Source organism: Lycium ferocissimum, chromosome 7 (genome assembly GCF_029784015.1).
Source record: "Lycium ferocissimum isolate CSIRO_LF1 chromosome 7, AGI_CSIRO_Lferr_CH_V1, whole genome shotgun sequence".
NCBI lineage: Eukaryota > Viridiplantae > Streptophyta > Magnoliopsida > Solanales > Solanaceae > Lycium > Lycium ferocissimum.
Genome location: NC_081348.1, coordinates 54,728,024 through 54,798,795, shown reverse-complemented (window position 1 = coordinate 54,798,795; position 70,772 = coordinate 54,728,024). Strand labels below are relative to the sequence as shown.

The 70,772-nt window shown below is 36.7% G+C and overlaps 2 protein-coding genes and 1 pseudogene across 3 annotated transcripts; 1 reads left to right on the top strand and 2 right to left on the bottom strand.

Moving 5' to 3' along the window:
* Positions 1-13,368: 13,368 nt before the first annotated feature.
* Positions 13,369-19,802, bottom strand: LOC132062343 (chitinase 2-like; annotated as a pseudogene).
* A 14,588-nt stretch (positions 19,803-34,390) lies between these two features.
* On the top strand, positions 34,391-43,202 carry LOC132065682 (kinesin-like protein KIN-5D). Its single transcript, XM_059459186.1, has 23 exons — positions 34,391-34,528; positions 35,830-36,065; positions 36,905-37,034; positions 37,612-37,767; positions 37,843-38,319; positions 38,573-38,670; positions 38,753-38,909; positions 39,005-39,074; positions 39,167-39,243; positions 39,338-39,391; positions 39,503-39,583; positions 39,667-39,778; positions 40,041-40,127; positions 40,232-40,407; positions 40,706-40,867; positions 40,940-41,047; positions 41,158-41,316; positions 41,409-41,492; positions 41,811-42,016; positions 42,127-42,228; positions 42,314-42,423; positions 42,495-42,646; positions 42,734-43,202. Exons 2-23 carry the CDS (start codon positions 35,893-35,895, stop codon positions 42,947-42,949), a joined length of 3,147 nt encoding a protein of 1,048 aa, XP_059315169.1. The 5' UTR covers positions 34,391-34,528; positions 35,830-35,892; the 3' UTR covers positions 42,950-43,202.
* A 691-nt stretch (positions 43,203-43,893) lies between these two features.
* Positions 43,894-50,006, bottom strand: LOC132065681 (uncharacterized). 2 transcript variants are annotated; one of them, XM_059459184.1, is made up of 4 exons: positions 49,677-50,006; positions 45,116-49,257; positions 44,339-44,569; positions 43,894-44,239 (listed from the first exon to the last, which is right to left on the bottom strand). In XM_059459184.1, the coding sequence occupies exon 2, from the start codon at positions 49,176-49,178 to the stop codon at positions 45,147-45,149; it is 4,032 nt and encodes a 1,343-aa protein (XP_059315167.1). In that variant the 5' UTR covers positions 49,179-49,257; positions 49,677-50,006; the 3' UTR covers positions 43,894-44,239; positions 44,339-44,569; positions 45,116-45,146. The 2 variants fall into 2 exon arrangements, with proteins under 2 accessions (XP_059315167.1, XP_059315168.1); XM_059459185.1 differs by having other exon boundaries at positions 44,339-44,564.
* Between the last annotated feature and the right edge of the window lie 20,766 nt (positions 50,007-70,772).

Below are 70,772 nucleotides of genomic sequence, written 5' to 3'. Positions count from 1 at the left end.
CGAATCAACTCTCTCTTGGAATAAACATAAAAGAAACATAAATTGCAAATGATGTTAGTCTCATTAAACTATCTAGGTAAAGTCATGATCACGTAGAGTCAAGTAAGTCATGTAGCAAATAATTCATCAAATAAAATCAAACAAGTTGTCAAACAAATGACGCGTCCTAATATGCATGTGACCTCTTTGTGCCAGAGGTAGGCCTAACGTTTGTCTGAAGGGTAAAGTGTGTCATAATACGTCATTCCATTGCTTTTGATTAATTAAACAAATTCTATTTCCCAAAATAAAGTACAAAATGTAATATTTATTACATATTAAATGGATACAACATAAAGTATTTCCTAATACAATTTCCTACGTCTAAATGTACAGCTCCATTTTGTGATGTCACTGGTCTTCGTCGATTGTGGATCACGGACATACTCCAATGTAGATTCATACCTGTCACGTAAAATGTAAGTCATTCCCTCCTTCCTAAAGTTTAATTAATTAAAGCAAATAGTCAATATTTAGGCACAATTACCTTCAAACATGCACATAAGTATGATTTAGTGTCACTTGGGGTCGTGAACCCACTTGGACGTTTGGGTAAAGTCATCTAATGGGTTTAATACACCAGGTATTAAACCTCCTAGGTCATGAAATGTATGCTCCTAATAACGGGTGTTGGTTTAGCTCTATCCTAGGTTGACTAAGAGTTCGTTTACTAGACGCAAGGTTCCCGAGCGAACTACTCGAGTGAGAAGGCTACGCGGTCACCGATATTCAGACACCCCGCGCATATGCCAACTCTCCTAAAATTTGAGTTTTTTAAAGAAATTTGCGGGTACGCAAACACGCCCCTCGCGTGTACGTGTGATAGTGTGAATTTCCGGATGTGGAGAAAAGTGATACGGGATGAGTTATATCAAAGCGTACTGATTAAACGAGTTTATATCAAACAAACAATTAATAGCATATGTAAAGCATAACAAGTAGCAAATAGAGTAATTAAAACAAGCACACAAAGCCTATTTAAACTAAGTCCGTTATGGTTAGAACCTAAGTATTCCCCAGTAGAGTCGCCAAGTTGTTATACCCTATTTTAACCGGGGTCAAAATAGTTTACAACTTCCGGGTAATTCCGGGTTATTTAAAGTTAAGAGTCGCCACCTAATTATTTATGGTGAATTAGGACACCTAAGGTAATTAAAGTAATTTATCTAAAGTTGATTTTATTTTTAAAGTCTACGAAATCAAAAGATCTAGGTAAGGATTCTATTAATCTAAAGGGAAGGTATTAAGCACCCTTTAAGATCCGTTAAAAGACGGTTAACCGACCGGACTGAGTAAATTTAAAAGGCCAAGCGTTTGAGAAACAAGTAGGCAAATACTTAACTCAAAACCTCAAATGAATTAAAAAGAGGAGGATTATCAGAACACTATTCGGATTCAAGAATGTAAGGTTAAATGTATAAAGTGAAATTAATAATATTTGTTATAAACGGACGTATAGGAATTGGCCTTTGGTTTTTTTTTTTTTTAAAATGTTAGACTCACAACTTACTTTAGAAGTATATAACGGAGGCGATCTAAGAAGTAGTTGGCAGAAACATTTTTTTGTCATGGCTGAAAACTAAATTCCGAAGGAAACTCTACTTGCTTTTTATTTGAAGAAGATGAGACTGTTTTTAAGGAAAAGAGTTCACAGCTTACGGTTCCTCTTGGTATAGAAAAAAAACTACGTACATTTTGATAAATCCTTCATCCGATATTACATTTCACACGATAGAGCGAGTGAGTAATTTGTGAATTAGGAGTGATAATCCTATGTGACCGAATGACTTAATTAATAACTAGATATTAATTGCCTAAATCAGAATCTTAACTACGAAAAATGTTTCAAACTCCAAGCCAATCACAAACAAAAAGAAACCAACAAATCAGTTTTCATGTTAGCAACCAAAGGTTAGCAGGTATAAGATTATGGATGGACAGCTAAAGGAAAAACACAGTCAAATATTTATCATTTCCCTGCTCAGATCGTCAGTCTTGTTCGGACGAGTTTCGAGGAAGAGCGAGGCACATAAAGGGAGATGTGGATGCACATTTTAGGCCCTTGCAAGGTGACGTCGAGTCTTAAAGTAAGACTTTTCGACTCCGATATGTCATGCAAAAGAAAAGAAGAGAAAAGAAAAGGATTAGCCATGGGAAATATAATTTCTCAACAAGTATTTCACGTGATATTTCAAAGAGAGGAAATACGTCTTTCATTCAGCAAGTACAAACATGGAAGAAGCAATTTGATACCTGAACACAACTTTTAAAATTTAAATTTACATGTTGCCAAACATTCTATAATTCATCGAAAATCTAAAGGGCATTGTATTTCTACAATGAGCTGAACGATTTTAACCCAAGAGGTAAACTAAATAAGCATACATACAGTATGCGCATAACAGACATAGCAAATATGCTCTTTTTTAAAGTAGAATAATCTATTCATGGAGCCAATTATTCTATCAAACAAGGCCATGTACAACTACTAACCAGCCATCTTGTTTTATTCAGATTGTCATCTATTGTTTCGGACAGAATTCAAAAGCCAATGCTAAACTCTAAAATCCAGTTTCAACCAAACATTCAAATTCAAAAAAAGGGATCAACTTCAGCAAATGTGCATAATACTCGACATGTGCATTCATGTTCACAGAATTACATTAAGCCAGGGAAAGCAACGACACTGCAAATGATACGTTTTATATTGTATGGAAATCCATCTTAACAGTAACGAACAACAAAAATAGACATAGGGATACTGATTTTACCTCTTGTGGGTGCAGTGAACTAAGGCGATGAGGTCTCGAATCTACTCTCTCATATCGATAGATCCGAACTTCGAGCCAAAATAAAGTCGATTGAAAGTATTGAGGGCTTTAAGGAACTAAAGTTTTTTGTCTTTCTTCTTAGATGAATCGAATGAAAAAAGGCAGAACCCGGATTTTCTATCTCTTTTCTTCCCCTTCGGCTGAGGGCTTAAAGTCATTTTATAGATGTCAAATTAAAATTTTAGGGTTTCAATTCGGGCGGGATTTTTGAACTTGATTTTGGTTCTGAGGTTATTTTGAAACTTAAACGTTATAGAATAGGACGAAACTCACGTGATTTGATTCAGATCTTACCCGAAAATGGAGAGAATGAGACTCTGCTTCGAGATTTAAGGTACTATCCGACACGAAACGGGACAGAGACGTTAAAAACACGCTCAGACAAAGGTAGAAAGAGATAATACTCACACAAAAATGGCATGATAAGAGTCTGCCATGGCTGAGACAAGGTTGTAAGTTTGTGTGGAAAAGGAATAAGAAGAAGAAGGCAAGGACGGCTGTGATGAGTAAAGTAAAGTGGATGACAAAGCTGTAGCATGAAAGTGAAGGGGCAAGGATCTGCCATGGTGAAAGAGGATTTGGGGTTTTTACGCAAATGGAGATGGAGCATGAGAAGATGACAACAAAATGGGGAAGGTGAGAGTGCGGAGTATTGCACGAAAAAGGATAGGCAAAGATCTGCCATTGCTAAAGTGATATTAAGCTTTGCTAAATGGAGATGAGGAGAAAGGGGAGAGAAGAGTGCGTGGCTGCGCTTTTGTTTGATCCTTAGGTTTAGAAGTGGAAACGTGGGGTTGGGCCGGGTCAAATGTTTTAGTTGGGTTGGTCGGGTGATAGAAGGTAATGGGCTGGTCCGTTTGGGCCATTAATTGACTGAAAAATATTGATCTTTTCTCCTCTATTTTAATTATTCTTGGGCTTTTAACTTAATATCCAAAAGACAATATATATTATGTGAAGGCGAATAGTAATTAGCATATGGAAAGTAAAGGATTTAATAAAGTAAAATTTTAACGAGTACAAATCCTAAAGTGAAACGATGACGAACCATTTAAAATTTGTAATAAAGTAATACTATTAATGTTGATATTAGAATAGTGAAAATGAAAGTAATAATATTAATAGCAGTAGAAATAGTAGCGAAAATGAAATACTTAGCTCGTCAATAAATTTAAAAGCACGAAGAAATAAATTAGAATAAAGGAGGGATAAAATTGGGTGTCAACAAGTACGTTTCCGTACCTGAAATTGCAAATTCCAGTAGCTGGTTTAAAATCACTGCAAAGTACGGGATGGAAGTGCGTCCCGCACATTGTGCCCATTCTTTGATGGCAAATTCCAGAAACTCCATTTTTCCCCATGCCAAGTGCGGCTTAGAAGTACGACCCGTACTTGGAAGTACTGCTCGCACCTTGACCGTCAAAATCAAATTTCAATTTTTCACACTTTCATCTTGATTTCTAAGTCCTGAATCATGAACGTAACTTAGTTTAAAGGTAAGAGATGTTACATTTCATTTCTAATTTTTTTTTTTTTTATAGGTAATCATTAATTCATTCAAAGATAATCTCACATATGAGCAATAAGTGTACGTACATTTTATATTTAAACTCAAATCGAAGTACACTCACTGTCTCTAAATCACAATCTTACAACTATGCAACTGCAGGAAAATTTTGAACAATACCATTACCACCTGGTTGGTCCACAAAGATATAAACCCTATTACAACAATCATCCGTGATGTTAACTTGTTTGTAAATAACTACTGGGGCAGCAATTTGATTAGAACTTAAAACTTGGTTCACAGCATCCTTTTCATGAGTTCCTACTTAACTCGGGCCACTCATATTTAGACCCTTTTGGGAATAAACCGGACCCCGCACAATCGTTACCAATACACTTGCAACTCGCACAAGGAGGATATGCAGTACGACCCTCCACTAAATAAATTGCCAAAAGAATAGCTATAACAAATAATAAATTTTAAAACATTTTTCTCGAATTTGTGGTTTGCATATATGTGATGGTTGACCTTTTATAGTGCAGTTAATTTACTGAAATTGTAAGAGGATTGGAGAAAAATTAATATACTTGACAACTCTAGTGTTTGTTGATAATTGCAAGTATTACTCCCTCATCCTAATTTACATGACATTTTTGACTTTTCAAGAGCTATAAACTTTGACCAAGAAAATATTTTTTTAATCATATATACATGAGATGAATTGCAATTTAGAGTATTTTTTGGAATATTTGACCGAAGTAAGCCATTATTTAAGTTAATTCACCAAAATAATATGTTTTTTGAAAGTTTACAAAACTAGAACAAACATATTTCACAGTAACGAATTAGGTATTATTATATTCAAAAATTTCAACGGACAAAAAAGCTAATGGTTAACGGCGTTAAAGGGTAATTCGTTACTGTGAGTAACGTTTTATTGTTAATACGTAACTGACAGTAACAACTCTAAAAAAAATACTGCTTAGCCTTAAAAAAAAAAAAGTACTATTGATTAGCCTTACAATAAAGTACTGATTAGCCTTAAAAAAAGTACTGGTTAGCCTTAAAAAAATTACTGACTAGCCTTAAAAAAAAGTATTGATTAGCCTTACAAAAAAAGTACTGATTAGCTAACCGCGATTATCAACCACACATTTAACACGATTTGGATCAAATGCATCCTCAGGTTTCAAAGAAGTCACAGCAATGCTAAAGACCGCGTCTGGTGCACATAAATACAGAGTCATCCTATTGGTGATTTTATGATAACGTTATACTACTGGCCATATAGATGCAGAAAGAAAGTTGCGAGGAGATGAAATTACGTTGGAACTCTTGTAAAAGCTAAAAAACTACTTTCCTCATACGTTGACAGTAGAAGTATGATATGACTATATATATACATATAATACAGGTTTGTAGCAAATGACTTACCCATCATCCCAAGAGATTATATCATGAAATGATTGTCTCAAACGTAGATAATCTGCTAATACACATATTTATGTGAAAACAAATCATGAAGTCAATCAGTATTTTTTAGTAAGGCTAATCAGTACTTTTTTATAAGGCTAATTAATTACTTTTTTTAAGGCTAAGCAGTATGTCACGACCCAACCCCGTAGGCCATGACTAGTGCCCGAGCTGGACACTCGTATACACCTGTTGCTATAATCATTCACAACTTACATAATAAAGAACTTATGTATATATAAAGGCATGACATCGTCTCCCGGGGGAGTTACAAACATCAACAGATAACATCGTACACGAGCCGGCAAGGCTGTCATAATATAGGGGAACGTTCCAACTATATACGTGCAAGCCGACAAGGCTGCCACTACGAATGGGAACGTCCCAAAACATAAGTCATATATACACGACTAAGCAGCAACTATATACCGACCCACATATATGTCTACAGACCTCTAAAAGTGACAACAGAACATATGACGGGACAGGGCCCCGCCGTACCCCTGGATAAACACATAAATACAATCAGAGGATCCGTACCAAAATCTAGGCTCCGGAACAAAGGAGCACTCCAAGATAGCTGAATGGAAATCCTAAGCTGGCGGATCACCAAAACGAGTATACGTACCTGCGGGCATGAAACGCGGCCCCCCGAAGAAAGGGGGTCGATGCAGAATATATGCGAGCATATAAAGCATGAAATACGGTAAAACGGATCATGTCGAAATAAAGAGTATAGAAAATTAGTACAATAACCGAAAAACCATAAGGCTTGCCTCTGAAACATAAATCATGCGTGTCAATATCATACCCAGCCCATTATGGGACTGAGTGATATAAGTAAATAATCATCATGTACATATGCATATATAACGTGTCCCGGCTCTCTAATGAGGGGTTCGGTGAATAGAATCATCATATTCCTGGCCGCCATCCCCGTATCATCATATCATCATATACATATACATATAACGTGTCCCGGCCCTCTAGTGAGGGACTCGGTGAATAATGCAGTGGAGTTGCGCACGAATACGTGTCCTGGCCCGGGACTCAGTGAAAGAAGTAATAACAGCATGCACGAGCAGAGTAGTGAGATACCATATGCATATAAATCATCGTTTCAGACTCAATAGGTAGGTAAACTAATCAGCGCTCGAGGGTTAAAACGATAGTCAGGTTAAATCCGTTCTAAATGCCATTCGGACTACGTTAAGAAGAGTCTCAGGGATCGTAGACATGTATCAAACCAATCCGAGACCGCCCATGAAAGTTACGGACATTATTCGCTATAGAATCCTCTACGAACGTATCAAACCAATCCGAGACCGCTTATGAAAGATAGGGACGTTATTCATTATAGAGTCCTCTAGGAATCGGATCTCTTTATATATCACTTACTATCCAATCGTACAAAAGACTCAAGGGCAATGGCTCGACCATATTAAGTAGGCTGATATCAAGAAATGAATAAGAATCATAAACATGCTCGGAACTTATGAATAGAGTTACCCCGAGGCTCGTATCGTATCTTACTTACATCTAAGACATGCCAAAAGAAAGAAGGGATAGGCTTTACATACCTTGTTCGCTTCCTAAGCTAATCAGAACTTAAGTCTCGGGCTTCCCAAGATCTACAGCAATGTCAATAGATACCAAACATTAGCTATAGGTACTTAAGAATCCAGTCCTAAGCTAGCACTTCATTTAAAGAAATTTGGGCAGCATTTCCTTTATAAATTCAACAAACCCCGAGAATTCAACTCGGCCCAATCATCAACAACAATACCAACAACCATATTAACAACATCAACAATTAATTCAAAACGTATTCTAACGTTAGTAACTTCCTTCTACATAATTCGACGGCACTTCATTTACATTCTAACCAACCACATACAACACCACCATGAATCTTCCAAACTCAATAAGAATAACAACAACGCATTCCTCGCTTCCAAATTCTTGAACTATATCGACAACCACACGTTAACAACATTATTCACACAAATGCAAGAAATGATATTAACATCATATTAGCTTCTACAACAGCCCACAAACAATTACAACTCCAACTTGAGCCATTAAACCTTCATTTACATCATAGAATCCACAACAACAACAACCAAAAATACTAAATAAATTTAGTTCATCACTCCTACACAACACAACACCTACACGGCTCAACACCAACACATAGGGTTCCATAAATTTCATTCATTTCTACACACTACAACATGCACAAACCATCCATAACACATGAAAAAGGAGATTAAACCTTACCTTTACCCCTTAACTTCCCAACTTGGCTAGGGTTTGTAAATTGCAAAAATGAATGCTTTGATTGCTCCAACAACTACTTCACGTTATTAGGGACCTTCCAATTGGTTGGAATACTAGAAGAAAATTATTTTTTTGATCAATATTCAAGGGCACCAATTCGGCTAGCCATGGCCGAATATTTCTCCTCTCTTCTCTAAGTTTCTAGAGTTGTGAAAGTGATGAATATGTCTTGCTTGTCATCACTTATCTCTCTCTATATATATAGCCCCTATAAATACAAGGTGGACACATGCCCCACTCATGGCTTAAGGCAATCAAAATTAGCCAAGCATGGGTGGGAGCCCACACCAACCACACGGCCACTTGTGGCTTTTTCATGAAATATTTTTTTCAATTTCTAGCCCCTAATTTTCCTCAATATTTTCATCCAATAAAATTTATAAGCAACTTGTGCATTAAACAAAATCGGAAAAGTAGCCTTGTCCTTAACTTATCGCGATTAGCTTAAAATATCCCAATGTACAAAATACGGGATATAACACAGTACTTTTCTTTAGAGTCGTTACTATCAGTTACATATTAACCATAAAACGTTATTCATAGTAACGAATTACCCTTTAACGCCGTTAACCATTAGCGTTTTTGCCCGTTGGTATTTTTGAATAGAATAATACCTAATTTGTTAATGTGAAATGTGTTTATTCTAATTCTATAAACTTTCAAAAAAGCGTATTATTTTGGTGAATTCGCTTAAATAATGGCTTATTTCGGTCAAAACTTCATATTTTTTGTATAGTTTTTTAATTATCTAAATTTTAGTTTTAAAATATCGAGTTGACTAATCTAATGTTACTTTAAATATTACTAGTAAATTGACCCTCCGGAAAGGAAAAGTGGGAGTCATTACTAATCTATATCTATATATCTATAACTATATATAATATAAAGCTAGGCATAAGCAATCCTATGTGGCACTTCTCTATGGCCACTATTCCTAATTATCTTTTATCTCCTTTTTTGACTTTTTATCCCTTTTATTTGAATGTATGTGATAATTTAAATACTCCAAAAATCACCTCATTAATTCACTACATAATGGCACATTTATGTTCTCTATTATTATGATAAAAGGAAACCTCAACAGTTGCTCACTCAAGAGTTGTATCCGATGTATAAATAATGAGGTAATGGCTGATATCCATGCTAATAATGACACCTTAAAGAGATTAGACATTGAATAAAAATAAATAGCGAAATATCAAGTTTCGGTTTCAAAAACCCCTCATGTTCAATACCTTTTCATTTTCAGTTTAGGATACTATATATATTATGACAATGTGAAGAATTTTGGAATGTCGATGAAGAAACAAATGGTTTGTGTTTGTGAAGATGAAGTTGCAATGTCGACGCACCGCTTGCCACCACCGGCACCACCAATATAATAGGCAATAAATATGAGATAACATCTATTTTTCTTTCAAGAACATTTGATCCTATGTAATATTTGGCTCGTGATTGCTTCCATCATAGTTCGTTGTAATACTCACAATATATAGACACGAGAATACAATGGTCCACAACTGTACAATTCTAGGTAGTATTTAAGGAGAAAACTATTTAGTTTTTTGGTAGATTTACTTTTGGCTTTTTTTCCCCCCTGTTGTAATGATTAACTGTGGTAGAGTTAGTTATGTGGTTACATACTGACAATTGTGAGACATGGTTCTTATTTTGCTTGCTGCAGGGACTATAATTGTTTTGTTTTCTAAAGTTACTTTGTTAATGTTTTCCTAACAACTACAAAATATGCTTTGTTGTTCTGGTCTGGGTTTAATTTAGTTGGGGAAGGATGCATAATATATTTACAAGTTAGGAAGTCGGTTTGATGGACAAAAAGCTCTTATTATGAGTTAGTAGTAGTACTCAATTTTCTTCCAGCACACAATATTGGTGTCAAAATAATCTTGTACTGGTTCCCGGTGACTTTGTTGGTCCTCTTTATTTTCAAAGATGAAAAAAAAAAAAAACATATAGGAGTACAAAATATTGAAGACATTACGATTTTTACTTTTGTCTATCCTTGTATTTCTATTATATCGTCTGTTTGTGGCATTATGTTAACTCTCTCCAGATTTATGCAGGAAATTTCGAACATGAATCAGATTGAGTAGTGTGTGACTATATTGTGTAAAGTTGAAATGGCACTGAAATAGAAGAAATGAGTGCTAAGTGTGCAATTGAAATTGTGCCAAAATTTTTGTGTCAAGAATGTGGAGGTGAGTGTGTGTGTATGAATCAACTTGTGAGGCTGTTTCGGAAAGGATAACCCATATATTCTTGAGTAGGTGGCAGTGTCAATATGATTGAATATTTTTATTTCTTCTTCTTTAATCAAAATTAGAAAATAAAGATATTACCTATCTACTTCGAGACGAATAACATACAAGAAAATCAAATAATTATCCTAAATTAAATGTCACTAAAAAATATAAAAGCAGTAACTTATATGTTAAAATCTACATATTTTTAATTTTCTCTTGAAAATAAAAATAAACTTTATTTTAAATTGTGACTCTTTTTAGTTTTCAATTTTCACAAGTAAAACCTATTACAAATGAAATTAAGAGTAAATGTTAAGAAGGCCTTAAAATATTTAATAATTAAAATTGAATAACGAGGATAAAAAAGATGTTTACAACTTTGATATATAGTAAAATGGTGAAAGATTAGATTAGTTTAAATTCAAACCGATAACATTAATCGTGTCTCCGGATATTCTCTCTAATTGTCTCCAACTCAAGAACAAATTGGTTAAGAATAATATGTCAATTGCCAAAAATATATGTTCGGGACATGGAATAAGAGGGTGGCAAAATGTGTTGTTCTGCCATAAAATTCTTTATTAAAGGGAAGGTTTTAAATTTCACTCGACGAGGGATATTCCATGACTTCGACCGATTATTGAAAAAAGTCTAAATGACTCAATTGTTACTAGACTTCTCCTGCTCTTTATTAAGACCAAAAAAATAAAAATAAAAAAAAATTCTAAGATCTCTGATCTAGGGACTTACAAATATCTCTTATAACTTCATATTCTTTTTAGTTGTTCTTCACCTTTTTCCATATGATGCCCTGTAAAATAAATTAATATCTTTTAGCCTTTACAATAATTTACTTTGCATTATTTTAATATTTAGGTATTTATTTATAAAAGTTATTTCGTAAAGTTAATAGTCTCTTTTATAATCACGCCAAGCGTGATCAAGTTCTCTAGTTAATATGAACAACTAATCTGTGCTTGTTTGCGTGACCTTTTAAGTTGTAACCCCATTTCAGGATTTAAGGTGATGGGATATTTAATTTGAACAACTAAGCAATTTTTGGTTGTAATTTTCTTGTTGGATGAAATAGTTCTAATGGAAGTAATCAAATACTTCCTCCAGATCAAAAAAAAGTTCACTTAGGCTTTTTCACACCCCTTAAGAAACTATTCACTCCAAAAAAAAAAAAAAATGTAAATTGACTAAACTATCCCTAATTAATATTTCCATAAGTATTAACTTGAAACATTGGGACTTGATCACTCATACTTAACATTAACTAGAATGAGCATATTGCAATGATTAAAAGAAAAGGCCATTATTTCTTTCTTTCACATGGTGGGACTATACTGGGCTTGTTGTTGTTGTTGTTGTTGCCATTATTTCTTTCTTTAACTCGTTTATGGAGAAGTTAAAACTGATCCCACTTACCAAAGCAGAAGAAATAAACCTTAAACTTCTCTTCTCAAAATGGTCATTAACATGGTTTAATATCCAACATAAAATTTCAAAACGTCAAATGGAGCCAATTTTTTAATATTTACCACCAAAATTTGTCCTATAAATAAAAGAATGTTTGATTTCTGCATAGTAGATAAACATGGCTACAATAGAAAATCACCAAATTTCCTCACTTCTAATTGATCTAAATATTCCTCTGGAATCGGAAGCTGAGTATGTTGGTGAGGAATAATTACCTAATCTCACTGTTTATAAGACCCTTGATCATCAAATGCCTTGAATAAATTTAAATTTTAAATGCCTATACCAGATCATAAGTGAGCCAAACTTGAAACCTGTGAAAAAAAGGTGGAATGGAAAAAAAATTGAATAGTAGTCAAACTTGGAATAACCAAATGTTGAACCTATTTAATGATATCATAGAAAATTGGAGTAATAAAAGACTTTTAGGAATATGTGAATAAGGGCAATTTTGGAAGAATAAGGTGAATTGTTTCTTGATTTGCTAAGTGGACTCTTTTTTTGATAAAAAAAAAAAAAAAAAAAAGCCTAAGTGGACTCTTTTTTTGATCTGGAGAGAGTATAACAAAGAATAATTTCAAATAATCTTTGACATATTTTTGTCAAAAATGTCTACTGATTAAAGTAAGAGAATTAATTTCAATAAATCTTCTTGATTTTGCAAAAATGATTGACTGATTCTTGTGTCACTGGTTCTCTACTTTGTTCTACTTTCTTTGGCTAACAGTTTTTTCCCTTTATTTTGGTGAATCAATGACCTTAGAGTGTTTTTTTTTTTTTTTTGGGTTGCATTTTGTAGTTGTGGATGAATAAATTTTCTTACGGAGGAAGAGTAATGAATCTAAATTTTTGATTACTAGCATTTCCACTTGTTAATTTTGAGATTACGGCTTGAATTTTAGGTTATAGAGTTTTTCATATATTTCTAGGTTTAAAACAATCTCATATATATAAGCTGAAGTAGAAGGTTTTCTAGACACTTCTAATAAGCTTTATTCCAATACATATTCAGCCTCTTAAATTTGCTTGAGTTTTTCATTTAGACACTTATACTAAGTTTTGTTCCGTTTGAACACATAATAATGTTAGTAGAACATGTAGCTATGGGATACAAACTACTAACATGGCTTTGGTGCATGTTTTACAAATCTTTTGGGAACGTGTTATAGGTAAGTGTTTAAATAGGTTGAACCTCTAGTTTTAAGTGTTAAAATGAAAAATTTCAGCAAGTGTAAAAGGCCACGTATGTACGAAAAGAAGCAAGTTTATTTTTCTATACAATTGGACAGTTTATTACACGGATACAACCGGCACAAACGATCAAATAACATCGGTCACGTCAAATAATTTTTCACTTTGTTGGATAAAGGATAAAACAAGAAGAAGATTCAATCAGAGCAATTTAATCTTCTTTATTATCGTTCACCAAACTTGATCAAAAAGAGGCTAATAAATTTTGAGACATTTTCTCATACTTGAACCCAAATTTTGTAGGTTCATCAGCACACCATACAAAAATTCCGCCAAGTTTCCCTTGTCTTTTTAATTCTTTACAAGCTTCAAAAAATCCATCTTTAGGTCCCAAACCACCACCACCTTTATTCACAAAACTAGCAAGAATCTGACCTCCTTCATAATTAGAACTTTGTTCATTAAAGTACCTCACAAATTCCGCCACACCAATTTTATCATAAGCATAAAATTGGAAATTAACATAATCAATCACATGTCCATATTTTCTCCATAAAGTCTTATAATGACTTTGAATTGCACTATTTTCGTACGGAGCAATCGAAGCAAATTGTATTTTCCCATTTTTCTTTAGCTTCGTCACAAGTTGTCCTATGCATTCTGCAAATACATTAGTGTCCGTGTCCAAAAAATGTTCGTAATCTATGTCAATTCCATCAATGTTGTACTCTTCAATCATAGGTGATAACGAGGAGATCGCGTTATCAACCCAAGAATTAATTGACTTAGGTTTAAAATAAACGTTCTTGTTGTCACCTACCGTGTCACCTCCTAGGCTGACCGCGATTTTTACATTTTTGTAACGAGATTTTATCGAGGCAATTTCTGTAGGGTTAAGGTGATTGTTTTCCCAAAAAATGTTGAATTTTCCATTTGTAGGTGTAGGATTTGAGTTGTCGGAATTATAATCGATAGCAAATGCTAATATGAAATGGAACTCTATGTTAGAGTTTATTGGTACGTCAGTGAGCTTCACGGAGGTTGATTCTGCACCAATATACTCTCGAAAGAGTTTTGAATTTGCAGCTGTGGAAATAATTGAAGAAAATTAGATAGACGAGACTCAAAATTTAGCAGCAAATTAAGAAGAATGGTAAGTATATGTCTACTACAGTTTTTGTATAACCATGGTATTTGGATCCACCCTTGGCGTTCGGACATGGATTTATAATCATTGATTTCGGTAGGTTAAGTTTGAATTGTGTTTGGACATGCAATTTAAATTTCAAAAGTTGTACTTTTTCTCATAAATAAGAAAACCCAAAATTAGTGAAAACTATCAAAACTTCAGTTTGATATGGCTCTTTTTCCACAGAATTTAAAATTATGGATCAAGGTTTAAATTTTAAAAAATTTAAAATCACAGATTTGGAATTGGAATTGGAATTCTACTTTTTAGGTGAATTTGAGATTTGAAATCAAGATTTCAAGTTGAAGTTTTGTTCAAAAGGTCATAAACAAACACATATTTCAAATCAAAACTTCAAATTTGAAGTCTAAATTGCATGTCCAAACACCTCGTTAATCACAAATCTCGGGTTCGAGACTTGGAAAGGAAGAACTTTTTTTATAAGGAGCGTCTCACTCTTAAAATGAACTCTATGCAAAGACAAATTCAAATTAATCGAGCTAAAAATATTGAATACCGAATGGTTATAAAAAAAAATAAGTATATACTCCTATTTGTATAGTTGATCAGCTTACTAGCAAGAATGAGAGATGTATATATATTTATTACCTCTGTATGATGGAAAAGAGACAATGAAGAAGATGATTAAGAGGAAATGGCAGAGCCCCATGATGATGGTTTGTTCAAGCTTAAGATTTTTAGTTCTGTTTCAGTTTATTGATGCATATATATAAGTGAATCCTACAGCAGAAGACAATAGATTTTTAAATACATTGTCCATGTATTTTAACATATTTTAGCAAATTATAAACTAACTTATTTTTTAAATAAGTAATCTCGGAGTCCGGAGCCTAAATGGCATAAATTTGCCACAAAAAAACCAAAATGGTATGCCTTTTTTTTTTCAAACCAAAATGGGTATTTCGTTGGATAACCAACGAAATACCCGCATCTTACTGTTCATGCCCGAATTATTTCAGTCAAAATTTTTTTTTTTTTTTTAATTTTGGTGCATTTCGTGAAATGCTGAACGAAATGGCATTAAATTTTTTTTTTTTTTTAATTTCGTTTATACAAAAAACGAAAGTAAAAATAAAAATATTTTTGGCCTATTTCGTTGGACTACCAACGAAATAGGACAATTTTTTTTTTTTTTTTAATTTCGTTTTTGTTAGCCAAATTGTTAGCCAAATAAAAAAAAATATATATATATATGCTTCAAGGGAAAGTCTGCCCCCTCCGGCAGACTTTTAGTTGTGTTTAAGTAAAAGTCCTGGGAGGCGGACTTTTAGTTGTGTTTAAGTAAAAGTCCGCGGAGGGGGCGACTTTTAGTTATTCATACAAAGAACCATACATATTGCGTGACAAACTATAAGATTTTATTATAGCCAACCAAACCAAACACGTAATGTTGATAACCAAATTCATATCAACTTTTCAACATTATTATTATTAAAATTGTACTCGGCTTCTACACGTAATGGGCATAAAAGTTTGCCCATTAAATTTTGCCTTATAAGGCAAACTTTTGTTATACCTTAAGGAAAACTTACGCCTTATGGGGCATACTTTTAGTTATGTTTTATGGGACACACTTTTAGCTAAGGCATTACTAAAAGTTTCCCTTGAAAAGTTAAAAAAAATATATATATGCTTCAAGGAAAGTCTGCCCCCTCCGGCAGACTTTTAGTTGTGTTCAACTAAAAGTATGCCGGAGGGGGCAGACTTTTAGTTGTGTTTAAGTAAAAGTCTGCCGGAGGGGGCAGACTTTTAGTTGTGTTTAAGTAAAAGTCTGCCGGAGGGGGCAGACTTTTAGTTATTCATACAGAGAACCATACATATTGCAGACAAACTATATATATATATTTCATTCATGTACCAATGAAATAGGATGAATATATATATATTTTTGTTTCTTTTGATGAGTATCCAATCTCCACATATATAAAGATTGAAATATTGTAAAAACATGAAGTAACTTTGAACTATATGTAAAGCAATTTTCTTAGAAGGACAAAAGAAGAAAAACGAAACGAGAGAGTGGAAGTAACGTCTGACTGCAATTGTTGCCAATATGGGCTGTTGTGTCTTCCATAAGAGATAGGGCTTCCATTATTGCCATGGCACCAACTAATATTTTTGTACTTTATGATCTGATACGTCATTTCTAGTATTCCACTTCCTCGACGGTAGGCAAATACTTATCCGCATTAGTGGGAAAATGTTATTCATTGAGATTGGATACTCATCAAAAGAAACAAATATATATATATATTCATCCTATTTCATTGGTACATGAATGAAATATATATATATAGTTTGTCCGCAATATGTATGTTCTTTGTATGAATAACTAAAAGTCCGCCCTCCGGCGTACTTTTACTTAAACACAACTAAAGTCTCGCCCCTCCGGCATACTTTTAGTTGAACACAACTAAAAGTCTGCGGAGGGGGACTTTCCCTTGAAGCATATATATATTTTTTTTAACTTTTCAAGGGAAACTTTTAGTAATGCCTTAGCTAAAAGTGTGTCCCATAAAACATAACTAAAAGTATGCCCCATAAGGCGTAAGTTTTCCTTAAGGTATAACAAAAGTTTGCCTTATAAGGCAAAATTTAATGGGCAAACTTTTATGCCCATTACGTGTAGAAACTGAGTACAATTTTAATAATAATAATGTTGAAAAGTTGATATGAATTTGGTTATCAACATTACGTGTTTGGTTTGGTTGGCTATAATAAAATCTTATAGTTTGTCCGCAATATGTATGGTTATTGTATGAATAACTAAAAGTCCGCCCTCCGGCGACTTTTACTTAAACACAACTAAAAGCCCGCCCTCCGGCGTACTTTTAGTTGAACACAACTAAAAGTCCGCACTTTTTGGAACTAAAAGTCCGCGGGAGACTTTCCCTTGAAGCATATATATATATTTTTTTTTATTTGGCTAACAATTTGGCTAACAAAAACGAAATTAAAAAAAAAAAAAAAATTGTCCTATTTCGTTATAGTCCAACGAAATAGGCCAAAAATATTTTTATTTTTACTTTCGTTTTTTGTATAAACGAAATTAAAAAAAAAAAAAAAAATTTAATGCCATTTCGTTCAAAGATTTCACGAAATGCACCAAAATTAAAAAAAAAAAAAATTTTGACCGAAATAATTGGGCATGAACAGTAAGATGCGGGTATTTCGTTGGTTATCCAACGAAATACCCATTTTGGTTTGAAAAAAAAAAGGCATACCATTTTGGTTTTTTTGTGGCAAATTTATGCCATTTAGGCTCCGGACTCAGTAATCTCGCTTCTTTTTCTCAGTATATTTTCTTAGTTTGAGTTTCATGCACCGAAAGTGTAAAAGATAAATTTATATAATTATGTTATTTCGAAGATTCTTGCATATAATTTTTATAATAAGCATGAACTAATAACCTAATAATAATAAAAATTGATCCGCTATCATAACTTAAACTACTGTAATAATGTATTTTTTTTATAAGATATTAGAATATTTAACTTAAATTCTTTTCATTTACCTTAAATGTTTTATTGGAAGGTAGCTGTTTCTAGCTTGTTCAAGCTGCCATAGAATATTATACTTATCTCCTATTGGAAAGGGACATGTACAGGTGCAAGCATCCAAGGACAGAATTTAACTCTACTATCTAATTTCTAATCGGCTGCTTGTGGAAAGTAACAAAGTTTTGCATAGTATAGTTTTACTAAGAGCTTGGAAGCAAGTGCCCATTAGTTAGCATTGACATTAGAATCAATCCGAACAAATGAAATGTAGAGAGAATCTTTAAAGAATAGTGATCAGAAATGTATATATAGGATGTGTTTGGCAGAAAATTTATTAAAAATTAAGTGCTATTTTATACTTATTTTCTGATATTTGATAAGTAAATAAAAAATATTATTACATGAGCGTTTATATCTTATTCAAGCATACACTATAAGGATGGCAGGTGACGATCGGGGTGAGTTGGGGGCATTGGGCGGTGACGAGCTGGGTAGGGGGTAATTAAGGGCTGTGGGGGAGTCTTAGGTGTTCGAGGGGCGGGGTAGGGTTGTACGGTGCGGGAGTTAGGAGTGCAAGGGGTGGGGGTGACGGTAAGGGGTTGAGTGTTGGGGGATGAGAGGAAGACAATCAGTACAGCCTACTACTTATCTGATCTGTTTTCGTACTTTAATTTTACTATGGAACGCTTGCCTAGTCTTTTAGGAACTTATTTTCTTAAATAAAATATTTTGACCAATCAAACATGAAAAAAAAAATATATAAATATTTTCCTCCATACCAAATACACCCATAATTTTACTTTAGATTGAAAATATTTAACTTTTACTCCTTGCTATCTTGGTTAAATTGCAGACCATGTTACCTCTAAAGTTAGATTAGACCTTGGTTTCTTGCAGTTGCAGCCTTGCCGACCATGTGACTTCCAAAGTATGGTAAAGATTATGAATTAGAGGGTGATTTACGAGAATTGCCTTAAAGGTGGGTGATGTTGAACTTTTGACCCTGTTTGCTCCATAGGCAAAATTTTAAGTTTAACAAGTTTTGACTTTTGATCTTGAAGGTTTATTTATGGGACAAGCGTGCGGTCAAAAATTCAAGACCACACGTTTCCAAAGTCATTGGATGTAATTTCCAATAAACAATCATAACATTACACAGATTGGGCTTCTATACTACTGGGCCTATTGGGCCTCAATTATGATAAATATTAATAGAACAATACAAGGGAAAGTCACACAAATATAACTTTTTCAAATAGTAATTAAAGAGATTACAACAACTTTCAAAATATTACATAAATATAACTTATTCAAAATTTGAACTTCTTAATTATAAAAATACAACTTTATACATTCCTAAAGTATTAATAATACTTAATTATAGGAGTTAATACCATTAATGCTTATCCAATTTTTACTTTCTCTTTCTTTCAAAATCATCCCCACCACCCCCCACCCCCCAAACCCCCCCCCCAAAAAAAAAAAAAAAAAAAACTATGAAAAGGGCATGGGAGATAATGTAATTTTTCATATTTCATCTACAGTTTAAAATAAAAAAAAATTCTTTCGTTTCCTCCTCTTTATTCTTCTTTTTTTATTTTCACTTGATGACAGATGCAATTATTTTTTTGTGACTAAATAAATTATTTTAATATACTAATATTAATATTAAGAAAATTACACGAAAATATATGGAATATTGTATAACAAAAGCACATGAAAATATTCCTAAAAAGGTATATGGTACATTCAAATTGGCAAATTTCACTGAAAAGATGATAACAAAATATATGTGGATATAGTAGTAGAAATTAGTATATCTAAGTATGTATATTATATACCAAATACATGAATATATTACTTTATGTGTCAACCATTTGTACTCTACAATAACATATATGGTAACAATATACGATATATAGATAGAATAATATATATAACAGATACTACAATAATATACTTGTTCATGAATTAGCTTTATTTTTTGGGTTAAAATTCATGAATTATTGTGCCGGAGCTTTTTTAGGTAATCACTTATTGTGTTTTTAGATGCATTTAATTATGTTATCACTAATATAAGAATCTCCTTATTTTTAGATTTTTATTTATAGCAATAATCTCCTTGTTTTTAGCTTTAAGTTGCGCAATTTGTAATATCTAAATTAGTTATAAATTATATAATTAACTCTTATATATCTTGTATTTATGAAAGTTCCCCAAAATAGAAAAACGAACTAAGTTGGGCTAGTGGGCTTTCGGGTAACAGACCAAAATAGTGGGCTTGTTATTCCATAGATCCGCACTTGTTAGGCCACTAAACAGCACAAGGCATGTCCAATTGAAACAAGGGAGAATGACGCATATATACATAAGAATAGGGTATATTTACAAAATATGACGATACTTTTTAGTTTACAAAATATAACAATAGATTTCTTACAAAACACATATGAATATTTTCGGTCAGCGCATACAAATTTCGCTCAAAATTTGTGTATGAAATGTGTATACCTCGCTCAAGGCTTAAAAATTTCGCGCAATATTTTGTATATGAAAACTGTATGAAATATGTATATCTCGCCCAAAGATTAGAATTCTCATATGTTTCGTGTTTGAAAACCGTATAAAAATGGTATGAAATATGTATATAAATATATAAAATTCGAATAAAGTTTATGTTATGGAAATTTAGTACAACCACAACAACATTGTATACAACTTTCATACAATATTAATACAAATTTAGTACAAATTTTTCTTCTAGTTAAATGTATAGAAAGAGAATTCACACTAAAAAGCTAGTTTACATCTCCATTTCTCTGATTTGTTGAGCAGTGTGTCTCTGATTTAGGGGTCGGAGAGAATAATGTTTTAGTAGGGTTTGCATTTTGATCCCTAACCCAAAAAACTCATAAATGTAAGAAAGATCCAAAACTCAATAAATTCAAACCAAAAACTCTTATATCAATTCAACTGAAGCAACAGATCTAATCTAGAATGGTAGCAAAAATGGAGAAAGCAAGGAGAGGATGGGATGTGAAGGAGGACGCAATGCCCTGTATATAAAAATGGACATGCCTGGGCTTGACAAGGAGAACGTGAAGGTGTCAGTGGAGGAAAACAACATTGATAAATATCAAAGGAGAAGGCGAGAAAGAATCGGAAGACGAAGAGTATAGAAAAAGGTATTCAACTAGGCTAGAAATTCCTTAAAATTCGTATAGATTGGATGAGATTAAGGCAGAGGGAAGGGCTGAGCTTTTTAATTTTCCAGATTCGTTATGTTTTGTAATTTTATTGGTATGTTTTGTAAATAAGGAAAACTATCCTTATGTTTTGTAATATAGAGTCTTAAGTAGTAGTATTAGGTCATTTTCCCTTGAAACAATCAAGCATTCATCAGGTTGGAACTTGGATATTTGTTTGAGTTCTCAAAATGGAAATATTCTGCAAAAAATTCAAAGATAGTCGCTTTTTGGCCGTTTTGAAATAATAGTTATTGTCCTGGAATTTCAAATTTCACAAGTGAAATTTCAAGGTATTCTACATAAATTTCTACAGAGTGATTTTATCTGTATTATGTCTTCATTACATGACATGAATCTGAATTAATCAGGCAAATGAATACTGAATACAAATAGTGAAAATACTGGATATCTCAAATTTCACTCTCTAGAAGGATAAGATTTTCTAAGTCAATTGAATTCAATGACAAGGTGAGATATGGAGAGGATATTGTACGATGTAACTCTCCTCCCTCTTCCACTTTATTTACTTTTCGTTAAGATTATTGAAAACTAAATAGGCGTTTGGTCGTAGATTCCAAATATTTTTCCCTTTACTTAAAATTTATAGAATTAGAGTTGAATATAAAGTGATGTTTGATTATATTTTTTATAAAAAATATTTAAAATAATATTCATGCTTGAATCTACATTTCAAATTTAAATATGTCAACATCGAAGCTGGCCCGTCTTTCAACTCAACTTGTAGCTCTCACTAACATGTAATGACAAGTGACAACTTATTAAATGTTTATGTATTTGAGGCTTGGATTACGAGGATAAAAACAAAATGCAAATAAAAAACTTGTTGCACTATCGAAAATAGTTAATAACTGTAAAATTTTACGTGGATAAGAACAAGTAAATTGTTTCCGCGGAATCCCGATTCTCCCCGGTTAACGATGCTGTATTTTAGTGTATATGTTTTCTCAATGGTCTTTTCCTCTTTCTTTAATTAAGTGTCATTTTAATTTCTTAACACAGCATTAATAATTTTATAAATATATTTTTGCTCTGAAAAAATCTATAGACTTTAAAAAAAATTCCATGCTTGCGGAGATATAAAAGGTAATTCAGTCAAATAACCTATTATAAGAAATGCTAATAATTGATTTTCTCATTAATGGGTGTGTCAAAATCTTAAATGACACTTAAAATTAACTGGAGGGAGTAAAATACTCCCTAGTCCCTACTCCTTCCGTTAAATTTAATATAGCATTATTACTATTTGAAAAATTGAATAATTTTTCATATAAACTTTTAAATATTTTAAATTTTTATTTAGTTTTTGAATATGTAAATTTATTTTACGAAGATTAAGATATTAATATCTGAATTAAAATTAAAAAACTAACAGATACAAGAGTCGTACCCTGAACCACTTTAATTTTCTTGAAACGAAAATGTTATCTTCTTGAATAGGAATAGCCAAACATTAAATAACACTAGATAGATTTGGATAGGATATTACTACAATTCTTTCCAACTTTCTTTAACGAACTGTCGTCTTTATGTGTGTTGCCGAAGTACTAAAGAATAAGGGTCTTGTCCAAAAACTGGCATTTTGTGCTTCTGTACAAACAAATAACATAATTGCAGTCGGTGGATAGAGAATTAATATACTTCTATATGTTGTATTTCTTTTTGCTTTCTTTTGAACATATAGGAAAGCTCCATGTTCTGCAAACATAATCAAAAACCACTATTGCCTACTTCTCTGATGTTCTTTCCTTTTCTGGATAGGATATTATTACACTTCTTTAATAAGAGGAAAATTGAATCACGTAGCTAAATTTTAATGTGACTTGAAGTTAAAGTGTATGTCCCATATATTATTGAGAGATTTGCAAAATTGTGGTTATATGATCTTTGTCAGTTCTCACCTAAGGAGTTTTTTTTCTTTTTAGGTTGAGATTACTCAGAATCTATTTTCTTAATATATACTGGATCAGAGGTAGACATATCTGTATTACTATTTTCCTATATTGGAATTTTATATTATGTTGTTCACGCTCCGACTGTCCAGTTTTGGATGTACATAGGATGTTACAGCTTCGCACATTATATTGATTAAACTAGGGAATTATAAGTTATGTCTCTCATATGATCTTGAACAATTTTCACCAAAATCAATGAATTTTTGGATTAGGCAAAAAAAAAAATTCTAACTGTAGATGGATGAAGAAAGGGAATTTGTGCTATTTATGGGATTGAAATTATATTATTAACTATGAAAGTGTCCGCGCTTCGTGCGGTTATAAAATGTAAAAATATTCCAAAATATAAAAATAATATATAAAGAAACTTATCCGGTATAAATATTATTGCCTACTTTTAGTTTAAAACATTTGTTTCACCAAAGAAAAGAAATTTGACAATATATATATATATATATATAGATATATAAAGCAAAACTAACATCTTAATTAGCATAAAAATGATCAATGACTGAAATGAAAGAAACATGAAGAAAAAGGAAAACAAAAAGAGAATAAGAACATAGCATGTCAAGGGATGGCAATGGGGCGGGGCGGGTGCAGTGCGGGTTTTCTCTTAACTCACACAATTTAAACCCAACCTGCCCCGCACCCGCATAACATTTCCACCCGCATCTACCTGCCCCGCACCATACCTGCATCGACCCGCCCAGCCCCTCTTAAGAGTATTTTTATCCTTCACTTTATTAATTGTATTTTCCTTTAAAATTGTCATAAGAGCGTAACTTTTTCTGTAATCATCTGAATTACAATTAACTTTAACAAATGCTAAGTGCATTTTTTCACTATATTTTGATACAAAGTTTTGATATTGTTGACAGAACTCGACATCATGGATATGAACAACTACATTAAGAACAATTAAAGATTATTCACGTAGTATTGCTTATTTGAGTTTTAATTATGACCATTGAGTACATCTCAATTCAGCTTCATAGCATAGCACTATGTTCCATGGTATAATTTACAAGTAAAAAAATAAGAAAAAGGAACGAGGTATTAGAGATTAATTTTGAAGTATGATCTGGCAAGGATCACAGAAAAAATGTTAAATGGACCAGTCTCCATCTCCACCGCTACAGTGCAAAAATATAATTTTAAAATGAAATATGAATGAAGAGGAACATAACATGGTGAAATGCTAAATCATTTAATTAGTCGGCTGCTCCTAAAAGAAACCGCACCCACCCCGCAAAGAATCTTTTTTTTTTTAAATGAACCCGCTCCGGCCCGCATAGGTTCAAACCCGCACCGCCCCGCACCTGCACCGTCCTATTGCCATCCCTCAGCACGTGTTTGTTAGCCTGAACTTCTCTCGACGAACATCCACTTGATACAAATACAAAAGAATTCATAAATGTTTAAATAAAAAAAAAAACAAATTGCAACCCCATAAAAACAAAGTACAAAATATAAGAAAAATAATTAAAGTTACCTTCCGATTAATAAAACAAAAGAAAAAAAATTAAAAGTGCAATATAAAATAGTCCTATTCTCGATAATGAGTAAAGTTGCACGATTTTGAAATCAATCAAAATTTCTTGAAAATTCTCATGATATTTAAACACACAAATGCGCTGAGTAGAATGAGAAGAAGAAATTTTCGATGAGATGCCTAAAGTTTACCACATTGTGATTTTCAAGATCCTGGTTCTTCTTTCTAATTTCAAGTTGAGTCTGATGATTAGAAGTCACATTTGTTTGAAAGCTGAGCAAAATATTATCACTATAGTTTCATTTTTCTCATAACTTGCATAATATAGATGAACAATATGAACATAAAAGGACAAACAAAAGGAGAAGAATATGATCATCAATGAATGAAATTGGTTGTAGGATGAAAAGTGATGATGAAACTTCTTTGATTCTGATCTAAAAACTTGTTAGGTCAACATATGCTTATGTAATGATTCTTTTGCGATATTTCTATTCCAAATATGGAATGAAAAGGATAACTTAAGGTAGGGGGGATTCATGAAACAAAAATATGAATATATATACAATTCACAAGAACCAACAAAATACTACCTATAAGCGCAAAGGATTCCACCGAAAAAAGAGAATTGCCAGAAAAATGGTGCTTAATGTGATCTCGGAGAGAGAATTCTTATTAGCTCTGTAAAATGCGTGCTTTTTACATGAAGATTACTTTCCGCTTTCTAAATTCTTTATTCATTTGTCGGAAGTCCCCGCCTTCCACGCGAACTTGCATAATTTGAGTAGATATATCTCTGGCTAGTTATGACTTCGTAATGCGACAAACACCATGAATCTTAAATCTACATATAAAGAAGAAAGTAGTACTATTAATTTTTAATGAAATATCGTGTCATGATAATTTCAGAAAATGAAGCAGGAGGCTATAACAAATGGGATAAGGAGCCATACTGTAAAGCTTCTTCTCAATATTTGCAGTGTCCAAAGATAGATATCAACAAAATACACAAAATAATTATGAAGAAGAAGATGGGAATAAACATAGGATAATATCCGGTTGTGAAGAGAAAGAGCGTTGCCAACAATATTTAGTGTAATAGTCATTTCATTAGCTAGAATTCAAATAGGTAAGTCTTTAGGATGTAATTGCACCATTATGTTCATTAATTTTTCAGTTGTTACACTTCCTTTTGAAAGGAAGGAATTAAACACATATTTAGTAAGGAGAGTAATGAGAAGTAAAGGCCAAAAAAATGAGGAAAAATTCACTTCCGTTTTTTTTTTTTTTTTTTTTTTTTTGGTAATAGAAGGAAGAGAAGGGACTTAAAGGAATGAGAGGAAAGGCATATTAAATCTTTTTGGGAGGTTTTTAGGACAAAAGATGAGAAAAAAAATTCAAAATTCTAAGAAAAATAAATAAATAATGATCTGGCCAATGAGACATGTCACATCACCTTATTCATTCTCTATGCTATTTCTCGCATAGAACAAACAAAATAAATTGACAAACTAAGACAAAAATTAGGAAGGAGGGTGAGAAGTGAGAATATTCCTCTTACTAATTTTTTGTCCTTTTTCAGATCTTTCAATGGCACTTCTTGATTTTCAATTTATTTTGTTATGCTATCATTAAACTAATGAGATGAAAAGGTTCTTCAGAGTATTTGATGATATATTTATATATTGTTGAGTTAATGGTAAAATTAAAAACACACCTGAATTATCGTTTTTTTCCGAGTTTCATACCTCACTTATACATTATTCATTTTACCTATCTAAATTGTCACTCCCTTTGTATTAAAACACACCTCAATACAGAGCTGGCTAACTATCCATTATTTCATTTACTTACCTAAACTAGCACCGAGATGCGTTTTAATAAGAAGGGAGTGATAGTTTAGATAGGTAAAGGGACAATAGATAGCTAAGATATAAAACTCGCGAGAAAATAATAGTTTAGGTATATTTTTTACCGCTAACTCTGTATTGTTCGAAAAGTGCCTGTATAGAATGTCACTGCAGTTGGATATATCGGAACATTTACAGACTTATTGCTTGTAGTATACTCCTATATATCTAATAATTTTTCCTTCACCTAGATTGCCAGATGGTTCCAGTACTTCCACGGATTGCGGATCTTGAAATAGATATAGCTAGGCAGTGACTTGATAACGAACTAGCATGTGAATTTCTGATTTTAACAAAAGCAGTAGTATCTTTACCTGCCGAAAGTATATTAAGAATTAATTGGAGATATAATATTACTAGCAGAGAAGAATCAAAATCTTTACCAAATGCAGGGGCATTTCTATATATAGAAATAAAGAGGAAAATTAAAAGGTACGCTACATGGAGATTTTGAGTGCACTTTAAGTAACAGTGTCAGCTTATTATGTAGTGATAAGAATCCAATGGAGCTTCAGCTAGAATAAAAGTACTACTATGTATGTTGTATCTGACGAATAATTATAGGAAGACTGTTTTTGTGCTGTGCAACTGTCTTTACTCTTTGACGGATATGGCTATTTTAGAAGCTGTACTAAATTACACCTTTTTCGTTTTTTGTTTTTTGTTTTTTGTTTTTTGGTACAATGCACTTACAACTTGGAGGAGTACGTTTCTTACTGATTTGTAGTAATAATGTAATGTAACACATAACACATTACACATCGACTAGAATCCAGGGGCGGATCCACATGTTGTCAAGGGTGTCCACCCTCATACCCTCGGCAAAAAATTACAGTGTATATATAGGGTAAATTTTCTGTGTTTATGTGCATATATTAACTTTTGAACACTCTGAATAAATTATATTTAGCTTTTTTTTTTTTGAACATCCTGAATGAAAATTCTGGATCCGCCACTGCTAGAATCACATCAAATTTGTTACATTAATTAAGGTAAAAAAAAAAAAACTTTGTACTTTATTCCTTCTTTTCTGGAACGATTAACATGTCTACCAAGAAAATCATGAAAAATCGAAAACAGAGCTGGATCCATGAATTTAAGTTTAAGAGTTCAGAACCATAACTCTTTTGGCTTACTGGGTTGGGGATACAATACTATACATATTAGCTGAATTTCTTAATATAAAATACGGAGTTTTGAGCTGAAGCTACATAGCTGGGTTCTGTCAAACTCGTAACTTCTATTGTGACTCCGCCCCTGCTGGAAAACTTTCGCAAAGGTTTCCATATTGTTTATCGTAAATCAAGAAAACAGCCAAAAGAAGGAGATCGAGGAGGGGAGGGTTGGATCAAAGTGTCATTACCAAATAATTTAAATGCGTAGTTTAAGTACTAATTACAGTAGGTTAGTTAGCAAGTGACACGATGTATAGATATTTTTATAGTGTTAATTGTATAGTAACTAAATTTGATTCTTTTAGTTGGTAGGATTAGCATTTCGAAGATGTTACCCTCTTGCTCTAAATCGGCTTTGGTTAAATATCAGTTCATCTTCAACTGCGTGTATATACATTACAAACACGAACATAGAGATATAGATAATTAATTCATGTGTAAAGTACCAATGCAATTTAAGGTGTAACAAAATTTATAAATTAATTGGTCATTCTGTCATTCAATGTTAAACAGACTATATATACGCACTTTACCATATCGCCCTTCCCTTTTGAATTAAAACAGATAGTGGAGAAAATTTAATGTAAGTGAACTTTGAATTGCCCCCAGTAAACTAGATAGTTATTAACGGAGGTAATATTTTTGGCAAAATCTTCGATGTGATAAAAATCTTCGATGTTATCACATAAATTATTCTTTTTTTTAATATTGCAATTTTTTTTATTTTCTTGATATATTTGTCGGATGTATAGATACAAACTATTCTTAGTCAAGGCATGTGATCTAATTATTTGGTTAATTATATTAGTTTTTTCTAGTCATTCCCATTGTTCCTTTCTTACCCTGAACTCTTCCAAGTAGATTGGTTAATTATTAGTTCACCCACTCTGATTTTTGTCTCACAAGTTTTCTTTTTCTTTTTTATTGTCTTAGCACCTGTTGAAATTATACTATCAAATTCAAATGATATGATATTCTAAACTTCCTCACACATATTTTCTAAGCGTATGCACAATTTTTAGAAAAACCCGACATAGTTAACAACAGATATGTTTTCCTACTAATTCTAATCTTTAAATCTTTTGCTATGATGTGTGTATTTTCACCAATATCGTAGTAAAATATAGAGTATTTTTCTTTCATGCACTCCATCCAAAAGAATTATCATGTTCTCTTAGCTTACATTATTCGACGTCCAACCTGCTTATCGGTGATAATATGAGTTACCACGATAGCAAACTCACTCATCAAAATATAAATTGGAAACAAAAAAAAGAATAATATATTTGTAACTTGAGCGTTACATAAAGCATAAAAAGGTGATTTTCTTTACTTTTTAAGAAAAAATGGGAATAGTGAAGGTGGAAAAAAGGATGGTGATAGCTAACGGGAGAAATATGCTACTACTATTTGAAGTTAAAGGTGGGATTGCATGTGCGAACTCAATCACTCTTTATCACGTGGGGCAACTTTGACACCACATACTAACCCCAGTTATGTCTACTTTTTCTTCTCTTTATCTCCTTGTTTTCCGACTTTCACCTAATCCTTTTCCTATGTTTTTTTTTTTGGTATAAAAGAGAAATTTTCGATAATTAGTAACGCATGATTCAAGATTCAAAGAGTAATGAGTTCGCTAATATCTGCTGCGTAAAAATGAATTTTGGGCTTAACTCAAATCCTAAATGCTAGCTCATGGGGTGAGGATTGTTCAAGTCCATATAAGGAGATCAAATTTCTCATGAGCAATTCGCATGAATGATTTCGGGGTGATTTTTAATTTTTGCCCATCAAATTGAAAATATTTAATTTTTGTCTTTCACCTAAAATTTCTGGGTTACGGTTCGAACTCTCGCTCAGTCAAAAATTAAAAAAGAAATTACAATGAAGAGTTTGGATTCGCAAGGCAGAGTTTGCCAGCAAAACTCTCCTTAAGGCAGAGTTTGCCTGCAAAACTCTCCCTTAAGGCAGAGTTTGTAGAGTTTTGCCTTCAAGCATAAGGTAAACTCTACCTTAAGGTTTGCCTTATGGCAATTTTTTTTTTTTTTTTTTTTACTCAGCTAGAATTTTGCAAATCTCTTTGCCTTAAGGCCTAACTTTTGCTCGAATAGGCCTAATTTTGCTACGAACTCTGCCCTGCGATTTTTTTTTTTTACTGAGCCGAGATTCAAACCCAGAACCTCGGGGTATTTTAGGCGAAGGGAAAACATTAAAGACCAGCAATTTGAGGGGCAAAAATTAAAGACCAACGCCTTTGAAGGACAATCCGTGCAAAAAATGATCTCTCATCCCTAGCCGATGTGGGACACTCAACATCCTCCACTTAAGAATTATGCTTTTATCAGTAATATAGTTTGAACTCGTGATGTGCGTCTAACTCACACATTACAGACGGTTTATACCTTTCTATGATCCCCAAAATAAGAAGTATGAGGATAGGCAGAGCAAGAGCCTTTGAAGTCTATCGGCACGCTTCTTTCATTCATTAGGGTAGTCCAGCTAGAAACATGTGGGTCCAACAAATCTAGCAAGGGAACAACTCCTTACTAGTAAGAGCTAATTACAATGTGTAAGAGAGTCCGATCTCTGAAATAGAGCTTAGTCTCTTTATAGTGATCTACTTGTGGAAGGCTTATGACTTGACCCAATAGCGTCAAAACACTTTTCTCTCTAACAAAATTGGTGCATGCTCAGAGAAAAAAATCCAGATTCCACGTTATGTTGTGGACTGAGAAGAGAGTTCCACCTTTATCACATATCATTTTCCGTTGATTTTCTTTTAATTTTATTTCTAATTACTCTAAAGGGTATCTGTATGTGTGTGCACACACACATTATAAAAAAAAGTATATTAAAAAATAAAGTCTAAGTCAATTGCTCAATTATGAAGTTATTATAATAGAGAATGTATCATCGAATGAAATTATTATAATAGAGAATGTATCAACGAATGTGAATATGTTTAGACATATAGACTTTTATTACCAATTATGAGATCAAGCACAATTCTCCAACATGGTAAACTTTTATCGTTCTATAAGACAGGTGATGGTTTATAATAAAACACATTACAAATCATGTGATCAGACCAGTATGGATCGCTTTTTTTAAAGGCCAAACCCATCGACAAACACCTGTGGTCGTCCACTTCTTTCACGTGAGCACCTAAAGTGGCCCTTGTTCCATTTAGACACTTCAGGTGGGTCATTCCTATTCCACTTAGACATTTTTTGCACCATTATCGGAGTAAAACCAATACCAGTCGTCTCCTACGTGGATTAAGTGGCCAATTAAATTGTGCCAGCTCATTTAAATTGTGCCAACTCAATTAAATTGTGTCAACTCATTTTAATTGTAAATTCACTAATTTGTAAATTCGTGGAGTTTTGATCATTAAAAATTGGGGCTTTTGGGCTGGTTGGATATGCAATGAGGTGGCGCGGCCTTTGGTGTTGCTTTGCTCAGATAACGGTTGCAAAAAGTGTCTAAGTGGAATAGGAATGACCACCTTTTGAAGTGTTTAAATGGAACAAAGGTCACTTGATGGACTCAGTGAAAGAAGTGGATGACCACAGGTGTCTGTCGATGGGTTTGGCCTTTTTTAAAAGTTAAAAAGCCTATGTAAAAAAGCATGAGAAAAAAATATAGAAATAAACTAGCTTACTTATAAAAAGAAGGTTAAAATTAAATAAACTTCAACATAAATTTACCAGTACAATGATTGGGGATCAAATCTAGTTCGGAAAAGGGCCAAAATTATCCCTGAACTTTGAAAAATAGTTCATCCATACCCTTCGTTATACTTTAGGGCCAATTATACCCTTATAGTTATACTATGGGGTCAATTATCTACTCCTGTCTAGCTGTTGCCGCATGGCATCATCCTAGCCCTTCAAAATTATTTTACCCTCAAATAATTTTTTACTCACTAAAATAACTCAATCCGACCCGAATTTTTTTTTTTTCAGCAAAAATAATAAGGAATTTTTTTTTTTTTTTTTTTGAAAAATTATCCGTATTATTTTTCTTTGAAAAAAAAAATTCCGGCCGGATTGAGTTATTTTAGTGAGTAAAAAATTATTTGAGGGTAAAATAATTTTTGAAGAAATTAGGATATGCCACGTGGCAATGCTTAGATGTATAATAATTGACCCCATACAAGATAACCGTAAGGGTATAATTAAATAAAGTGTAACGAAGGAGTATGAATGAACTATTTTTCAAAGTTAAAGTTAATTTTGGCCCTTTTTCCGAATCTAGTCCCCATCGCTTTAATTTTTTTTTTTTTTGATTTCCCATTTGGTGTCCGATATCCGCATTGGGACCCGACTAATCCAGATTTATGCCGGGTAATCCCACATTGGGGGGCAAAACACTCCCTAACAAGGGTGACTCCGTACCCAAGGGAGCTCGAACTCGAGACCTCTTGATTAAGGATGAAGTAGTGTCAGCCACTACACCACAATCCTCGTTGGTATCGCTTTAAACTTAAAATGTCATTCAAATAATAAAACAAATCTTGAAGACATAGTAATCAATTTCTTGAATTCAAAATAATCTCAACATTATTGGATTACATTGTAATCCTTCTTTTTATTAAAATAATCATGAAATCTAGTAGTAAGACAACTGACATGCTCTGGACCCCATTGCTCCTCACATCAGCCGAACGAGGCTCCACCTGACTCACTTTAAATACAGAAAATTCCAATGCTTGAGATGTGAAATCATTATTTTTAAACTTATTTTATTTAGTCAGTACTCGGTAGAAACGATATTTAGAAAAAAAATAAAAAAAATCAGGCATCAATTAACTGGTGCAAATTTCACACTCTAAGGTTCATTAGGAGAGGGTATCAACTTAATGTACACAAATTCATCTGTTGATGGAATTTGAATTTAGATCTGCTAATCTTGGTACTTTTGCAGAATCTTACTAAAAAATGATACTCCCTCCTGGGATATTCATGGTTCGGTTTGAATCAGTTATTGATTAAAACCATAACCAAACCAATTTAGTCGGGTTTTAAATGTCTAAAACCATAACTTAGCCACTTTAAACTTATTTTATTTAGTCAGTACTCGATTTGGTTTTGGTTTTAACCAAAACCGTGAACATCCCTACTCCCTCCATCTTGATTTCTATGACGCATTTTGACTGCATGGAGTTTAAAAAAGAGAACCGACTTTAAAAAATTGTGGTTTAGATATGCTATTATAAGTGAATATCTTTTTTATATTTAGATATAATTATTAACCATCTTTATAAAAATAGAATATCTATGATTATTAATAATAAATTGTATAGATTTTGACCAAATATTTAATTTGATATTTTATATATTATATTTATGACGAGAATATTACATATGAATACATATGTGGAGTTTGATGCAACACCTCCTATCATTAAGCATTCACTGATGAAGAGATTATTTCTCATGTCATTGGAGTGGAAGACAAGAGAATATGGAAGCCGAAGACGACAATGAAAGTGCTGACGAAGAACCTTAACCTATAGTTACTTAGACTGGGTTAGAAGATTCAATGGTTCAACTCTTAGATTCCCTTCAAGGAAAGCAATTGAATACCCGTTTGCTGAAAGTTTAGACGCAAATCTTCGTAAATTCAAGTGTTATATCACCACTAAGAGATTGGATTCTATAAAACAAGCTACAGTTATAAATTTCTCCCATCCATCTTGAAAGAATTTAATTTCAAGTAGTGTGGATTTAAAACATGTGCCTTAGAGCTTAAAACTTTATACACTTCAGTAATGAATTTATTGAAATTGCATTAACTTCCTTTAATGTTTAGTTAGAGTCTTAGTGAAGCATTCATATCTTTGAGATTTAAAATTTAAATAATTTTTTTTTACAACATAAAAAATAAAAATAGATTTTATGCATATTTTTTGCATATAACAGTCAACTATTGTTTAAATAAGAATATTGTTATAGGTGTATAATAACAAAAATTTTGAACCCAATAATACTGTTATAGAAAGGTATGACGGTATCATATTCAAAACTTTCACCCTAATACGTGGCTTTCTTTTTACTAATTCCGTTCAGCACCCTAACGGACTCTATGTTAATATTCTTTTCACTTGAATTTTATAACAATTAAAAAAAATGGATTCTAGACGGAACTCTAACACCGTCATTTCTAATCTTCAAATTCCCTTCCAAAATTCAAACGCCACAGTAACAGCCACAATTCTCCTCTACCTTCCCTCTCTTACGCGCAACGCACACAACTCTTTCTGTTTTAGTTCGTTTGTCTTAGTTTTTTTAAAAAAAAATTAATAAATATTTAATTTTAACTTAACACATGGTATATTTAAGATCACAAAAATAAATAACATTTTGGCACACTCTATACATTTTAACTAGCGTTGGTTCATAGATTTTGTATCAAATTTTGAAAATTTCTCTTCAAAATACTTTCGAGTTCAAGATACGGGCTAGATCATTTTTTGTGATAAATTTCACTTTCACTCATAAAACTTTAAATTTTTTCTAGTAAGATGCATGTCCAAACACAATTTTCAAGTTTCAAAAATCACAACTTCAAAAATTCAAGTTTTCAAATTTTAACTTCATAATCTATGACCAAACAAGAGCTTAATTTAAGATCAGATAAAAGTCTTTTTTATTTTATTAAATTTCGTATCAAGTCAAAATCAGACAAATAAATTGAAATGAAGCGAATATTTTTTTAAATTTTAACCTAGAAAATCACCAAATTAATCAGATTGCCAGTCTTCCATCATCTCCGTTCACTACAGACACACTCTACATTTCTACTGACTTTCTCTCTCTCTAGAACATTCTTCATTGCTGAAATTGTCCAACCTCTCAACTGGCCGGCAACTACTTCACTCACAATAAGTATATAAACTTCCTGCATTATGCTGTTGTACTTATCTGTGATTAAATAGATTCTACTTATCCTTTTCATTCTATTTTAATTTATTTTTGCATCGGTAAGTAAATATTTGTGATTTTACTCTCTAAAATCTTGATAAAATCCACATTTTACTTCTACTTGATCCTCATTAAGCGATTTCAACTGACATAGACTTCTAATATATATTTTTTTGCTTGTACGTATCTGTGTATGCATAGATTCTACTTATCCTTTTTTTTTTTTTTTTTTTTTGTATTTTAACTTAATTTATTTCTGGTTGAATTTTTTTTCGCATCGGTAAGTCGTTTTCAAGTAAACAGTGAATTTTAAAATCTCGAGAAAATCCACATTTTACTTCTCCTTCATTATCTTTCATCGCTTTTCACTGATTTAAAGGTTTCTAGTAATATATATATATGTTGCTTGTTCTGGTATATGTATTTGACGTTTAGATTTATTTATTGATTTGTGTTACTATGATTTTTCTGCTCAGATTTGAATTTTGAACTGAGTTTGACTAAGAGAATAATAAGGTTGTGAGATTTGAAGTATATAAACTTCCTGCATTATTATTTTGTACGTATCTCTGATTGCATTGATTCTACTTATCCTTTTTTTTTTTTTTCTATTTTAATTTAATTTATTTTTGCTTGATTTTTTTTTTTCCGCATCGGTAAGTCAGTTTCGAGTAAACAGTGAATTCTAAAATATCGAGAAGATCCACATTTTATTTTTCCTTCATCGATTTCCACTGACATATAGGTTTCTAAGATATAATTGTTGCTATATTTGATTTTTAGATATATTTATTTTGTTTGTGTTATGTGATTTTTTCTGCTCAGATTTGAATTTGAACTGAGTTGCCTAAGAGAATAAGGTTGTGAGATTTGTAGTATAGTTAAGGAATGGATTCTACTTATCCTTTTTTGTATTTTAATTTATTTTTACTTGAAATTTTCGAATCGGTAAGTCGTTTTCTAGTAAATATTGAATTTTTGTTGCAGTTTTACTATCTAAAATCTCAAGAAAATCCACATTTTAAGTAGAATCCAAATATATATATTTATATGTTTGTGATATGTAATTTTTCTGCTCCAGACCCCACTTTTGGGATTAAACTGGGTATGTTGTTGTTGTTGTTGTTGTTTTTGTATGTACTTTTGATTGAATTTGAACTGAGTTGACGATGAGGTTTCTAAGATATATTTGTTGCTTGTTCTGGTATATATATTCGATTTTTAGATATATCTATTTATTTGTGATATGTGATTTTTCTGCTCAGATTTGAATTTGAACTGAGCTGACTAAGAGAATAAAGTTGTGAGATTTGAAGGATAGTTAAGGAATGGAGTCATCGCAATCGCAACAACAGAGAAGAGGCGGCGGCTTAGTTTCGATGTCGCCATCACATACGCCGCGGTCAAGTGATAAGGTGGTGAGGGATCTGCGATCGGGAGAAGGGAATGGCAAGCATGATAAAGAAAAAGGCGTTAATGTACAAGTTATTTTGCGTTGCAGGTGAGTAAAATGAATGTACTTTAGCTAGCGTTTGGCCATAGATTTTTGAAGTTGAAACTTGAAAATTTAAGTAGGCGTTTGGCCATGAAAATTAAATATTTTTCACTTTATTTGGAATTTAGAAGTTGGAGTTGTGTTTGGTTATAGTTTTTGCAAAGAATATTTGATTGTTTGAATGTACTGAAAGTGAAAAAAGTGAAAACAAGGTTTTAGGAAACTTCAAGCTGTATTTGGAATTTTCAATGGCCAAACGTTGATTTCCAAAAGAAGTGAAATAATTTTCCGGAAAAAAGTGAAAAATTCTCGTGGCGAAACGGGTAAGTTTTTGAAGTTGTGATTTTTGGAACTTGAAGTTGTGTTTGGACATGCATTTTATTTGAAAAAAATTTGAAGTTTTGCAAGTGGAAGTGAAATTTCTCTGAAAAACTGGTCTGAGCCAGTTTTTGAAACTTGAAAATATTTTGAAGATAACTTTTAAAAATCTGATCCAAAATCTATGGCCAAACGCTAGCTTAGTTGAAACTTGAAAAATTAAATTTTTGGAACTTGAAATTGTGTTTGGACATGCATTTTACTTGGAAAAAATTTAACGTTCTGTGAGGAAGTGAAATTTCACCCAAAAACTGGTCTGGGCCAGTTTTTTGGAACTTGAATTTTTTTTTGAAGATAAATATACAAAAACTAATCAAAGTTCTTGAACAAACAATGCTTTCAATTGTTTTTTGTAAATATATGTCCAAAATCTATAGCTAAACGGGAGCTAAGATTTGGTTATGTTTATTATTTACTGATTTCAATTGACAGTAGTTGATAGAATTGTTATGTTGTGAAATATGCAGGCCGTTGAGTGAGGATGAGATAAGATTGCATACACCAGTTGTGATTAACTGTAATGAGGGTAGAAGAGAAGTTTCTGCTATTCAAAACATAGCTAATAAGCAGATTGACCGAACATTTGCCTTTGATAAGGTTTGATAATTTACAGCTGATTTATCGTTTATCTGTTCACTTCAGAGAACAGATTTACAGAAAGTAATGTAGACTATACAAAAGAAAGGATTTGAAGAAATTAAGTGGTTCTGCATAAACCAGGAGGTCACGGGTTCAAGCCGTGGAAACAGCCTCTTGTAGAAATGCAGGGTAAGGTTGCGTACAATAGACCCTTGTGGTCCGGCCCTTCCCTGGATCCCCCGCATATAGGGAGCTTAGTGCACCGGGCTGCCCTTTTTTTTGCATAAATTTGGACATATTCCTAATTTCCTATAGTTTTCCTTTGATTTTTCCATAGATAAAGTGCCATTGTTCATAATTCACACAAGATTGCTTTTCGCTAAAAATGAATTTCTCAATTGCACTTTTGTCCAATGTTTTTTCAAACAAAAATCTCCTTTTCGTTATTAATCAATCACGCCTTTTGGTATTTCTTGAATGTCACTACACTTTTTATAGTTTTGTAGAAATAAAATCTCTAATTTCTTATTAATTATTTGTGCTTTTCGTATTTCTCATGAAGACCCTAACTTTATGTTGGATAATTCTGTCTCAGGTGTTTGGTCCAACATCCAAACAGAAGGACTTGTATGATTCTGCAATATGGCCAATTGTTTTTGAAGTTCTAGAGGGATATAACTGCACCATTTTTGCTTATGGGCAGACAGGAACAGGGAAAACTTATACAATGGAGGGAGGGGGAAGAAAGAAGGTTGGTGGTTGATACAAATGTGTTTGTTTCAACTAGTTGTTTCTTTGTACTAATTGTTCAAGTTTCCCTGTGTAGAATGGGGAATTTCCAAGTGATGCAGGTGTTATCCCCCGAGCTGTTAAGCAAATTTTTGAGATATTGGAAGCTCAAAATGCTGAATATAACATGAAAGTAACACATTTGGAGCTTTATAATGAGGAGATCACAGATCTTTTAGCTCCTGAGGAATGCACAAAGTATGTAGATGATAAATCCAAAAAACCAATAGCTCTGATGGAAGATGGTAAGGGCGGAGTTTTGGTTAGAGGCTTGGAAGAGGAGATTGTGTCCACTGCAAATGAAATCTATAAGATCTTGGAGAAAGGTTCAGCTAAGAGGCGTACAGCAGAGACTCTTCTTAACAAACAGAGCAGTCGTTCTCACTCTATTTTCTCTATCACAATTCACATCAAGGAATGCACTCCAGAAGGGGAAGAGATGATCAAATGTGGCAAACTGAACCTTGTAGACCTTGCTGGTTCTGAGAACATATCACGTTCTGGTGCAAGAGAGGTGAGGTGTAAACATATCCGACTGCCAAGCCATTGCATTTGGCAGTATTCTTAATGCATGTAAAAGTAGTTTAAAGAAACAATGGCATGCCCACATGCTGTTTTAGCAAGGTCACAAATTTATCTTTTATTCATGATAGCTTAATCTCTAGACATTCTGCTTTTTAAGATCTCTGTATTTTCCGTCCTTTTTCCTCGTTCAGTTGCGTTCTTCTCCACTACAGTATAATAAACCTAATTCTCTTTTGCTGCAGGGAAGAGCGAGGGAAGCTGGAGAAATCAACAAGAGTTTGCTTACACTTGGTCGTGTTATAAATGCTTTAGTTGAGCACTCTGGTCATATCCCATACAGGTCTTCTTCAATCCAGTCCTATGTTATTATAAAATGCTTCTACTTCTTACATATCCTGAGAAAGTATTGCTTTGTATGGCAGGGATAGCAAATTGACAAGATTATTGAGGGATTCTCTTGGAGGGAAAACAAAGACATGCATTATTGCGACAATATCACCATCAATTCACTGTCTGGAAGAGACACTGAGCACTTTGGATTATGCTCATCGTGCCAAAAATATAAAGAACAAACCAGAGGTCAGATTTCTGGACATGTCTTACCTAAAGAATGTCTCTTTACCTATCATCTCTGATTTAATTATCCTTCAGCTTTTCTTCTGTTGTTATTTCAGATTAACCAGAAGATGATGAAATCGGCAGTAATGAAAGATTTGTACTCCGAGATTGACCGGCTGAAGCAAGGTCTATATTGCTCTCTTCCTCTCTTTCTATATATAAATCATTGACAAATTATGTAATAACATATTTCGTGTTTCCTATTTTAATGCCGACAGAGGTGTATGCTGCAAGAGAGAAGAATGGAATTTATATACCAAGAGACCGATATCTTCAAGAAGAAGCAGAGAAGAAGGTTCAGTACTGTTTTCAGGATCCCAAGATAGGTTGCAGTCACTTGACATATGTGTTTAATACTCCTATGGTAACTTGTCTTTCTCCTCTCTCAGGCAATGTCTGAAAAGATAGAAAGGATGGAACTTGACTTCGAATCCAGGGACAAGGTGCGCAAGAGATGAAAAAATCTGGAGCATCTTTGTTTCTAGTTAAAATTGATAAATTTTGTCATAAACTGATAAATCTTAACTCATTACCATGTTGCTTTCTGCAAACAGCAATTTATGGAACTTAAGGAACTGTACAATTCTCAGCAATTGTTGACAGCAGAATTGGGTGACAAACTTGAGAAGACAGAGGTTAATGGAATTCTCTCAACTAGTTCCAGATCTTTATTGTCGGACTCTTTCTCATGGAATTTACTATACTTTGTGTCTTTCAGAAAAATCTTCAGGAAACTCAGCATACATTGGCTGATCTGGAAGAGAAACACAGGCAGGCAATTGCCACTATAAAAGAAAAGGAATTTCTGATATCTAACCTTCTAAAATCTGGTAAGCTTCATCCTCTGTGCTGGGCGAAAGGAGAATTCTTTTGGCTAGTCAATTGCCTTCAGGGGAACGTATCTATGCCGCATACCTATTATTTTAACATTTTCATCAAAGTAAAATTGGGATGTGTATAATACATTTTTCTTAAGCATTAGCAAATTTAGATGCAACCATAATCATTAGGCAGTGAATGTGAGGATTTATTTAAAATAATTTCACTTTTAGAGTTGTGCATGATATCTGGAACTATATGTTCTTCTAACAGAAAAATCACTGGTTGAGCAAGCATTTGAACTTCGAGCTGAACTGGAAAATGCTGCGTCAGACGTATCAAACTTGTTTGCCAAGATTGGTATGTACACAGTTGTTCGCTAACTCAAATACATGATGAATTTTCTTGCTAAGAAAACAATGTTGCATCAAACTCCTGCATACTGATAATGGATGAGATTTCAGAGCGCAAAGACAAAATAGAAGATGGAAACAGAGTTCTTATCCAAAAATTCCAATCCCAATTGACTCAACTGCTTGAAGTCCTGCATAAGACCGTTGCTTCTTCAACCACACAACAAGAACAACAACTCAAAGGCATGGAGGAAGACATGCAGTCCTTTGTTTATACAAAGACTGAGGTATTCTTGACTCAAATTAAAAATTAGCCTTTAGAGTGACACTCTCTACATGACATACTAGAAAATTGCATTGATGACGCCAAAGCCAAAAGGAAACAGGAATATGTAGTTTTCAGCTATTATTTGTTGCAGTACATACTAAAACAAATTTAATTAAGGGAGCATACATAATTATTTGAACCTGCTCTTTCGACACAAATAAATTACATGCTTAATAGTTGCAGTGCATCAGTTGTGTTTCGTTCTGATGGAAATTGTTCTCCTATTAAACAATATTGCTTTCTGGTCTGCTTTTCAGGCAGTGGAGGAGCTTCGAGGCCGTCTAGAGAACTTGAAAACCATGTTTGGTTCTGGTATCAAAGCCTTAGATGGTTTGGCTGGGGAACTTGATGGCAATGCTCAGTCAACCTTTGATCGTTTAAATTGTGAAGTCTCTAAACATTCTTCTTCTTTGGGAGAGGTGTGTATCTTTTGTGTTGCCTTAAGAAATTCTGAGAGGAACTTTTTTCTTATCTCCTTTTTCCTCATGTAGCTTTTTAAGGAGATTGCCTCTGAGGCTGATACGTTGGTTAATGATCTTCAAAAGAGTTTGCACGATCAGGAGGACAAACTAATTGCATTTGCACAACAACAACGTGAGGTATCATTAGTTAACTATTTGTGAAGCACGTGTATTCTTCATTGCTACTTATTTGGATCTTTCTTTTTCCTTCTCGAGTTATAGCTTATAAATTTTGGATGCCTTTATAGGCACACTGCGGGAGTATCACAATGTCAAGGTCCATTTCTCAGATTACTGGGAACTTCTTTAAGACTTTAGATATGCATGTGTCCCAGTTGGGTGAAATAGTGGAAGAAGCACAGACGGTCAGCGACCAGAAATTCTCTGAACTAGAAAAGAAGTTTGAGGTCAGTGATATCATCCACTATCATATGACTATTTATTAAACAATGTCAATATGCATTTTTAACCTCATTTTATATGGATCTCTCAATTTTAGGAGTGTGCTGCCAATGAGGAAAGGCAAATCTTGGAGAAAGTGGCAGAATTGCTAGCTGGGTCAAATGCTAGGAAGAAAAAGCTGGTAGGTCATCTAGTAATAATAAAGATGTGCATCACAATTTTTGGTGTGGCTAAGATTGCACAATTCTAAACCTGAGAAAAATGATGACAAGAATATCAACATGAGAAGTCTTGTAGGTGTTGTAGACAGATTAGGATTTGCTTTTCACTTGTGTAGTTTTATGTTTGCTTATTTTTGTAGTCAATGCTCATTAGTCAATAATTGACTTATTACATTTTCAAGCAGAAAATCCTGGATCCGGAATCACAGTCATTGAGTGACTTTGATCCACTTTAGATTGCGAAAGCTAATTGAATTTTGTATGGCTATCTGCTATAGGTTCAAACCGCTATTGATGACCTTAGAGAAAGTGCCTCCAACAGAACCAACAGACTGAAACAAGAGATGTCAACCATGCAAGATTCAACTTCTTCAGTTAAAGTCAAATGGACCGATTACATGGAAAAGGCTGAATCACACTATCTTGAAGATACTGCTGCTGTGGAAAATGGGAAGAAAGAGATGGAGGAGGTGCTACAGAATTGGTATGTAACAGCATATATTCCTCAATATCTTCGAACCAACATGGTTCTTTGCTGCCTCTAAATATATTTATCATCCTTTCTGTGTTAACCTGGAAATATGCAATATGCAGCGTGCAAAAGGCTAAATTGGGAGCAGAGCAATGGACAGATGCTCAACAGTCTTTATTAAACCTAGAGGAGAGAAATGTTGCTTTTGTTGATGAAATCGTTAGGTCAGTTGGTCCACTGACTGTTCGAGGGTTCAGTTTCATAGTTGTTATATTTTACTTGGACTGTGACTCTCGGCGTTTTCTGCAGGGGAGGAATGGATGCAAATCAAGCATTGCGTGTGAGATTTTCATCTGGCGTGTCATCTACTCTTGAAGACACTAATGCTGCTAGCAAACACCTACTCTCATCTATTGACCGTAAGCTATCAAGAGTTGCACGTTAAGAGATTAACTTTATGTCCTCCAATTAATATGATTAACACGTGCAGATTCTTTACAACTCGACCGTGATGCTTGTGCAAACCTTGATTCTACGATTGTTCCTTGTTGTGGAGAGCTGCGAGAACTAAACAGCGGACACTACCACAAGGTTGTTGAAATTACAGAATACACTGGAAAAAGTCTTTCACAAGAATACATGGTAAGGGTATTGCCTCAATTTTATGTTTAGTTTCTTAAAAAGGACTATGCTCTACGTCTATTTCAAAATTGCTTTTATTAATACTAGGTTGATGAGCCATCGTGCTCGACCCCGAGAAAGAGACCGTTTAATCTTCCAAGTGTCGAATCTATTGAAGAACTAAAAACTCCCTCTTTCGAGGAGTTGTTGAATTCGTTTTGGGACGGAAAATCCTCAAAGCTAGCAAATGGAGATGTACAGGATAATATAGAGGTAGCTCCTTCTTTACGAGATTCGAGAGTTCCCGTCACTGCTGTAAATTAGAAGAGTCCAGACTGCAGCCAATGATATATGGCAATTAAGGAGAGTTGTACATAATATATATGTCTTGAATATCCATCGTCTCACCTATACGTAGCGGATAAGTTATCCTTATTCTTTTTATTAAATTTGGTAGTTGTTGGGAAGAGTTTCATTTGTTTGAAATTCGTGTAGTTTCCGAGACTGATGGAAATATGTAATGTTTGTGTGCTGAACATGCAATATAGTTTGAAGTGTGTGGATGCGACGGTGATAAGAGTTTGTAAATTTTGTTTGTAACTTATAGTAAACGATACATGTACACACGATACATGTACACTGAAATCCCTTTTGACTCTTAACACACGATCTGGTAAGTTTGATTAGACGTCTGAGCAAATTACGATTAGACAAATTATAAATCCTGAATGCTACAACCGAACAGGAAGAGTGAGATCAATACTGTGTATTTGTTTTCTTTAAAATAAGTTCTATGGGAGCTTTTGAAGAATGGAATGCTGCTACTGTATATTATTGTTCTTCACCGTCTTATAGTTTTCCTCGTTCATCCTCAGTGGGGCAGGGGCACGACCAGGGGCGAAAGGCGTTAAAAACAAGACAAAATGTCTAAAGATATATTATATGGAGTTGACTAGTCTTAATGATGTGCAAATCAGATTATGTACTGTATTTGCATAGTTGCTTGCATCTCTAACCAAGCAGACTCAGTATTGCCGACAGTAAAGAAGCTAAAGCTTCATGATAAATCTCAAGGAGCCACTATTTATGAAGAAATAATCTTTTCAATCATTTGTTCTCGTAGATATTGTATCCACCTCTCCTTGGATTTATAACATCATACACAGTTTAGTCTCAGTGGAGCCCGGGAAAGATAGAATGTATACAGTTTCATATAGACCGACCATCTCTTTGGTTCAATGGTAAAGGTAGGACAACGTGAAATGTAGTAAATTCAAAGAATGGCATTTTCATTGTTTGATCATTTCATGCCTCAAAGATAGGAGTTGTATGAACATTATGTCATAAACTTAACGAGAGTACATAAATGTTGTAAGTGAGAGAAAAACGTGGATTTAACTATGAATGAATGCAATTAAAGGAACACGGGCATTCGGCAAAAGCTTGATCAAGAGCAAAGATCACAAGACCTACTTATCTTTATTTATCTCATCTAACTAGATATATGTACATATAAGACGAGGGAGAAGGGGCAGGGACTCTGCTGCTTCTCAATTCAGAACAGTGATTGCTTCTGCATTCTGGTATCGTATGAATATGCCACGTAAATACACACTGGAAAAAAAAAAAAAAGAACAAATGAAAAAGGTAAAGAGAAGAAGACACAAGGCATTACTAGATAAAATTAGTTGGGCAACAACAAGCAATTACAACCTTTAGTCTACATATTAGAGGCTCACCATTTTTCCCGGTTTTAACTAGAATGAATCTACATTTGAGCCGCCATTGCCAAAATACACCCTTAGCAACTAGCGTGGTAAAAAAAAAAACTGAACTGTTGAAGTGGATAAATTTCAATGAGCACAATCGGACAGTATTTTCTGTTAGAGCTATCTGATCATCAGAAATTCCTGGCTCTTCAGGGAGATAATATATAAGGCTTTTCTGCAGCAAAGACCAAATGATAAGGAGAAGAAAAGCAGTACAATTTCAACGATGGAATCCAATTTATAACTTTCTGGCTTAAATGGAGTGCCCTGTCGGTTCAATACTTCTCAAGACAGAAACAGAAAGAGAAAAACATGACAAGAGACCAGGTCAAGTTGCTAGTGTAAGCTAGAGCCTCAAGTCCCAAAAAATATGTTGAGCTTTTGTGTATATTGCACTGAAAACCGGCAGACCTTGTGCTTCAACTGAAATTACCATCAAAGTTCTCAGGGTCACTATTTTATCTATATTTCAGCATTATCGCGCTGCGTTAAAAAAATTCCCACATAAGAAATGTAAACTCACAGAGACTTCCAAATCAGACAATTACAAGTCAATGTACAGTCAACTAAACCAATCAAAAAACTAAAAGTTTAGATAAGCGGGCATAACATAATGAACAATAAATACTAGTTTACAGTTTCAGAATGGATTGGAGGAAGAAAAGGAAGATGAATGAATTGTAAAAACTAACAGGTACAAAATGTGAATGGATCAAAGTACCTGGAAGCTTCTGACAGAGCTCTTCCCACAGTCAAGCTGGTGGTTCTCCACCACATGTTTCATCATCAAAATTATCAGTAGAGTTCTGTTGACATAACAACTTATTTCCTTCTCCAGGAGTTGAGCAAAGAGTATCCCAATCCATCAGGGAAGAGCCACACTGCATAGCACCTTGTTCTGCCACATGGCTGCTCTTAATATTGTCCTCTACATGATCCTTACCATCCTCACAAGTAAGGTCTGTTCGATCCTCATCCACATTTGACGGCTCAACATTGAGATCTGAGCTCAAATCAAAACCATTTTGTTCCCCTGTCCCATGATAAGCGACGGGTACTGCTCCTTGATCAGCTGGTTCGGGAGCTTCTTTCTTTTGCCTCTTCCATTTCTTTGTAGATGAAGTACCGTCATCCTCAAAATCTTCTTCTTCTCTATCTCTATGCAAGTAAACCCAGAGCTTCTTCTCGTTATCAAACTGTACACAAGGATCACGTTCATAATGCAAACGGTCCAATGCACCACTAACAACTTGATTGACTTGAGCATCAGATACCTCTTCCACAATATACTGCGAGTCTCTGATTAAAGTACAAACATCTGCTCTAGTCCCTGTACTGCCAGGCAACCTAGCAGCCGCATCTCGCACAAGACAGAGAATCGTTACATGGGCAGGGCGATCCTTTTTAAGCATGAAGTGATCACGGGCTTTTGAAGTTGGCTTGCCACCACACCTTCTCAGAGGAGCAACTATTGATTTTTTCCCATCAATAGCAGTGTAGGAGAAGGCCCTGTCAGGAATTGAATACCTAAGGAATTCCTCCTTGCGGAAATACTCTCTGACTTCTTCGGAACTTGGGCTAATGGTACTCAGACTCTTTTGAGCTCGCAAGTCTCTGAACCTTTCCTTCTCATCAAGATTATATTGCATCAATGACAACGGAGGGTCAGGTAGACTTCCTATTTGCCGTAGCGTCTCCTGACCATTTTTCAACCAATTGGCAAACGAATCAACTAACTTGACAAGCATTTTGTGAGGAAGACCCCATGCTTCTGGAGATGTGACTTCCTCAATAGGCTCGTGATCAGATGAATCAGGGCTCACTGGACCAATCCAGGACCAACTTTTGGTGGGTTTTTCATAGACTACAAGTGGCTTCCACCCTTTTGCACCAAGCGGAGCTGTTTTGGAAGAAAATATTTTGAGTACTCCTCTAACCAAATCATGCAGAGGTTCTTGAGTCTCAAGAATACAGGGATCTCCCGGGTTTGATCTCACGCGGTTAACAATTTCCTGCACACTGAGAGAGGGGACCTTTGCTTGAGTGGAAGGAAGTGAATTATCACCATCCAACTCTGAAGGTGGTGCAACTCCACCATGCTCCTCCTTTTTTCCAGTATTTGTATCTACAGCCTCTTCTGGAAGCGAAGTAATCATTGCCATACGAACTGCTGTAAGAAGATGAACGACGGAGAATGAGAAGCCGGTATGAACTGTAGGAGTAATCAAAGTGAATGGCTTTTTTTGAGGTCGGATTTCCACATCTACTATATCTTCTTCTATCATTTCTGTAGTTGGAGATATGGGAAGTCCCATTAAAGAAGTCCATCGTTCATCCTCCATTTTACCCCGTTTCATTGAGGAATCATCTTGTCGTTGCTGGGTATCAGAATAGAGATGATCAGTATCATCTAGCTCACCCACGTACTGAACATCAGCTTTGACTTTCCGCTTCTTCATAACGGAGTTGCAACCTGTTAAATGCATGTCAGATTTTTCCTCATGATCAAAAGCACGCGTGTCAAGCATCTGACCTTTCTTTGCGAGCTTGGTAGAAACTCCATTTCTTTTAGCCGGTAACCGTGCCCGCAATGAGTCATCCTCCTGAAACTTGTGATCTTGCCTATAGTTTGCAGGCAGGATATCACGGCTAGCTTTTCCTTTATGTTTCTTCTCTCTGGTGGATGCCATGTGGTACCTTTCAGTATGGTCCCCCGGCAAAGGACCATTTTTGGCTAGCTTGTAGATTGGTTGCTCATCATCATTGTCATTGTTGTTGTCGAACTGGCCTAGACCAGAGAAATGATTTCTAACCAAATTTCTAGTGGAGAAACTATTCAAATGACCAAGATCATGCATCTTACCCATTGGTTCTGCTCCCAAGCCATGACTTCCGGTTCTCTTTGAGTGGAAAAGTTCATTGGAGTCACTCATCATCCTAGAAGAATGAAATGAACCATCACGAGCCGGTATACCGTACTTATCCTTTTGACCAAATTTAGCCTTTTTAGTATCCAATGCAGACATCAAGTTAGTGGAACCACTGGGATATGCCCACTTGCTCCTCATCAAAGGGTTATTATCCTCATCCTCATCATTTTCTGATGATTCAGATTCAGTTTCTTCGGTCTTTGCAAATACCCTTCTACCTCTGGTCCCTGACCCATCTTGTCCTCCATTCTGCATTTTCGCCCTGACTTTATCAGGGAAGGCTTTTCCCCTATAGTCTGTCTGAAACAACTTATCATTGAACTTGCGATCAGGGTATTCTTGGTCCATCTTCCACTGTTTGCCTTTTACATTCATGTTACCAAACTTATGTGATGGGTTGGTAAAATAGGTATCCTCTTGTGCTTTACTTGGCCAAAACGGTTCACTTCCGCTCGCTAGTTCCATTCCACTTGCCTTCAACGACATTTTAGGAATCCGGATTTTTCCATAATTCATCTGATCTTCAGAGCAAAACTGCGGGAGACCATCAGCATACCTATCTTTTTTCCCAAAATCATATGGGGTCCTGGCGTTGCTGGGCTTTGCAGTCAAGACCTTAATATCTGACAGCTGATTGACAGCATTGTTCCTTCCGGAGGCATAAAGATCATTCTTCAACGGCACAGGCACACCCATGAAAACATCACCGGATTCTTCCACTCGAAGCCTTTCATGCTTCTTCCCCAATTTGACAGCCCCTGCCCGTGAATAGTTTCTATCCCTCTGCACATCCACTTCGTACATCCCATCTTCCTCATCATCGCCATTCAACATATCCCTCATTGGGACAGCCATCCCAGAATCATAGCCCATTCCTTTACCATGACGAAAAGGAGGCAACGCAGAATCATAGGGCCCTGATTTAAGTTCCATTCCTTTAGTGGCAGAACCCTTTGCTCCACCTACCTTGAACGTCCCTTTTAGGTTCTGCTTTTTGTATCTGGTGGATTCGGAAGCCATTTGTCTAAGAGATGATGAATCCAAGGCTGACCCTATCCTGTATCCAGAATAACAGCCCATATTCTGCCCAAGATTTCTATCTTTTGTTCTTTTGCCCCACAAAGTATCACTGAACTCCTCTCTCTCGGATCCATCACTTTCCAGTTCTTCCATCTTCTCATACATTAAAATCTTCTCATTCTTCTTAATGTTCAACACTTGAAGCTTCTCCTCAATGCTATACCCTGGGCAACTGAGCCAAGCATCTCTTATCTGACAAAGATTACTAACAATTGCATTCTGATGGTTTCTAAGGCGGTGATAATGCTGTCGCTTCTGAAAGAAAATCAATCCTTGGCGGTAAAGTGCCACTCTTGGCTCGCATAACCCACCCTTCAACAAGTTAAACAGCTTATCAAGTGGACTTCCAAAATGCATATTAGTACCCGCAAGGAGGTCTTTCAACGTTCTCATAAATGTTTCTTGGTCCATATCAGGAAGGTACTGAACAAGATTAAACCTTTCTTCCTCAGACAACAACTCATTCCAAACATCCAACGACAACACATCACCCAACCCCGAAAGATCATACAATTCAAAGGGAATGCTACATGTTTGATCCCCAATTTGACAAAATTCCTCCTTAGATTCCCCTAACTCCAACAAATCAAAGTCATCAGAACCCGCCCCCGAGTCACAATCATCATCATCCTCGTCATTAGATTCAACTTCACCTCCGTTTCGTTTCTGAAACTCCTCATCCTCACTCGACATAGTGGTGTCCCTACTATTACGAGGAGAAAACTCGGAATCAAATCGTGATGCTACCTTAAAGCTGCTCTTTTCGATCACCATTCAACATAAAAACAATCCCCAAAACGAAACAAACCACACTCCCTCAGCAGCACTACCCTTCAAATCCAAATTCAAAACCCTAGAAAATCAATCAAACATGCAAAATTAAGAAAAATCCCAATACCCATTAAACAAAACTTCAAGATTTTAACAACCCATGTTATAAAACACAAAAATAAACACACCCATCTACAAATATACAATATAAAAATATGAACTTGCGATCAGGATATTGTTGCAAAATTCAGAAAACTACCAAATACCCATACAACAAAACTTCAAGATTTTAAAAACCCATGTCTTAAAACACAAAAAAATACAAATATACAATAAAATATGTGTAAAGAAGGAAAAAAAAAAATAGAACTTGCGATCAGGATATTCTTGCAAAATTCAGATACCCATTAAACAAAACTTCAAGAAATTCAAAACCCATGTCTTAAAACACAAAAATAAACATACCCATATAAAAATAGAGACTGAATTAGAAAAATTTACCTTGAGATGGAAATAGAAAGGAAAATAGGAGGCGAAACTCAATATTCTTATGAGGTTATAATGTGTATGGGAAAGAGAAAGGAAACCCTAAAAGAGAAGGAAGAGAGGGGGCGGTTATTATATTGTGTTATGCGGGTGTATGGTTAGAGCTACAGTGGAATTATTATTATTAGTATTAGTATTAGTACTATACAAAGGAGAAAGAAAAGGGGAAAACGAAGAAGAAGAAGAAGATGATGATGACGTGGAAGGTGGCATTGCCGTTGGATTGAGAAGTGAAAAGACAAAAAAGGACAAGTGAGGTTGAAGAAGATAGAGAGAGAGAGAGAGAGTGTGATGTGTTGGGTTGAAGAAGAAGGGTGGTGAGTTTAGTCACTGAGTTAGGAACAAGGTCGACTCGGAAAGACCCTTAAAAAAATAAAATAATAGATTGCCGCTGTGTTATTTCAGAAGCGCCCATGTATACAGAGGGTCCTTTTAGCTAATTTTCTCTATATAAAAAGGGTTAAGAGAATTTTTGGTCCAACGGGTAAATTTTGATTTTAATCTTGAGTTGAAAGATTTACGTTTTGAAGTTGTGATTTTTGAAACTTGAAATTGTGTTTGGACATATATGTTACTTAGAGTTTTTTAAAATTTTGTAAGTAGAAGTGAAGTTTCTCCTAGAAACGGGCCTAAGATAGCCTTGAAAGTATTTTGTAGATAAATTTCTAAAATATGATCAAATTTCATGACTAACAGATATTTGAAGATAGATTTTCAAAATTTGATCCAAAATCTATAGCGTAACCCTAGCTAAACCTTCAATTAGTAATCAACAATTTTGATCCCTTCGCTTTCAAATTTTCACAAATTTAACATGATTATCAATCCATTCAATTAAATTTATATTTTTACTTCATATTTAACAGTAGCATAATTTGTAAATAGTCAAATATAATATATAAGTGCTATTATCTATTTATTTATATATAAAAGCAGAGGCAGAAACACCAAAATAAGCCAAGTGTCAAAAGCAGATTAAGACATGTGTAAAATTTTAGGATAAAGTTCAAATAATTTAGGACACAACAAATTTAGCCAAGTGGCAGAAGATAAATGGATGTCTTATATTTTTAATTGAAAAGGAGGACATCCAAAAATAAAATAAAAAATTGAGACAGTTTTAATCGTGGTGTGATGCTGTGGTTAGTTACCCTTGCGGTTCAACACACATTCTGGGACACCATGTCTATGTTTATCAATAAATTTGAAATCTCAATGTGTTTCAAACAAAAAACAAAGAGGATGTGTCTTTACACTTCAAGCGTGGTGGTTAGTTTCATTCAATGTTTTAAAAGGCGAGGGCGTAAGGCGGGGCGTTTTACGTAAGATGTTCGGTGAGCGTAAGCACGGGGGCGTAAGCCATGATTTTTTAATTTTTAGTATTTTATAAAATGATATAATTATAATAAATACTTTTAAATAGGTGAAATAGCGTAAAAAATTGAAAAAACTATAAATAAGTGATATATATATATATATATATATATATATATATATATATATATAAATAGATTGTTCTAATTAGTTTTTTTTTAGGTGGAGTATATATATATATATATATATATATATATATATATATATATCACCCTCACAAAAAAAAGCTAATTAAACAATCTATTATACGCTACTTACAAGTACAAGTGATTGCTCGTTACTTTTTTTGAGATAGTAGAATACAAGATAAATAATTGAAAAAGAATATATATTAGGCATTCCAGCAATAAAAAAAGGTCTTGACTTTTAAATTTAATGCTTCAATTCCTTTTTAAAACATTTGAGTAATTACATGTTGACTTTTGAGAATTTGGGCATTATATTAAGGACTTATTTAACAAATTTCGTTTTAATTTGAAAAAGTTTTCTGGGCTTAAGCCCCAACACGCCCCAATAAAAAAAACTCGCCCCAAACGCCCAGGTGTACGCCCCGAATTGCTGAGCGTACGCCTTTGGGGACTTTCGCCCCGACCCATCGCCCCGGGGCATTTTTGGTACGCCCCGCCCCAGGGCTCGCCCCGGGACTCGCCCCGAAAACGCCTTTTAAAACACTGGTTTCATTTCCGACTTTACAACCTATTTTGTATACCAATTTTTATACGAGATAATAGTCAAAATACCCCCCAACGTTTGATCAAAATGCCAACTACACACCTAACCTTTGCGTTGGTCCTATTACTCCCCTGGATAAATTTTTTCAGTATTAAAATGCCCCTTTTTTGCTGATGTGGACAAGAGCGTGAGTACACCGCTCGGTGGCGCGTTATAGCCTTTAAAAACAAAGATCCGACGTGTTTTGGAGCGCCAAATGGACTGCCACGTAGATGCCACATAGATTAATTTAAATTCCCTCCATTTTTAGGCTACTTCATCTTCTTCTTCATCCTATTTAATACCCATCTCCATTCTTTTTGCCAAAATAATACCCATTATAAATTTAGAGCTAGGATAGTGATTATTCTTATAATCACCGTTTTTCCAAATCAAATTCAAAAAAAAAAAAAAAAAATCTGAAGAAAAAAAAACGAAAATCTGAAAAAAAAAAGTTGAAAATCTAATCTTGTTAAAGAAAATCTGATTGAAAGTTGCTTGTTTGGAGTTGCTACTTGTTGCTTGGTTGGAGTTGTTTAAGCACTAATTCTTTGAGTTGATTTGGGGAGAAAATTAAACTCCATTGCTAGGAATTTAGAGAAAGCTATGAAGAACACCAAGTGAGTTTCTTTAAATTCTTGATTGTTTGATCAAATTAATGGATGAACTTTGTTCTACTTGGTGTTAAGAAGCTTCCTTTCACATTTGGTTTTTTTTCCCAAATCAAATTCAAAAAAAAAAATCTGAAGAAAAAAAAAACGAAAATCTGGAAAAAAAAAGAGAAAAGGTTGAAAATCTAATCTTGTTAAAGAAAATCTGATTGAAAGTTGCTTGTTTGGAGTTGCTACTTGTTGCTTGGTTGGAGTTGTTTAAGCACTAATTCTTTGAGTTGATTTGGGGAGAAAATTAAACTCCATTGCTAGAAATTTGGAGAAAGCTATGAAGAACACCAAGTGAGTTTCTTTAAATTCTTGATTGTTTGATCAAATTAATGGATGAACTTTGTTCTGCTTGGTGTTAGGAAGCTTCCTTTCACATTTGGGTTTTTTTGGATCAAATTTGAGGAAGTTAGTGTGATTTTTTTTTTTTCAACTCCTAATGAAGATGATGATGATGATGATGATGATGTTGATGAAGATGAAGGAGAATTGGGTATGAGTTTTTGGATCCTCATACTGAAAATAGAGTATGGAAAATTGAGAGTTTTTTTTTTTTTTTTGAAGAAGAGTAGATGGATGGAGGAAGGGGGGAAATTAATAAAAAATGGGGGGAAATTAAAGATGTGACACGTGGGCAAGGACACGCGTGTGGACAAACACTTGTTAATAATTGGGGGTTGTCATATTCGGATCGCCACATCAAAAAAAAGTTTTTAATACTGAAAAAATTTGTCCAGGGGGTAATAGGACCAACGCAAAGATTAGATTTGTAGTTGGCATTTTGGTCAAACGTTGGGGGTATTTTGACTATTATCTCGTTTTTATACAATAAATATGAGTAAGTTGCTTTACATGTCTGTCTTCAAACTATTAGTTCCTTAATTTTTTATTCATATGCCTGAAAGAGTATCAAGATCGTTAAAAGATGCAAGACTTATCTGCTGGTGGTGATAATGGATCCAAAGCAACTTGGTTTGTTTTCAAACATTTGAACTTTAACCACAATGGGCGAACATTAATTAGGATCATGGAAGTCCTCAATCTTTTAATCCCTTCTATGGGAATCAATCTTTAATTTAATCCTTATCAAATCATATGGTATTGGGACATAATTGCTCCTTCATTTATGTAAGAATAAATCTTATTTCCTTTGCCGTTTTAACATGCATCTTTCCCTTAATCTTTTGCAGGACCGAGCAAGTGAGATATACAAAAGCCAAAAGGTTGGAATACCAGAAGTGTACGAGAGGAAGGAATCTGGATTCCTCTCACCAAGAAGACAAAGCACGCACTGTAAAAGGTATTGCCATTATAATATCTGGTTATGTATATTAATGGTTTAGTTCTCTGTGTGAACTTTCTCTGAACCTTTAGGTGTTAACCAGAAATATGCTCAACCGTCGATGGAGCTACAAAGAAGAAAATTTGCCAAGCAGAATAATTCCCTGTGAAACAGTTGAAGGTTGAAATGGGAGAATCAATGGAGATGGGGACTATAATGCTGGAGACTATCTGGTGAGTGAGAGTGTGAGACCAAGTGTTATGGTCTGCACCTGTTTGTGAGCGCATTCAATACGATATGAATGTTTGTGTATTATTTGACATGACCATGCCTGCCGCTCAATTCAAAGGGAACGATGAATTGTTTAACCGGATATGGTCCAAACCGGAGGAAGAGAAGGACTAGGGATATACCGGATGTTACCCGGTCCTTTCCGGGGAAGGGTCTGTATCGGAGCAAAACGAGCCTCTCTTCTCCGTTATCGAAACGGCCAAGTCCGCTGCTCCGAATGTCCGTGGACGTGGTCCGGTATAGCTGTTGTCCCGAGCGACCGTTGGTCCGAATAGCCGTTGCACGTAAGCCACGCGTCAGTAGCGTCCTGCCATGGTCAGCCACCAACCATGCGTGTGTCAGACGGCGCCGTCAGTCTAATCCCACCAAATCCGTTCAGAGCCGTCCTTGTTATTATTTTATTAGTTCACATTGTACGAAGCCCATGGAGGCAACACTATAAATATGGAGCATCCCCCTCCTTTGTGGGGGTTGGCTCCTTCATGCTTTCTAAGAACACTTGTAATAGAATAGATCATATATATATATATACAATCTTTCCTTCGGTTTCTAACTTGGCCAAGGCTGTTTTGTTCAAGTTTATAGAGTGATTTAATCCATCAAGTATTCCATATTGTCCATACGCGATCATATTTGCAAACGAATCGCCGCCATAGGCCATTTTCACTAAGAGCACTCTTGAATATATATTCTCTCCGTTTCATATATACCAAGATCCAAGCACATATCCTATACCCGCTTATAAATTCAATTGATTATCCGATTTCGGGGTAAACAGTTTGGCGCCCACCGTGGGGCTAGGATAATAGTTCTTAGTCTTGATTTTTATCAAACTCATCTAAATCGTAACGCCTATGGCTGACGTCGGACAATCCGGTCACGTTAATAACACCGAAATTGTGGCAGAAAATGAGGGGAGCGAACCACGGGGACTACCAAATCCTGCTGACCCGAACCCCATTAACTCGAGGGAGGGGCTCAATCGACAAAACACCGTGGATCAAGAGAATGCCGCCCTACCGGCCACTGATCCTCTAAGAACTCATAACTCCGTTACATTGTCTCGGACCCAAAGCCAGAGGGAACCGGAGGCACCAAATGACGGCATAAATTTGCGTCTGATTTTCGAGATGTTGCAGGAACAAAGAGCAGCAATCGCCGAGCAAGGAATGGCGATTGCCCGGTTGCAAAGTGGACAAGGGGAAGCTGGGCCGGAAAAGGCTAAGGGTACAGTGGAAATTGGAAGGAACGAGCCACGGATGGTCGAGAGTAATGATTCTCGGGCCGGTTCCTCCACCGAGGTCCTGAAGATGCTTGAGACTTTGGCAAAACGGGTGGATTCGACCGAGAAGAGAGTCGAGACATACAATTCTCGGGTGGACCAGATACCGGGGGCTCCACCTTTACTGAAGGGGCCGAATTCGAAAAGGTACATCCAAAGGCCTTTTCCACCGAGCGCGGCCCCGAAACTGATCCCGAAGAGGTTTAAAATGCCCGACATCCAGAAGTACAACGGCACCACGGACCCGCACGAGCACGTGACCTCATATACTTGCGCCATAAAGGGCAATGATATGGAAGAAGATGAAATTGAGTCGGTATTGCTGAAAAAATTTGGGGAAACTCTGTCGAAGGGAGCGCTGACTTGGTATGACCATCTACCCGAGCACTCGATCACTTCGTTCGAAATGCTGGCTGACGCCTTCGTAAAGGCACATGCCGGTGCCATCAAGGTGCAGGCCCGTAAGGCCGACATCTTCCGGATAACTCAAAGGGACGATGAGTTACTAAGGGAGTTCGTGACCCGGTTCCAGAGGGAACGGATGGAATTACCCCCGGTGCCAGAGGAATGGGCCGCACAAGCTTTCACAAAAGGGCTCAACATGCTAAGCTCGGTTGCCTCGGCCAAGTTGAAGGAGAATTTGCTGGAATACGAGGCCGTAACATGGGCCGATGTCCACAATCGGTATGAATCGAAGATTCGGGTAGAGGATGATCAGTTCGAGCTCTCCCCGGTAAAGTTGAAGGCGGACAGAGGTTTCGAGAAGCCGAGGAAGGGTTATGAAGCAAAGTCCGAATCATCTAAAGAAAGGTTTCGGCCATACTCGCACCCGGAGCGATCAAATTCCAGGTCGGAAAAGCCAAGGGAAGGCCCGAGCCACTTCTCAGGTCGAGGTAGCAAGCTGGACGCGCGCCCGATAAATAGCCGGGGGCTCTCGTTCAGAAGCGATACCGGAAGTTCAGCCAGCAATAAAGGCCCTCCAAGGATTTCGGAGTACAATTTCAACGTCAGTACCTCGGATCTTGTCTCGGCCATCGGTCGTGTCCCGGATGTGCGGTGGCCGAAACCGCTAAGGACAGATCCGGGGCAACGGGATCCGAGCATGGTTTGTGAATATCACGGGACCCACGGTCACAAGACTGAAGATTGCCGCCAGTTGAGAGAGGAGGTAGCCCGGTTGTTGAAAAACGGCCACCTCCGAGGTCTATTGAGCGAGCGAGCCAAAAACCATTATAAGGAAAGGGAAGTTCATCAGAGGGTCGAACCAGTTGAACACCAGCATATAATCAATATGATAGTCGGGGGGATTGACATCCCTCGGTTTCCGGTAATGAAGCGGACAAAGATTTCCATCGTTGGGGAAAAACGTACCCGAGACCATTTACCCGGAGGTTCCATCTCTTTCAACGACGGGGACGCAGAGGGCATCATTCAACCGCACAATGATGCGCTGGTAATTTCTGTACTTATCTTTAAAACTAAGGTTAAACGTATCTTGATTGACCCAGGTAGCTCAGCCAACATCATTCGATGGAGAGTGGTCGAACAGTTAGGGTTGCTCGATCGGATCGTACCGGCAACCCGGGTACTCAGCGGGTTCAACATGGCAAGCGAAACCACGAAAGGGGAGATCTCACTGCCCGTGAACATTGAAGCCGCCATTCAACAAACTTTGTTCTACGTGATCGAAGGGGACATGAAGTACAATGCGCTACTGGGCAGACCTTGGATACATAGCATGAGGGCGGTACCTTCAACGCTGCATCAATTGCTGAAATTCCCCACCCTAGAGGGAGTGAAAACCATCCGCGGTGAGCAGCCCGCAGCAAAGGAGATGTTCGCCGTAGAGGAATCAGCGCCCCGGCCTAAAGAACCGGCTCACAAAGAAAGGGGTATAACCGGAGGGGAAGCCCCCCAATAGCAATCAAAGAATACCGGGGCGGATCCGGTGTACGGAGAGGATGACTTCGGGATACCCAGGTCTTTTGTCATGCCGGACGACTCGGACGCAACCAAATCGACCATAGAGGAACTGGAGCAGATCATCCTGTTCGAGTTCCTACCAGACAGGAAGGTATACCTGGGCACGGGGCTTACCCCGGAGCTCAGGCGCAAATTAATTGAGTTTCTTCGAGCTAACGCCGATTGCTTTGCATGGTCGCATATAGATATGACAGGTATATCACCAGAAATAGCATCACACAAACTCAGCTTGGACGGGAAGTTTTCCCCGGTGAAGCAAAAAAGGAGGCCCATGGCGGAGACAAAACACGCCTTCATCAAAGACGAGGTAACAAAGCTTTTAAATATAGGTTCCATCCGGGAGGTAAAATACCCGGATTGGCTTGCTAACGTGGTGGTGGTGCCCAAAAAAGGTAATAAACTTCGGATGTGTGTCGATTATAAAGATTTAAACAAGGCGTGCCCGAAGGATTCATTTCCGTTGCCGCACATCGATCGAATGATCGATGCCACGGCCGGACATGAAATGTTAAGTTTTCTCGACGCTTACTCCGGGTATAACCAAATCCGGATGCACCCGGAGAATCAAGAGAAAACATCCTTCGCTACCCGTTATGGGACTTACTGTTATAACGTCATGCCTTTCGGATTAAAAAATGCCGGTGCAACTTACCAACGCCTAGTTAACAAAATGTTCGAAGAACAAATAGGAAAACGATGGAAGTTTATATTGATGATATGGTTGTTAAGTCCCCGGAAACAGAGGACCATTTAAAGCATTTGCGGAAACCTTCGATGTGCTCCGCAGATACAACATGAAGCTTAACCCGGAAAAATGTGCCTTCGGGGTAAGGTCCGGCAAATTTTTGGGCTTCATGGTGTCAAACCGGGAATCGAAATCAACCCGGACAAAATCAAAGCCATCGAGGACATCGAGGTTGTGAACAACATAAAAGGGGTGCAAAGGCTCACCGAAGAATAGCGGGCTGAGTCGCTTCATATCGAGGTCCTCCGACAAGTGTCACCGTTTCTTCTCCTTGCTCAGAAAGAAGAACGACTTCGTTTGGACACCGGAGTGTCAAGAGGCTCTACGGGAGTTGAAAAGGTATTTGACTAGCCCCCCGTTGCTGCACACACCGAAGGCCGACGAGCCGCTTTTCCTCTACCTAGCTGTCTCCAAAGTAGCGGTAAGTGGCGTTTTGGTCCGAGAAGAATCAGGTACGCAATTCCCTGTCTATTATGTGAGTAGAACTTTGGGGGATGCGGAAGCCCGGTATCCTCATTTGGAAAAGTTGGCATTAGCATTGGTAAGCGCCTCCATAAAAACTCAAACCTTATTTTCAATGCCATCCTATACGTGTAGTGACCACTTACCCTTTGAAAAATATCATGCACAAACCGGATCTGTCCGGTAGGTTAACAAAATGGGCTGTAGAAATTAGCGGTTACGACATCGAATATAAACCCCGAACGGCCATCAAATCCCAAATCTTGGCCGACTTCGTGGCCGACTTTGCCCCGGCTATGGTCCCCGAGGTCGAGAAGGAACTTCTGCTGACCTCGGGAGAAACCACGGGCATTTGGACTCTGCATACGGACGGGGCCTCGAACCTTAAAGGTTCCGGGCTGGGAATCGTCCTTAAGAGTCCAGCCGGGGATATCATTCGACAGTCAATTAGAACTGCTAAATTGACTAACAATGAAGCCGAGTATGAGGCTATGATTGCAGGTTTGGAGCTGGCTCGGAGCATGGGAGCCGAATTCATCGAAGCTCGATGCGACTCGCTCTTGGTCGCAAACCAGGTGAACGGTGTTTTCGAGGTCAAGGACGAACGGATGCAGAGGTACCTCGAGAGAGCCCAAGTGGTACTTCACCGATTTAGAGAATGGACCGTGCAGCACATACCGAGGGAACAGAACAGCGAGGCCGACGCCTTGGCAAATTTGGGATCCTCGGTCGACGGGGAGGAGATCAACTCCGGTACCACAGTGCACCTATCAAACACGGCCATAGGAAACGGACATGCCGAGATAAACACAATGGGCCTGACTTGGGATTGGCGCAACAGGTACATCGACTACTTGAGTGATGGCAAGCTCCCGAACGACCCAAAGGAATCGCGGTCATTAAGGACAAAGGCAGCCGATTTTGCTTGGTAGATGGTCAATTGTATCGACGATCTTTTCTCGGCCCCCTGGCTAAATGTTTGGGCCCCGGCGAAACGGAATATGTATTGAGAGAGGTCCACGAAGGAACCTGTGGCAACCACTCCGGTGCCGAAGCTCTGGTCCGAAAAATCATCAGGGCCGGTTATTATTGGAATCGGATGGATGAAGACTCTAAGAATTTCGTCCGAAAGTGTGACGGGTGCCAGAAACACGCCCCGATGATTCACCAGCCCGGAGAGTTACTGCACTCGGTGCTCTCACCCTGCCTTTCATGAAATGGGGAATGGACATCGTGGGCCCGTTACCACCCGCACCGTGTAAGGCCCGTTTTATTTTGTTTATGACCGACTATTTCTCTAAGTGGGTTGAAGCGCGAGGGCCTTTGAAAAAATCAGAGAAAAAGAAGTCATCAACTTCATATGGGATCACATCATCTGCCGTTTCGGCATCCCTGCCGAGATAACTTGTGATAACGGCCCTCAGTTCGTGGGCAGCAAGGTCAACAGTTTCCTCGAAGGTTTGAAGATCAAGAAAATCGTATCAACCCCGTATCACCCATGCGCGAACGGACAGGCAGAATCCACGAACAAAACAATAATCCAAAATCTGAGGAAAAGACTTGAAGCATCGAAGCACCATTGGAGAGACGTATTGCCGGAGGTGCTGTGGGCTTATAGAACCACATCCAAATCAAGCACCGGTGAAACTCCATTTTCGTTGGTTTACGGGGCCGAAGCCCTTATCCCCGTAGAAGTCGGTGAACCGACTCTCCGTTTCAGGTATACCACCGGGGAGTCGAACGAGGAAGCCATGGCTGTGAAGCTTGACCTCGCGGATGAGCTACGCGAATGCGCGTCTATCCGCATAGCGGCCCAAAACAGAGAATGGAAAGATACTACAACCGGAGATCGAGCTTTCGGCATTTCCAAGTTGGGGACTTAGTGCTTCGAAAGGTTACCTTGCACACCAAGAACCCCAACGAAGGAAAGCTAGGTCCGAACTGGGAGGGCCCATACAAGATAACCGGTATAACGGGCAAAGGATCGTACCAGTTAGAGTCAATGGACGGGCAACGTCTGCGCAACAACTGGAACGTGGCCCATCTAAAGAGATACTACTGCTAAGGTATGGCCTCCCCATGATCTCTTGTTAACTTTTTTTTCTTTTTGCAGAAAGTCAAGAGCGGGGCAAAATTAGGATCTAGATCTGAAAACACGTGTTGCACTCTTTTCCTTAGTACGGTTTTGTCCCGAAATGGGTTTTCCGACAAGGTTTTTAATGAGGCAGCAAGTACAACGTGTTACTGAACAAATGCGAAGAACGTAACAGCACTCACCCGACCTCAAGGCTCGGATCAGTGCTGGGGGAGTACCATGCCCACACCGAAGATGACACCAATCAAAGTAGACGGGAAGACCCAACATTTGCTACGGCAAAACAAAGGCCCGGCTACCGGCCATAGCCTCCAATGTAAGGACCAAACGATCATAATGAATCGTGTCCCATCCAAAATTTGCTACGGCAAAATAAGGCCCGGCCGCCGGCCACAGCCTCCAATGTAAGGACCAAACGATCATAACGAATCGTGTCCCATTTTTTACACTTGCTACGGCAAAGGAAGAAAGAGTCAAAAACTCTCATATGTACAAACGTTTTACAAAAGCAAAATTGTCAAAGTCAGCAACTTCCTAATTAAATTGTACTCTACAAGATAGTAAAGGCAATCGACCAAAAACTCGATAAGACCCCCAAACGGGGGCTGCCACTTTGTTAGCCAAGGCCGAAAAGACACCGGCCCTGAAATAGAGCCGAAGAAAAATGTCGATTCTAATAAAACGGTCCTCGAAATTCGGAGGCAACCGAACCCTCGAAGAATCGGACAAAATCCAAACGGGCATGATGAATCAATGACCACGAGTCACCTTGTCCCGAAAACGGACCAACGATCGCAGCAAAAATAATGACAAACATTCGAACGAAGAAGCAGGAAAGATGCACTTTTCATTTATACAACGGATGTTCTTTACATCAAAAGAAAAATAAAAGTCCCATGAAGGCAAAAAATAAAAAGATAGATGCCAAAATATTGGCCCTACACTATCCGGCATGACCGGAGGAGGATGAGTGTTCGGACTCTGTCCGCTCGGAGTCGTCTGACTCGGACCCGAGAGCACGGTTAGCCTTCTCCTCCATTCCTTTGGCTTCAAGTATCTGGGCCGGAAGATCCTCAAAGCCGTGCTCAACTTGCTCGAGGGTGAGACGCCGAGACTTCCACTTCTCGTACTCAGCGACAATAGCGGTATGAGTCTCGGCCGCCTCCACTCTTTTCCAAGTTTCCTCCAAATCGGCCTCAGCCTTGGCCAGTGTGGCTTCCAAATGAGCCCGGTTTCTCTCGAGGTCATCTCTCATATGGTTGGCCGCATCCAGCTCGGCCTTAAGGCTGTCATTAGCTTTAATCGCCTCCTCGAGCTCAGTTCTAATACCCTCACATATCCGGGCCCGCTCCTCGGCTTTTTCCTCGAATACCCTGCTGCGCTCTTTGAACAAAGCAGCCTCAGACTCGAGCCGCCGGTTCCTCTCGGACAAACCCGTAGCATCAGCCTTCACCGAATCCAGCTCCCCCCGAAGTTGGGAAACCGTGCCCTCGAGTTCATCCAACCGCATAGAGAATTGGGTTTTATCCCGGCTAAGAGCGATCTTGTCGGCCTCGAGGTTCCGATTATAATCGGTCATGGCAGCCAGATCACTCTTCAAACGGCGGTTTTCCTCCTTGACCGCATCAAGCTCGGGGCCCGGTTTAATTCTCCCTTCTTCTCCCGAAGAAGGTGTTTATATTTCTCTGTCTCTCGGCCCTGGGCATCGAGTTGGCCCCGAAGATCGTCTATCTCATGTTGGGCACGGGTGAAGGCCTCATTGACCAAAGACCACGCTCTGCGGATGAAACAAACCGAAAAACTTAGGCAAAGAAAGGATGGCATTCTGAGAATAAAATGAGCAAAAGTGGCTAAAAATCTTACCCGGTTGCCCGCATGCATACCCTCGTTAATAAGGCACTGCCAAGAGACTCCGGTCATTTTGCGTCTGTCCGAATCTGAGATGAGGGGACGTAAATAGCTCGCCACGCCCACCGGACGAGATAAGAAGCTACAGTCCTCGGGGACGGTGACTACTACTGATCGGGTTCTCCTTGGCTCCACGCTCGGGGCCGGGAAAATATTCACCAAACTGTCCCTGGCGCCAGACTCGGAGGCCCGATCGGCCGGTCTCGTGGCCCGAGGAATAGGAAGGTGACCGAAGCCCGCTGCTTCGCAAGTGGCGGGAGGAGTCCCCGAGAACATATCGTCAAAATCATCCACACGCAGGGCCGGGGTGGATGAACTTGGAGCAGCCTCAATGTTTTCGGCAAAGGCCAGGGGCTCCGCAGTCACGGCAGGCTCATGCCCGGGAGACGGACGAACGCCTGTAGGGGCTTCGATCTCCGGTTCTATAGCTGCCCTTTTACCGGCCTCAGCAGCAATCGCTTCTCCGGATCTTTTCCTTTGCAGGGGAGTGTCTTCCGAAGAAGTTTCGCCTGAAATGTCGACAAAGTCAATCGACCGAAGAGGAACCGGTGAAAGTATTTCTTCCGCACCTGAATGTGGAGCAGGAACAAACGGACCTTCGCCGATAGAAGGAAGGGGCGGAACGGAGACCGCCTCCTCCGGTATTGGGGCCACGGAGGGGACCGAGCTGACTCTCCGAACGATGATGTCGGGCTCGGCCTCTTCCCTTGAAGGCCGGGCAACGCTCCTTGCCTTCTTCCTTTTTGGTGTCGGCGACTTTTCGGAAGTCCTTTTTCTTTTTGCAGCATCGTCAAGAACACGGGAAGAACCCGCCGTGTTAAACTCGGATGGCGGTGCAGGATGAGCGGTTCCCGATTCAGGCCTCGAGGCCACCGAGCCCTTGGGCAAACCTGAAAGGCAAAAGCAGTAGCGAAGGTTGCGAATTCAGAGGACCACGGGCAGTGGAAAACACAACAGAACATGAAAGGCAATAAAAATATTACCATGGTTTTGCGCCACCCACCGGCCGCGAGACAGGTGAGCCCATGTTCGATTCTCATAAGGGTGCTGGCAGAGGAGCGCGGTGACCCATTCGCTCAGATCGCGAATAACGGGAGGAACGTATCCGTTGGCTAAATAAAAGCAGAGAGAAAGCAATGAGGCAACGAGATCGAAGAAGGGCAAAAGAATGACTAAATGCGTAAAAACAATTGCCCAAAAGTTCGAACTTACGCTTATCGTTCCATCTCTCCGGGAAGGGCATGTAGTCGGCGGGGATGATGTCCTCGGTTTTTACTCGGACATATCGCTCTAACCAGCCCCTGTCCCGGTCTTCGTCCATCTTCGAGAAGAAAGGGTTCCGGCTGCGCTTGACAAGTTTTATTACGCCGCCCCGGAAGACCCTCGGGGAGTACAGGCGTATCAAGTGGCCCAGCGTAAATTCCTTCTCGGCGTTGTTGGCTAATAATCGGAGACACGCAACGACCCTCCAGACGATCGGGCCGATCTGTGCCAAAGTCACACCATAGGTCCGGCACATATCAAGAATGACCGGATCAATCGGGGGATCGATTTTGAGGGTAAAAGGGTAGGTATATACGAACAAGAACCCTTCTCGGTGATCGGTGATAGATTCATCCGAGCCCGGTGCAAAAACCCTTACCGGGCGGGTGTCCCATCCGCAGTCGGCCCGGACTACATCAAGTTTCTCCTCGGTAATCGATGAAGGGTATCGCCTCACATCGTATCCCCTGTCCGAAACAGAGGACGGCTTGTCGACCTCGAGATCCTTGTTAAAACTGAACTTGGCCGGTATAATATCCGAAGCGGTGAGCTCGATTCTAGCCGGGGAAACAGTCCCGGATCCCGGTGACGTCGGTGGAGCATCATGGGAAGTAGATTCAGACATCTTGGAAGTATGAAAGAAAGGGGATTCGAAAATAGAACTTGAGGAAAGTGAAGAAACTGGCGAGTCAGGGACGGCGAAACAGCGACGCTCGAACCAAAACGCTTGAGAAAATGATGGCAAAATCGATTCTTTTTTCACAAAATATGAAGCGGTGGATCGAACAGCAAGTCAAATGAGAAGACGATTGTTTATGGGGAAGACGAAAGAACACAGAAATAAGGAGGAGTTGAAGAAGAACGAAGCGTAAAAGTGGTAGAATGAAGGGGTAAAGGGCCTTATATAGGCATGGAAGAGGAACGGTTACCGAGGACGACCAATCAGATCTCGCCACGTGCCCCGTTATTAATGAGAAGCGACTCGAAACGACTGGCAAAAGGCGGTTGACAGGAGCCGACCATTCGTGGAAAGACACGTGGCCGATAAAAGGGGAGGCGTTACATATTGGTTCCCGCCAAAATGCGGAAATAAGAACGAGCTGGCCGAATCACCGGTTTCAAAAGTTATTCACTCCCCGTTATTCCGATGGATCGGCATGACGAGAAGTGAGGGGCTATCTGTATACGGTTAAAACCGGATATGGTCCAAACCGGAGATAGAGAAGGAGTAGGAATATACCGGATGTTACCCGGTCCTTTCCGGGGAAGGGTCTGTATCGGAGCAAAACGAGCCTCTCTTCTCCGTTATCGAAACGGCCAAGTCCGCTGCTCCGAATGTCCGTGGACGTGGTCCGGTATAGCTGTTGTCCCGAGCGACCGTTGGTCCGAATAGCCGTTGCACGTAAGCCACGCGTCAGTAGCGTCCGCCATGGTCGGCCACCAACCACGCGTGTGTCGACGGCGCCGTCGGTCCCAATCCCACCAAATCCGTTCGGAGCCGTCCTTGTTATTATTTTATTAGTTCACATTGTACGAAGCCCATGGAGGCAACACTATAAATATGGAGCATCCCCCTCCTTTGTGGGGTTGGCTCCTTCATGCTTTCTAAGAACACTTGTAATAGAATAGATCATATATATATACAATCTTTCCTTCAGTTTCTAACTCGGCCAAGGCTGTTTTGTTCAAGTTTATAGAGTGATTTAATCCATCAAGTATTCCATATTGTCCATACGCGATCATATTTGCAAACGAATCGCCGCCATAGGCCATTTTCACTAAGAGCACTCTTGAATACATATCCTCTCCGTTTCATATATACCAAGATCCAAGCACATATCCTATACCCGCTTACAAATTCAATTGATTATCCGATTTCGGGTAAATGTAATAACAAGGGTATATAGGTTTCGGATTTAAACTAAATACTTTATGGAGAAAATGAAATAAACTATCACCAAAAAACAGGAATGTATGAAGAGGGAGATAGAGATAAGGTGAAATATTTAAACTTTGAACTAATTTAAAAGATAAAAAGTAAATAACCAAATAATACTCTAGAATAATTTCGATAAATTTAAACAATGACAAAAATTTATATTGAAAAACAAAATAGAAATAAATTTAATCTGCTTATATCATATAAGGAACCTAAACTTTTTTTCAGTGAACTAATTCAACAATTACAATTTAGAAATAGGTAAAACACTAAATGGAAAATGAAGTAAGTATCATGGAAGAAAACATAATTTATTAAGTGATTCAAAGTTAATGGCATATTGCAGAGATAATAGTCAAAATACCCCCCAACGTTTGACCAAAATGCCAACTACACACCTAACCTTTGCGTTGGACGTATTACCCCCCTGGATAATTTTTTCGGTATTAAAATGCCCTTTTTGCCGATGTGGACAAGAGCGTGACTACACCGCTCGGTGGCGCGTTATAGCCTTTAAAAAAAGCATCTAATGTGTTTTAAAATGCCAACTGGACTGCCACATAGATGCCACATAGATAAATTTAAATTCCCTCCATTTTTAGGCTACTTCATCTTCTTCTTCACCCTATTTAACACCCATCTCCATTTTTTTGGTCAAAATAATACCCATTATAAATTTAGAGCTAGGATAGTGATTATTCTTATAATCACCGTTTTCCCAAATCAAATTCACAAAAAAAAAAAAAAGCTCAAGAAAAAAAAAAAACGAAAATGAAAAAAAAAAAAAGTTGAAAATCTAATCTTGTTAAAGAAAATCTGATTGAAAGTTGCTTGTTTGGAGTTGCTACTTGTTGCTTGGTTGGAGTTGTTTAAGCACTAATTCTTTGATTTAGGGAGAAAACTAAACTCCATTGTTAGGAATTTGGAGAAAGCTATGAAGAACACCAAGTGGGTTTCTTTAAATTCTTGATTGTTTGATCAAATTAATGGATGAAATTTGTTCTACTTGGTGTTAGGAAGCTTCCTTTCACATTTGAATTTTTTTCCCAAATCAAATTCAAAAAAAAAAAAAATCAAAAAAAAAAAACCGAAAATGAAAAAAAAAAAAAAAAGTTGAAAATCTAATCTTGTTAAAGAAAATCTGATTGAAAGTTGCTTGTTTGGAGTTGCTACTTGTTGCTTGGTTGGAGTTGTTTAAGCTAAGCACTAATTCTTTGAGTTGATTTGGGGAGAAAATTAAACTCCATTGTTAGGAATTTGGGGAAAACTATGAAGAACACCAAGTGGGTTTCTTTAAATTCTTAATTGTTTGATCAAATTAATGGATGAACTTTGTTCTACTTGGTATTAGGAAGCTTTCTTTCACATTTGGGTTTTTTTGGATCAAATTTGAGGAAGTTGGTGTGATTTTTTTTTTTCAACTCCTAATGAAGATGATGATGATGATGATGATGATGTTGATGAAGATGAAGAAGAATTGGGTATGGGTTTTTGGATCCTCATACTGAAAATGGAGTGTGGAAAATTGAGAGATTTTTTTTTTTTTTTTTTTGAAGAAGAGTAAATGGATGGAGGAAGGGGGGAAATTAATAAAAAATGAGGGGAAATTAAAGATGTGGCACGTGGGCCAGGCGCGTGTGGACAAGCACCTGTAAATAATTTGAGGTTGTCATATTGAATTTCACCACATCGAAAAAGGGGCATTTTAATATTGAAAAAAATTGTCCAAGGGGGTAATAGGACCAAAGCAAAGGTTCGGTGTGTAGTTGGCATTTTGGTCAAACGTTGGGGAGTATTTTGACTATTATCTCGCATATTGCACGTATTGCGAATTGAAACTATTTTATAACGGGAAATTTGCAGGATTGCCCTTAGCTGTGGGTGGTCTTTAATTTTTGCGCATCGCGAATTGCCCTTCTTTTGGGGTGGTTTTTAAATTTTGTCCTTCATATTTGTAATCTTTAAATTTTGCCCTTCGGCTAAAACCCATAGGTTTCAAGTTCGAACCCCCACTCAGTCAAAAATTTTAAAAAAAATTCACAAGGCAAAGTTTAAATTTCGCTGTGCCCCCACCGGCAAAATTTTAGTTATGTTTAACCAAAAGTCTACCGATGGGGGCAGACTTTGCCTTGAGACATATATTTTATTTTATTTTTACTTTTTAAGGTAAACTTTTAGTTATGCCTCAACTAAAAGTGTGCCCCATAAGACATAACTAAAAGTATACCCCATAAGGCGAAACTTTTCCTTAAGGAATAACTAAAGTTATGTCGAACCTGACATAACTATAAGTTTCGCCTTATAAGCTAAAGTTTATGCCTTAAGGAAAAGTTCCGCCTTAGGGGCATACTTTTAGTTATGCGTTAACTAAAAGTCTGCCCCATAAGGCATAACTAAAAGTATGGCCCATAAGGCGGAACTTTTTTCCTTAAGGCATAACTAAAAGTTTGCCTTATAAGGCAAAGTCTATGTCTTAAGGAAAAGTTATGCCTTATGGGGCATACTTTTAGTTATGTCTTAACTAAAAGTCTGCCCCATAAGACATAACTAGGAAAAGACTTTTAGTTAAGGCTTAATTAAAAGTCTGCCATAAGTATGCCGGACCCGGCATACATTTGTTAAGGAATAACCAAAGTTATGCCGGATCCGGCATACTTATGCCAAGTCTTCCCATAAGGCATGCGTATGCCGGATCCGACATAACTTTAGTTATTCCTTAACAAGTGTATACCGGTTCCAGCATACACATAATCTAAACCTTGCCTTGCGATTTTTTTTTAATTTATGCTTGAGCCGGGGTTCGAACCCAGAACCTCATGATTTCTGCGCTAAACTCAGGGTTGCAATGTGAAGGGCAAAAATTAAAGACCAGCAATATGGGGGACAAAATTTAAAAACCACAAATATGAGGGGCAAAATTTAAAGACCACCCCAAAAGAAGGGCAATCCGCGCAAAAAAATGTCAAATTGGTGGTCTTTAACTTTTGCCCTTAAGGCCCAAATAAGGTAGAATTTGTATGGGAAGTTTTGAAAATTCTGCCTTGTGATTTTTTTTTTTTTTTTACTGAGCTGGGGTTCGAACCCACAACCTCGGGGTATTAGAGGAAGGGCAAAACTTAAAGACCATCAATTTGAAGGGTAAAAATTAAAGACCACCCCAAATGAAGGTCAATCCATGCAAAAAAAAGTTTTATAACATTATGGTGGGGCGTCTAGATAAATCAGTTACCATTCACTAACAGTTCTTATACTTTCTTGATTTGTAAAATGTAAAATAAAATAAAATAATTGAAGTATTTTATTAAAAAAAAAATAGATACAAATTTACTATTTTAAAACTTTTTTACATTCATCGCGCATCGCGCGGGTACTAAAAATAGTATATCTAAAAAATACAAAGGTGCCTGGAGTGAATTTAACCGGGTACGTGGTACCTAAACTTATTGATTGGTTGAGGCAATTAGACACAACCCAAACACGGTATGACCCAAATCTTTAATCGCTATTAAGGGCTGTGCACGGTTAATCTAAATCGGAGACGAATTAAATTAATTACATAAATTGATATTTGTTTTATTTAATTTAAAATTTGGAAATTTATATTGTGATTTTATCAACAAAAAAAATTACAGAAAAATTCTATTCAAATTGTCAAATTATATTCACAATTTTTATTTTTGAAATTTCGGTGTAAATTCTTCGTCTGTTTTGAAATAAAATTTACATATTTGAAAACTACACGAAAAGTGCTGCAAGTCTCCAGAAATAACGGTGCAAAATATTTTTAAAAATAAGAAAATTGCAGTTAAAGAAAAAATTGTTTGACTCCTCAAACAGTAACACATCCACATAAAATCGGACGAAGGCAGTTTTTTGGTAAGTGGGGGAGGAAGATAGTATAATATAATATATCAATTTTTTATATATTTTTCGTCAAATTTTACATTTGCCAATAGTTTATCACTAATAAGACAATGATCTTTGTTGATACCTAATTTTTGACCTCCAATAATTTTACTTAATTGCTCAGAGTTCTTGGATCTCAAACAAAGTGAAATATGTAATTTTTTAAAATCAAAATAATTTTGCAAAATTATTTCGATAATATTCTGCCATTTCGTTTGGCAAAATAACTTCAAATTATATTGTAAGTCATTTGAAAACAATTTAAATATTTTACTATTAATATTGAAGTATTTGTCAAGTTTAATCAAAAAATAACTTAAAACAATTAGTCAATTAATTGTCCAAATTATCAAGTGTCAATTTGACAAATATTTTACTCCGTTTAATTCAAGAAATTTAATGAATTAAATAAATAATCATTTTACCTTTCAATTTCTAACTTCTCTCATAATTAATTTGCATATTGCGATTTTTAATTAATCATAATTAATTAGATGTTTAATTGTGGTTATATTTGAAAATTTCTTATTATGTGATCAATTGTTGCTACAATTGAAAAAACCAATTTTTAGTTAATATTGGTCATAATTGAAATAACCGATTTCATGGTTTAGATTAATTAAGGCTATTCGCAATTTAATTTCTTTTAGGTAAATTGACCGTGCCTTTAAAATGATTAATTGTTTAATTAGTTTAAACTTGGCCATAATTGAAAGGTTTAATTGATGACCACTCTTAATTTTGGCTATTTGTTAAATTGCACCGTTGTACCCTTTTTATATATACGCATGTATACAAGTATATACATGTATACATGAATGTATATATGTATATACATGTATACCTATGCCATATTGGGCCATTTCCCTTTCTCGTCTTTTAACGATCAGGTCCAGTCCACCAAATGGCAAGACCCGGCCCAAAGTCCCTAGTTCTTTCTCTGAGAAGGACCAAACAGACCTCAGGTCTCATTAGATTAGGGAACAGGGTTTCGTCTGAAACCCTAAGCGCCGCCCCCACCTTCTCTTCTCTCTCATCACGTCAGCAAGTTGAAAATAGCAAAGTCGCAGTGTATCGTTGCTTTATTATAGTGTTGCCCAACCAATTTGGGCAAAGCAATTAATGTTTTGCCCTCTTTTGCACCGTATCTC

What these genes read in the sequence shown, in the direction of transcription:
- LOC132065682 (XM_059459186.1), top strand. Translation starts at nt 35,893, where the DNA reads ATGGAGTCATCGCAATCGCAACAACAGAGAAGAGGCGGCGGCTTAGTT. An exon ending in ATATAAAGAACAAACCAGAG is followed by an intron (nt 38,910 to 39,004) that starts GTCAGATTTCTG and finishes TTGTTATTTCAG; the next exon opens with ATTAACCAGAAGATGATGAA. An exon ending in ATGCTAGGAAGAAAAAGCTG is followed by an intron (nt 41,493 to 41,810) that starts GTAGGTCATCTA and finishes TATCTGCTATAG; the next exon opens with GTTCAAACCGCTATTGATGA.
- LOC132065681 (XM_059459184.1), bottom strand. Translation starts at nt 49,178, where the DNA reads ATGGTGATCGAAAAGAGCAGCTTTAAGGTAGCATCACGATTTGATTCC.